The sequence below is a fragment of the Ambystoma mexicanum genome, chromosome 4q, assembly GCF_040938575.1.
Source record: "Ambystoma mexicanum isolate Mex_15411 chromosome 4q, UKY_AmexF1_1, whole genome shotgun sequence".
In the NCBI taxonomy this organism is placed as follows: Eukaryota; Metazoa; Chordata; class Amphibia; order Caudata; family Ambystomatidae; genus Ambystoma; species Ambystoma mexicanum.
Genome location: NC_090928.1, coordinates 433,433,681 through 433,493,982, shown reverse-complemented (window position 1 = coordinate 433,493,982; position 60,302 = coordinate 433,433,681). Strand labels below are relative to the sequence as shown.

Sequence of the window (60,302 nt, the reverse complement as noted above, 5' to 3'; positions counted from 1 at the left end):
GTTGATCATATCAACATAGTCAATGTGAAGGTGCCGAAAAGGTCCTTCTGGCCGGGGTATGATACCTCTTATCACTTTTAAAGTATGACCGGCCGTAAACTGTTGACATGTGAGGCAATTGCTGATAAAATTTGACACATGAGAGGTTAACTCGGGACAAAACCAATCTTCTCTAATTCGTGCTGCAATTATTTCCTTGCCTGTATGGGCAGGGTGATGTAATTGGCTCAGGGCGGTATTTAACAGTGCCAACGGTATTACAACTTTCCCAGTGCCACCCTGGCGCCATAGTGCGTCAGTTGGTGACATTGTGCATCCTCTTTTCACCCATACTTCTTTTTCGGCCATTGGTGCAGCCGCTTGTAGTTCCATAATCTGTGTGGCTGGGAGATGGGTGTACCCTTCTCTTATTAACATCTCCCTAGCTATTCCCCTCCCTCTCCCTCTCTGTGAGTCTGTGGGGTTCCATATCTCACCAAAATATGCAGCATATTTCGCATGTGCGTCTGCTGCTGCATTACCTTTTGATACGTAGTCTTCTCCATTTGTGTGTGCGGTGCATTTTACCAGGGCTAGTTCTTGGGGGTCGTTTATTACTTCAATTAGTTCAGCCAACAAGAGGGCATGTTGTACTGGAGTGCCATCAGCTGATGTAACATATGCACTGTCAGAATATATAGTTACTCTTTTATTAAAACTTTCCTTTAATGCCAATATTAGTGCAACGAGTTCCGCGGCTTGAGCAGAGTAATGCTGTGGTAATTGTACACACTTCATAGCCACACACACCGGCGCCTCCATCATTTTTACTACTGCTGCCCCAGTCCTTCGTATCCCATCTCCTTGATCAATAGTTGATGACCCATCAATAAACAAAAGCTCACCTCCCTCTAGTGCGTTTTCTTCAACTTTCCTAGTACATGAGTACATTTCAGTTACTTGGGTGCAGTCGTGGGCGTAATCTCCCTCTTCAATTACTTCTGCTAGGAACCTTGCAGGGTTAACCGTGCTACATCTAACAATTGCTAGTTCAGCTTTAGACAAAATAATCTCATAACCTGATGCCCTCTGTGTTGTTAGTGTGGACTTAGGTTTATTCAATATCGCAAATAATGCATGTTCCACAAATAGTGTAGTTGGACACCCCATAGTTATTGCTGATGCTTTTTCTACTGCAAAAGCAGCTGCAGCGAGACCTTGTTCACAAGAGAAGTGGCCTAACATTATAGGGTCTAAGTGACCGCTGTAAAATGCTACTGGTTTATAGCCCATGCTAGTTTTTTGGGCCAACACTGCTTTCATCACTGCTGAGTCGCAATGTGAAAATATAAAGAAGCGCCGCTCATAGTCTGGGGATGCCAGTACTGGAGCAGTTGATATCGCGTCCTTTAATTCGTCAAATGCCTCCCTCATTTCCATAGTCCATCCCAACTTTTTCTCCCCTTTATTTGCTTCCTTCAAACCCTCAAGCAGGGGTCCTATGTATGAGCTATAATCAAATACCCATGCTCTACAGTAGTTGCACAGCCCCAGAAATTGCTGCAGTTCTCTCACAGTCTGTGGCACGGGAGTGCTTGAGATGGCCTGTGCTCTTTGTGGTGCAATCCTTCTTCCATGTTGAGATATCAGTTGGCCAATGTAAAGTACCTGTTCCTGACAGTATTGTATCTTTTCCATGTCTACCTTATACCCCTTTTCAGCCAATATTGTCAACATTTTTAAGGAGTCCTCTCTACATTTGCTTTCGTTTGTACTGCAAATTATTAAGTCATCCACATACTGTAACACTGTGCTTTCCACCTCAACGTTACCCAAATCCATCTGTATTACTCTATTGAAAATTGAGGGTGATTCACAATACCCCTGTGGTAATCTGGTATGTTTCCACTTTGTATTTCGGTAAGTAAAGCTTGTCAAATCTTGTGAGTCTGGGTGTAATGGTATTGAGAAAAAAGCATTTTTAAGGTCAATCACTGTAAATCGTGATGCTTCTGCTGGAATGCCACACAATATTGTGGCCGGGTTTGCTGTTACTGGATACTCTGCTTCTACTATGTTGTTCAAGGGTCTGAGGTCCTGTATGAAGCGCCAAGACCCCCCTTTAGCCTTGCGCACCGGGTACACAGCTGTGTTACATGGTGATTCTGAGGGGACCAATATGCCATTGTTTATAAGGGCCGTTATGGTTTCATATATGCCCTCATCTGCCTCTTTTAACAATGGGTACTGTTTCACTCTTGGTAATATGGCACCTTTTTTCAATTTTATCCTTACACCCCCTATGCTTTTTATGCATCCCACGTCATAAGGGCTAATAGTCCATAATGATTTGGGCACCTTTGACATATCCTCCTTAAAAAATGGGACTGGGGTGCCTGCGGGTGCCTCAAGTGCCATTGCAATTTTCTGTGCTACTTGTTTGTGAGCCACTCTTAGCCATATTTCTACACTCATCATGAACACCATTTCATTTTCTTCCTTTTCTTCTGAGAACAGCTCTTCATCTGACACCTGGGTCAGCCTACACCCTTCTGCTAGTGCTATCACCGCCCTCCAGGCTCTCCCTTCTTTATCTTGGGCGTGCACAGCAACATAATCAGCTGTTGCAATAATGCTCTCAATGTCCACTGCAAACACCTTCCCTTCCAGTTCATTAGCTGGTGTTTCTGGTCGGAATAGATAGGCTGCTGGCCTCCTCCATATTTTCCCTTCTATCCCTGGCATCCATGCAAATGCCATGTCTGTGCCATATTGGAATATCTCGCCATCCAGTGGCTCCGCCCTAATCGCTGCCTGTCCACAGTATGCTTGCAAAATCTGTCGTGCTGCAAGCATGTTAATCCCTGGAGTAGAGCAAATTATGCCATCCTCTGTAAAGGAGATCGTCATATTCAACCTGTTCATTATGTCTCTCCCCAGTATATTTACTGGCGAGGCACTATAATACAAAAGTGGGACTGACAGATCATAATCTCCAATAGATAAGGGAACGTTATCAGTAAATGGAACCAACCCTTTAGCCCCAGAAAATCCTTGGGTGTTCATGGCTTCGCCTGACATCTTAAATTTACCTTCCCTTATGCAAGACCGGGTTGCCCCGGTGTCAACAAGAAATGATAATTTTTTGTCACCTATCGTTACCTCTATGCGTGGCTCCTCCGCACTATTAGGTGTTACTGACAGGATGGGACACACCAAGGCCGTCTGTGGGCTGGCCTATTGGGGGTACAATGATTGGCCATTCCCCGTATAAGGGTTGTGTCCCAACACCGACACCCCACCCAATTGTGTTCGTTCATTTTGGGGTGGTGGTTGTATTAACGCCACTTGTTGTTGTGGCGGCGTCAGTTGCTGTGTTATTTGTTGTTGTGGCAGTGAATAGGTTTGTTGCTGTCGTGTTTGTTGTGGTTGGTCACTCCCTTGTTGTGACATCTGCTGTTGTTGCATGCCCTGCTGTTCTTGTGAGGTCCTAGGTTGTGCTTGTTCATTCCATGCTGGTGTTCCTGGCCTGACCCTACATGTACGTGACATGTGTCCTAATAGTCCGCAGCTCCAACACACGGGTGGTTCCCTGTTTTGCCATGGGAAGCTCCCTGTGTTGTCCTGGTATACGGGTTGCCCTGTGGGGTAGTAATTTCTGAGTCCCCCCCCTGTTGCTGGGTATTATATCCATATCCTCTCCCCCTCATAACCCCTCCTCTTCCTCTGTTATAACTATAATACCCAGTTCCTTGCATTGGGTACCCTCCTCCCATGTTCGGTGTGTGTAATTGCAGAGGCGGCACTTGCTGTATTACACCTTGTGGGGGCGCTATTTGAGCTGGATCTTGTGCAGCCACTACTTGCGTTGGGCTTTGGGCCATTGGTGTGGGCGTAGTTATTAGTGCCCCTTCCATTGTATATTTAGTAAGTTTTTTCTGTACTAATTTGGCCTCTTCTGTTTTCCTGTCCTCCTCCTTTTGTTTCATCTTTCCTTGCCATGTCCTGCAGTGATGTACTATAGTCAGTTGTATTTCTGGCCATGGTTTTGCTTCCATTCCTACTACTTTCTTTAGCTGTTTCTGAACTCCTTCTGGGAGCCCTTGTACTAGTATATGATAAAATATGGCTGGTGTTTTGTCCCATTGTTCTCTAGTTTCCATGCGCCACTTCTCTTGAATGTCCTGGATATAATCAACAGGATCCTCATTTTCACCCATCTTACGGGAAGTAATGGCTCCTATGTCTGAGGTGTCTGGGTATTGCACTCTCAGTGCCTGCCATAGCGCATGTCTGCAGTTTGCAAATGGTGCCCCATCATGCGATGTGTTTGTTATTGTTACCCCATGGAATCCCGCTCTTTTCCAAATGTCATCCGCTCTATCCCCTAATATTGATATTAACAGGCCCTTCACATCTCCTACTGCTAGTTTCTGTCCTGCGGTGTGTTTTTCCATTTCATATATCCACTTACCCGCACCTCCACTTAGTGATGGGAGCCTACATTTTATATTTTCCTTATCCGTATGTTTCCAAGGTACATACTGTGGTCTAACCCCTCCTCTCTCCAACAGTGGCATTAAATTCTGTCTTTTGTCACCCTTTACGCTCCATGATATTGAGTCTTCACACCCCTCCTCTTCCCCCATTTCTTTTACTACTTCAAATTCTTCCTTACTACCTCTGCCCCTACCTCCCTCTTCTTCCTTTCCCCTTCTTTCATCATTTCCTGTGTTCAATATGGGTATGTTTATTTGTCTGTCTTGCCTGCGACTAGGGAGGTCCCTAAGCCGACATGCATACGGTGTAAGTTCGTTCATGAAGGGCGCGAGCTTTATTCTGTGCAGAGAGCGTGCGGTGGTTGAACATGTAGGTAGTGACGTGGGAGGGCGGCGTGATGGAGATGTGGGTGGCGTGGTTTCATTGGTTTGTGTTTCCCCTATTCTTTTCGTTTCCTCCTTACTTCTCTCCAGCTCCTCCCCTCTTCTACTTATCCAGGGCGAATCTATGTTTGTTCTAGTGAGGTACAGTTTATCTAAGCTTTCCCTTTCACTCTCTCTTCCATCCTTCTCCACTCCTTCTTCCTCCTCACTGCAAAAATCATTTATAAATGACACCCCCCACTCTGCCTTTTTTCCTTTTATTGTTACTGTTTTTAAATCTATTAGGTCTCTTTCTCCCCTTTCGTTGTTACCAACTGTCCCCCCTAGTGCTGATGTCGTTGCTACCTCCCTACTTTTATATACATCTCCCCATCTTTCACTCTCCCTACCCCTCCCTTCTCTTCCTTCTTCCCTTCTCTCCTCCATTTCCCTACTATTTTCCTCTCTTTTCCTTTTTAATTCCTCCATTACTTCGTTGCTCATCTGTTCCAATATCCTTTCATCCTCCCTCTTCCTTTCCCATTTCACCCTTTCTCTTTCTACTATACTCTCTATTACCTTCCCCTCTTCATATTTTTTAGCTGTCTCAGATATTATCCTCCTCCTCCATATTTCCATTTCTTTTTCCTTTTCTTCTTCTTCCTTCTTCTTCTCTCTCAGCACTACTCTTGATACCCTATCTGCTGCTGCTTTTACCCTTTCAGCTTCTCTCTTTTGTTCCTCGCTTCGTTCCCTTAATCTTTCCAATTCGTCCTTACCTTCTTTCCTTTTCCTCACTCTCTCTCTTTCCTCCCTCTCAAGTTGTTTGATCAGTTCATTCTGCTCATCCCTTAGTTTTGCTAATCTTTCCTCCAAAATCTCTTCCTTCTGCCGTAGTAGCTCCTCTCCCCTCATTTCACTCTCTCTGGCACTATCCTCGTTTGTTCTCCTTACCGCCTCCCTTTCTTCTCCAGTTAGTGAGCCTCGTAATTTCAACAATATCTGTGCAGCTACCCACTCATCGTCTCCTATCTCTACAGTCTGCTCTTCTCTAATCCTCCCTTCCCCCATTGGTATCTTCCCATGAGCCACATATGGTGGAGGGCTGTATGCCGGGTTTGAGTATCCTTCAGCCGCCCTTAACTGTCCTTCTATTTCTCCTAATTCTCTTAAAGGGTACAACCCTCCTCCCTCTGTTTTTACTCCCGGTGTTATGGGTATCTCATTGCTCGGTTCCTTTTTTATGTCGTCTGATTTATCAACCTTTTCTCCTCCCTTTCTTTTGTTCCCCGTATTTTTTGTGCTTTCGCTCTCCTTTTCCCCACCCGTTCCTTCTTTCTTAATCTCCTTTTCTTCCGGTGTTTCCCCCATAGTGAACATTCCATTTGGTCCTGGTCGAGACCCCTGGAACATCCTCCATAAGTTAAACACCTCCACGTGGTTTGCCAACTTCTTCCCCTTGTATGTATTGTGCAGATGGTTCAGTAGTGAGTGTTGGGCATATGGATCGAAACTACCATTAGGCGGCCATGGTGTTAACATTTTGTTGTCTGTCCCCTGGGTCCACTCTATGCTGTACTTAATTAACTTCTCCCTGTGTGGTGGCAGTGTGGTGCATATGTGCTGTAGTGGGGTAGTGAGGGTGTTCCCCCACCCTCCCGACCCTCTCCCGTATGACATGGTTGTACTCCCCTTGTTACCCTTCCCCTTACTACCAATTTACAATATACAACCTTGTATTGCTTACCTCGCCCCGCAAGTGTGGGGACTTACGACAATCCTTTGACAAATTATGCAATAGTAATAAATGTGATGTTATATTATATTCCTTCCCCTACGGCCCCCTGCGGCCGAAGCGCACGCAGCCCCCTGCGGCTGCGTACCCCTTACGACGATCTTATACAGTTGTCCTGTTTCTCCGTTCTCCTCCCCCTTTTACACTTGCCGTGGCCGGCGTTCTCCGTGCGCAGCCACGCCCCTTTCCCCTTCTTCTTTCGATCCACTGGTTTATAATTTATCTCCGTATCAGCTCCTTTATCATGCTTCTCCTCCCCACCACTCTCAACCCAATATTCCTTGTGCTCGCGATATCCTATTAAATCCCTACTGGTGACGTCACCGATTTCTTCGAGCTACTGGTATATTCGTGTTATGTTCTTTAAATTCAAAATACACTTGTAATCTACCCCGCTAACCCTACAGCTGTCTTCCTGTCTCTCCTGGAACAAGGTAATCTCATCAATACTATAACCGGACTGCGCACGCTGCGTCGCCTCGCGTGTGATACGCCCCTCAACAGGAGGGCTTAACCAGCCAATTATCTTCCGTTTTGGGCAACTACGTAACTAGCCACCGCCCACAGGGAAACGTCATCTACCTATCGAGTTTCTTGCTCGAACAATAGGGAACCTCATCTACTCATTCAATAATAAATATCAAACCGTAGGAAACCACACACCCACCCTCACACGTAGTCGCGATTTAGGCCAATCAGTGTCTTACGAGCGGCTGCACGTGATGTTTTCGTGCCCCGCCCCCCTCTTTCACGTAACGTTAGCTCACTGTTACGAGCGGCTGCACGTGATATTTTCGTGCCCCGCCCCCCTCTTTCGCGTAACGTTAGCCGCCTGCTCTCGCACTCGTTTCGCTACCATTCATTCCATTAGCAACACTCAATTAAACCCTCGCCGCTTTACAATACCTCCCTCCTCCCTTATTTACTTCCTCCCCCTCCCTCACAATTTCGCATTGCTTGTTGTGCGTGTCATGCTCACCAAGTTCTCTCGATGCAGGGCCGCTCGACTGCGTGCACCCCTCCAAGCGGCTCGCCACCTCCCCTCGTCTGGACCACGTCTGGACACTCGCCGACCGCGGGCGGGATACTTCTCAACCGGCTCCCGAGGGCCAATATCCGGATTGCGCTGTCCGGTCCTCTCGCAGCTCCGCGATGGTCCTGTAGTCCTCAGAAGGGGGCAACGGCAGAGGGGGCCACGCCGCCGGGCCTCCTCGCAACGGGAGTGCCTGGAAAAATTAAAAATAAAAGTCGATCTTAAACAGATCTCAGCAGTGCCTCCAACTTGTCGGGGGGAAATTCTGCCGGGGTCGGCCGGGCCGTCCGCAGACCTCCGGGCAGGGAGGCCCCAACTCCTCCCGTGTATATCTCGGATCGAGACAGAGTATGAGGCACACACAAGGAGCAAGGCAACTTCTGCTGTTTATTATGCAAACGGCAGGGATGGGTCAAGGAGCGTACGCGTTCGTCCTGACACACACACTCGTGGGGCTCGCAGGCCCTTTTTATTGTAATATGACGCGCTACTTGCGTCACTTCAAAAAGTTAACAAAAAAAACCTATCGCCATTCTTAATTGGTTGCTCGAGTGGTAGGGTTAGTATAGTACACATATAGAGAATGATATTAGTGGTCAAGGTGTAGTCAGGTGGTATATCTGGGTTGTCCCTATAATTAGATACATAAGAATTGTTACATGAAGACTCCTGAGGATTGGCTAATGTTACTGACGTCTGAGATAAGAGCCCCATGTTCTGATTGGTGCATCCGTGAGCTCCCCAGCCTGGGACCACCGTTGTTCCCAGCTCTCGGTGTACCTGTGTTTGCAACAATGTTTCAATAAGGGTACGTGCAGACAATGTGAGGATTTATTCATAGGTGGAAGGCTGACCGCTCCCACTGTGGCAGATGTCCATTGAGCCTTTCAAGTGTATCGGCCTATGTCTCGTAGCGAGGGACCCAGACGCCTTTCTTTCTCCTGGGCTTTGGCATCTCGTCAGGTTCGGCTTGGTCACGTGAGGCGGGACCGTGTTTGAGGCAGAATTCTGCACAATTAATATTGCTTTTCCACTGTGTGTCTGGTTTAATTTGTAGATATGATTCTAACGTTGGTACGCGGAGTGCAAGGTTGCAACATCATGCCTTTGATGATTTGTTCTTGGATGTGGGTTTGCAACATTGCGACCTTGGCTGGTTGCTCCACCAGGCTCATTCTGCGGGATCAGCAACCTGACTTTTGCTTTGTTAATGTCCACGGGAACTCTTGCCTGAGGCCTACTTGGGCCTGGTGTATAAGTGATCCATTTCGGGCATGGGTGCTTTAGGTTATAGTGGCGTATATTTCCATGACCAGTATCGTGTTTCTATTATACCTCTCATGGTGGTAACGGGTTTCAAGAGAAGCGTGAGCAAGCGGCGTTATAGATGAATTCATGATGCATCTTGCGTTTCTGCATTCTGAAAGCCTATGTAAAAATAATAAAGATGCACGTCCGTGAATATGCCTGTCGCCTACGTCAGAGCACTGAGTATGTTCTTCGTGTAGATTGTTGTGGGAATGTTAGGTGTGTATATTTGTACAGATGTGCTTCCAGTTGTCTAGGTCGTCATGGCATCTCTAACGACGTGTGGTTTTTTAGTCTAGCTGATCCGAGCCGCAGGTGTCGGCATGGCCAGTGCGGGCTGCTGGGCAAACAGGTGGACACATTCGTATGTTCCTGTACCATGGTACCTGGTCGTCTGGTAACTGGACAAACTCTTCTCGCGGCGGGTGTCTGGGCCGTGACCCTCTAGGCCAAGCGCGAGAGGTGAAGGACGGGAGCCTGGTCTTCCATTCTCCCACTTCAAAAGGATGTCCTTTATCTGCCTTGGTACAATACAGTGAGGTTTCCATGCAAGAATTCATACATTTCGTATCACATGTAGATCTTGGAACATGGAAAAAAAACTTTTGTCAAATGCACACATTCTGCAAAACTTAACTGCTTCTCTACTGCAGTTTGTTGATGTTGTGCTAAGAGCATAGTTAAACCCAATTGTTCATTGTTTTTTATATGAAATGATGATATATCCCATTGTTTCTTACAGTGCATTGGGTTGAAAAACATTTTTACAGGATCTATTGAAGAGGGTATATGGTTATGAAACAGGGACTTCTTGAACTGCACTCCTATACTCTACCACTGAGTTAAACCCTCTAATGCTAAAAACTGCCCTTTTTTAAAAAGGTGATAGAGTGGGTGACTGTATGGAACTTGTAGAACTAATGACATCAGTGAACTTCAGGTCAGCTGTACAAATTAATACATTTCGTTAAGGGCATATTATTGGTTTCCACCACAGTTTTATAACATTCATATGAGCTTCCAATGGACTATTTCAAACTGATAATATCACCAGTAGAACTTGGGTGAATGTAATACATAGCTTGTATCATACAAAGAAATCCGAAACAGCTTAATAGTGTTTACCCTATGTTTCAGGAGATGATCAGGAGTATTTCAAATGTAGAAATGTGTTGCTCATTACATAAAATGCTAAGATTGTAAATGTTTTCTTCAATTTATTGAAAAAAATATTTCTACAGGTAAAATAGTTGGACAAGAGGGCACACAGATTTGAACTAGGGACCTCTTGATCTGCAGTCAAATGCTCTACCACTGAGCTATACCCCCAGTTCTGAAATGTTCACTTTTATTTATTCAGTAATATGTACAAAGTGGAAGCAACATGCAATCACCATCAAAGCAATGCATTTTCAGCCACCAAACCCTCCTTATAAGTATAAGGGGTACAAAAGATGTCCTTTATCTGCCTTGGTAAAATACAGTGAGGTTTCCAGTGCAAGAATTCATACATTTCGTATCACATGTAGATCTTGGAACATGGAAAAAAACTTTTGTCAAATGCACAAATTCTGCAAAACATAACTGCTTCTCTACTGCAGTTTGTTGATTTTGTGCTAAGAGCATAGTTAAACCCAATTGTCCATTGTTTTGTATATGAAATTATGATATATCTTATTGTTTCTTACCGTGCATTGGGTTGAAAAACATTTTAACAGAATCTATTGAAGAGGGTATATGGTTATGAAACAGGGACTTCTTGAACTGCACTCCTACGCTCTACCTCTGACATAAACCCTTGAATGCTGAAAACTGCCCTTTTTTAAAAAAAGTGATAGAGTGGGTGACTGTATAGAACTTGTAGAACTAATGACATCAGTGCACTTCTGGTCAGCTGTACAAATTAATACATTTCATTAATGGCATATTATTGGTTTCCACCACAGTTTTATAACATTCATATGAGCTTCCAATGGACTATTTCAAACTGATAATATCACCAGTAGAACTTGGGTGAATGTAATACACAGCTTGTATCATACGAAGAAATCCGAAACAGCTTAATGGTGTTTACCCTATGTTTCAGGAGATGATCAGGAGTATTTCAAATGTAGAAATGTGTTGCTCATTACATAAAATGCTAAGATTGTAAATGTTTTCTTTAATTTATTTAATTAAAAACAAACTCTACAGATACAACAGTTGGACCAGGGGGCACCCAGACTTGAATTAGGGATCTCTTGATCTGCAGTCAAATGCACTACCACTGAGCTATACCCCCAGTTCTAAAATGTTCACCTTTATTAATTCAGTAATATGTACAAAGTGGAAGCAACAGGCAATCACCATCAAAGCAATGCGTTTTCAGCCACCAAACCCGGCTTATAAGTATATGGGGTGCAAAGGATGTCCTTTATCTGCCTTGGTAAAATACAGTGAGGTTTCCATGCAAGAATTCATACATTTCGTATCACATGTAGATCTTGGAACATGGAAAAAAAAACTTTTGTCAAATCCACACATTCTGCAAAACCTAACTGCTTCTCTACTGCAGTTTGTTGATTTTGTGCTAAGAGCATAGTTAAACCCAATTGTTCATTGTTTTTTTATATGAAATGATGATATATCCTATTGTTGTTTACAGTGCATTGGGTTGAAAAACATTTTAACAGGATCTATTCAAGAGGGTATATGGTTATGAAACAGGGACTTCTTGAACTGCATTCCTACGCTCTACCACTGAGTTAAACCCTTGAATGCTGAAAACTGCCCTTTTTTAAAAAGGTGATAGAGTGGGTGACTGTATGGAACTTGTAGAACTAATGACATCAGTGCACTTCTGGGCAGCTGAACAAATTAATACATTTCATTAAGGGCATATTATTGGTTTCCACCACAGTTTTATAACATTCATATGAGCTTCCAATGGACTATTTCAAACTGATAATATCACCAGTAGAACTTTGGTGAATGTAAAACACAGCTTGTATCATACGAAGAAATCCTAAACAGTTTCATGGTGTTTACCCTGTTTCAGGAGATGATCAGGAGTATTTCAAATGTAGAAATGTGTTGCTCATTACATAAAATGCTAAAATTGTAAATGTTTTCTTCAATTTATTTAATTAAAAAAATATTTCTACAGGTAAAACAGTTGGACCCGGGGGCACCCAGATATGAACTAGGGACCTCTTGATCTGCAGTCAAATGCTCAACCACTGAGCTATACCCCTAGTTGTGAAATGTTTACCTTTATTAATTTAGTAATATGTACAAAGTGCAAGCAACATGCAATCTCCATCAAAGCAATGCATTTTCAGCCACCAAACCCGGTTTATAAGTATAAGGGGTACAAAAGATGTGCTTTATCTGCCTTTGTAAAATACAGTGAGGTTTCCAGTGCAAGAATTCATACATTTCGTATCACATGTAGATCTTGTAACATGGAAAAAAAAACTTTTGTCAAATGCACAAATTCTGCAAAACATAACTGCTTCTATACTGCAGTTTGTTGATTTTGTGCTAAGAGCATATTTAAACCCAATTGTTCATTGTTTTGTATATGAAATTATGATATATCTTATTGTTTCTTACCGTGCATTGGGTTGAAAAACCTTTTAACAGGATCTATTGAAGATGTTATATGGTTATGAAACAGGGACTTCTTGAACTGCACTCCTACCCTCTACCACTGACATAAACCCTTGAATGCTGAAAACTGCCCTTTTTTAAAAAAGTGATAGAGTGGGTGACTGTATAGAACTTGTAGAATTAATGACATCAGTGCACTTCTGGTCAGCTGTACAAATTAATACATTTCATTAATGGCATATTATTGGTTTCCACCACAGTTTTATAACATTCATATGAGCTTCCAATGGACTATTTCAAACTGATAATATCACCAGTAGAACTTGGGTGAATGTAATACACAGCTTGTATCATACGAAGAAATCCGAAACAGCTTAATGGTGTTTACCCTATGTTTCAGGAGATGATCAGGAGTATTTCAAATGTAGAAATGTGTTGCTCATTACATAAAATGCTAAGATTGTAAATGTTTTCTTCAATTTATTTAAAACAATATTTCTACAGGTACAACAGTTGGACCAGGGGGCACCCAGATTTGAATTAGGGACCTCTTGATCTATAGTCAAATGCTCTACCACTGAGCTATACCCCCAATTCAATAATGTTCACCTTTATTTATTCAGTAATATGTACAAAGTGGAAACAACATGCAATCACCATCAAAGCAATGCATTTTCAGCCACCAAACCCTCCTTATAAGTATAAGGGGTGCGAAGGATGTCCTTTATCTGCCTTGGTAAAATACAGTGAGGTTTCATTTTCAAGAATTCATACATTTCGTATCATATGTAGATCTTGGAACATGGAAAAAAAACTTTTGTCAAATGCACAAATTCTGCAAAACGTAACTGCTTCTCTACTGCAATTTGTTGATTTTGTGCTAAGAGCATAGTTAAACCCAATTGTTCATTGTTTTTTATATGAAATGATGATATATCCTATTGTTTTTTACAGTGCATTGGGTTGAAAAACATGTTAACAGGATCTATTGAAGAGGGTAGATGGTTATGAAACAGGGACTTCTTGAACTGCATTCCTATGCTCTACCACTGAGTTAAACCCTTGAATGCTGAAAACTGCCCTTTTTTAAAAAGGTGATAGAGTGGGTGACTGTATGGAACTTGTAGAACTAATGACATCAGTACATTTCTGGTCAGCTGGACAAATTAATACATTTCATTAAGGGCATATTATTGGTTTCCACCACAGTTTTATAACGTTCATATGATCTTCCAATGGACTATTTCAAACTGATAATATCACCAGTAGAACTTGGGTGAATGTAAAACACCGCTTGTATCATATGAAGAAATCCTAAACAGCTTAATGGTGTTTACACTATGTTTCAAGAGATGATCAGGAGTATTTCAAATGTAGAAATGTGTTGCTCATTACATAAAATGCTAAGATTGTAAATGTTTTCTTCAATTTATTTAATTAAAAAAATATTTCTACAGGTAAAACAGTTGGACAAGGGGGCACCCAGATTTGAACTAGGGACCTCTTGATCTGCAGTCAAATGCTCTACCACTGAACTATACCCCGAGTTCTGAAATATTCTCCTTTATTAATTCAGTAATATGTACAAAGTGGAAGCAACATGCAATCACCAGCAAAGCAATGCATTTTCAGCCACCAAACCCTCCTTATAACTATAAGGGATACACAAGATGTCCTTTATCTGCCTTGGTAAAATACAGTGAGGTTTCCATTTCAAGAATTCATACATTTCGTATCATATGTAGATCTTGGAACATGGAAAAAAAACTTTTGTCAAATGCAAAAATTCTGCAAAACGTAACTGCTTCTCTACTGCAGTTTGTTGATTTTGTGCTAAGAGCATAGTTAAACCCAATTGTTCATTGTTTTTTTATATGAAATGATGATATATCCTATTGTTTCTTACAGTGCATTGGGTTGAAAAATATTTTAACAGGATCTATTGAAGAGGGTATATGGTTATGAAACAGGGACTTTTTGAACTGCACTCCTACCCTCTACCACTGACATAAACCCTTGAATGCTGAAAACTGCTCTATTTTAAAAAGGTGATAGAGTGGGTGACTGTATGGAACTTGTAGAACTAATGACATCAGTGCACTTCCGGGCAGTTGTACAAATTAATACATTTCATTAAGGGCATATTATTGGTTTCCACCACAGTTTTATAACATCCATATGAGCTTCCAATGGACTATTTCAAACTGATAATATCACCAGTAGAACTTGGGTGAATGTAATACACAGCTTGTATCATACGAAGAAATCCGAAACAGCTTAATGGTGTTTACACTATGTTTCAGGAGATGATCAGGAGTATTTCAAATGTAGAAATGTGTTGCTCATTACATAAAATGCTAAGATTGTAAATGTTTTCTTCAATTTATTTAAAACAATATTTCTACAGGTACAACAGTTGGACCAGGGGGCACCAAGATTTGAATTAGGGACCTCTTGATCTATAGTCAAAAGCTCTACCACTGAGCTATACCCCCAATTCGATAATGTTCACCTTTATTTATTCAGTAATATGTACAAAGTGGAAGCAACATGCAATCACCATCAAAGCAATGCATTTTCAGCCACCAAACCCTCCTTATAAGTATAAGGGGTGCGAAGGATGTCCTTTATCTGCCTTGGTAAAATACAGTGAGGTTTCCATTTCAAGAATTCATACATTTCGTATCAAATGTAGATCTTGGAACATGGAAAAAAAACTTTTGTCAAATGCACAAATTCTGCAAAACGTAACTGCTTCTCTACTGCAGTTTGTTGATTTTGTGCTAAGAGCATAGTTAAACCCAATTGTTCATTGTTTTTTATATGAAATGATGATATATCCTATTGTTGTTTACAGTGCATTGGGTTGAAAAACATTTTAACAGGATCTATTGAAGAGGGTAGATGGTTATGAAACAGGGACTTCTTGAACTGCATTCCTACGCTCTACCACTGAGTTAAACCCTTGAATGCTGAAAACTGCCCTTTTTTAAAAAGGTGATAGAGTGGGTGACTGTATGGAACTTGTAGAACTAATGACATCGGTACATTTCTGGTCAGCTGGACAAATTAATACATTTCATTAAGGGCATATTATTGGTTTCCACCACAGTTTTATAACGTTCATATGATCTTCCAATGGACTATTTCAAACTGATAATATCACCAGTAGAACTTGGGTGAATGTAAAACACAGCTTGTATCATATGAAGAAATCCTAAACAGCTTAATGGTGTTTACACTATGTTTCAAGAGATGACCAGGAGTATTTCAAATGTAGAAATGTGTTGCTCATTACATAAAATGCTAAGATTGTAAATGTTTTCTTCAATTTATTTAATTAAAAAAATATTTCTACAGGTAAAACAGTTGGACAAGAGGGCACCCAGATTTGAACTAGGGACCTCTTGATCTGCAGTCAAATGCTCTACCACTGAACTATACCCCGAGCTCTGAAATATTCTCCTTTATTAATTCAGTAATATGTACAAAGTGGAAGCAACATGCAATCACCATCAAAGCAATGCATTTTCAGCCACCAAACCCTCCTTATAACTATAAGGGATACACAAGATGTCATTTATCTGCCTTGGTAAAATACAGTGAGATTTCCATTGCAAGAATTTATACATTTCGTATCACATGTAGATCTTGGAACATGAAAAAAAACTTTTGTCAAATGCACAAATTCTGCAAAACATAACTGCTTCTCTACTGCAGTTTGTTGATTTTGTGCTAAGAGCATAGTTAAACCCAATTGTTCATTGTTTTTTATATGAAATGATGATATATCCTATTGTTTCTTACAGTGCATTGGGTTGAAAAATATTTTAACAGGATCTATTGAAGAGGGTATATGGTTATGAAACAGGGACTTCTTGAACTGCACTCCTACCCTCTACCACTGACATAAACCCTTGAATGCTGAAAACTGCTCTTTTTTAAAAAGGTGATAGAGTGGGTGACTGTATGGAACTTGTAGAACTAATGACATCAGTGCACTTCTGGTCAGCTGTACAAATTAATACATTTCATTAAGCGCATATTATTGGTTTCCACCACAGTTTTATAACATTCATATGCACTTCCAATGGACTATTTCAAACTGATAATATCACCAGTAGAACTTGGGTGAATGTAATACACAGCTTGTATCATACGAAGAATTCCGAAACAGCTTAATGGTGTTTACCCTATGTTTCCGGGGATGATCAGGAGTATTTCAAATGTAGAAATGTGTTGCTCATTATATAAAATGCTAAAATTGTAAATGTTTCCTTCAATTTATTTAAAAAAATATTTCTACAGGTAAAGCAGTTGGACAAGGGGTCACCCAGATTTGAATTAGAAACCTCTTGATCTGCAATCGAATTCTCTACCAATGAGCTATAATCCATATACTGTAATGTTTACCTTTATTTATTCAGTAATATGTACAAAGTGGAAGCAACATGCAATCACCATCAAAGCAATGCATTTTCAGCCACCAAACCCACCTTATAAGTATAAGGGGTACAAAAGATGTCCTTTATCTGCCTTCGTAAAATACAGTGAGGTTTCCAGTGCAAGAATTCATACATTTCGTATCACATGTAGATCTTGGAACATGGAAAAAAAAACTTTTGTCAAATGCACAAATTCTGCAAAACGTAACTGCTTCTCTACTGCAGTTGTTGATTTTGTGCTAAGAGCATAGTTAAACCCAATTGTTCATTGTTTTGTATATGAAATGATGATATATCTTATTGTTTCTTACACTGCATTGGGTTGAAAAACATTTTACCAGGATCTATTGAAGAGGGTATATGGTTATGAAACATGGACTTCTTGAACTGCACTCCTACCCTCTACCACTGACATAAACCCTTGAATGCTGAAAACTGCCCTTTTTTAAAAAAGTGATAGAGTGGGTGGCTGTATGGAACATGTAGAACTAATGACATCAGTGCACTTCTGGTCAGCTGTACAAATTAATACATTTCATGAAGGGCATATTATTGGTTTCCACCACAGTTTTATAACATTCATATGAGCTTCCAATGGACTATTTCAAACTGATAATATCACCAGTGGAACTTGGGTGAATGTAATACACAGCTTGTATCATACGAAGAAATCCGAAACAGCTTAATGGTGTTTACACTATGTTTCAGGAGATGATCAGGAGTATTTCAAATGTAGAAATGTGTTGCTCATTACATAAAATGCTAAGATTGTAAATGTTTTCTTCAATTTATTTAAAACAATATTTCTACAGGTACAACAGTTGGACCAGGGGGCACCCAGATTTGAATTAGGGACCTCTTGATCTATAGTCAAATGCTCTACCACTGAGCTATACCCCCAATTCGATAATGTTCACCTTTATTTATTCAGTAATATGTACAAAGTGGAAACAACATGCAATCACCATCAAAGCAATGCATTTTCAGCCACCAAACCCTCCTTATAAGTATAAGGGGTGCGAAGGATGTCCTTTATCTGCCTTGGTAAAATACAGTGAGGTTTCCATTTCAAGAATTCATACATTTCGTATCAAATGTAGATCTTGGAACATGGAAAAAAAACTTTTGTCAAATGCACAAATTCTGCAAAACGTAACTGCTTCTCTACTGCAGTTTGTTGATTTTGTGCTAAGAGCATAGTTAAACCCAATTGTTCATTGTTTTTTATATGAAATGATGATATATCCTATTGTTGTTTACAGTGCATTGGGTTGAAAAACATTTTAACAGGATCTATTGAAGAGGGTAGATGGTTATGAAACAGGGACTTCTTGAACTGCATTCCTACGCTCTACCACTGAGTTAAACTCTTGAATGCTGAAAACTGCCCTTTTTTAAAAAGGTGATAGAGTGGGTGACTGTATGGAACTTGTAGAACTAATGACATCGGTACATTTCTGGTCAGCTGGACAAATTAATACATTTCATTAAGGGCATATTATTGGTTTCGACCACAGTTTTATAACGTTCATATGATCTTCCAATGGACTATTTCAAACTGATAATATCACCAGTAGAACTTGGGTGAATGTAAAACACAGCTTGTATCATATGAAGAAATCCTAAACAGCTTAATGGTGTTTACACTATGTTTCAAGAGATGACCAGGAGTATTTCAAATGTAGAAATGTGTTGCTCATTACATAAAATGCTAAGATTGTAAATGTTTTCTTCAATTTATTTAATTAAAAAAATATTTCTACAGGTAAAACAGTTGGACAAGAGGGCACCCAGATTTGAACTAGGGACCTCTTGATCTGCAGTCAAATGCTCTACCACTAAACTATACCCCGAGCTCTGAAATATTCTCCTTTATTAATTCAGTAATATGTACAAAGTGGAAGCAACATGCAATCACCATCAAAGCAATGCATTTTCAGCCACCAAACCCTCCTTATAACTATAAGGGATACACAAGATGTCCTTTATCTGCCTTGGTAAAATACAGTGAGATTTCCATTGCAAGAATTTATACATTTCGTATCACATGTAGATCTTGGAACATGAAAAAAAACTTTTGTCAAATGCACAAACTCTGCATAACGTAACTGCTTCTCTACTGCAGTTTGTTGATTTTGTGCTAAGAGCATAGTTAAACCCAATTGTTCATTGTTTTTTATATGAAATGATGATATATCCTATTGTTTCTTACAGTGCATTGGGTTGAAAAATATTTTAACAGGATCTATTGAAGAGGGTATATGGTTATGAAACAGGGACTTCTTGAACTGCACTCCTACCCTCTACCACTGACATAAACCCTTGAATGCTGAAAACTGCTCTTTTTTAAAAAGGTGATAGAGTGGGTGACTGTATGGAACTTGTAGAACTAATGACATCAGTGCACTTCTGGTCAGCTGTACAAATTAATACATTTCATTAAGCGCATATTATTGGTTTCCACCACAGTTTTATAACATTCATATGCGCTTCCAATGGACTATTTCAAACTGATAATATCACCAGTAGAACTTGGGTGAATGTAATACACAGCTTGTATCATACGAAGAATTCCGAAACAGCTTAATGGTGTTTACCCTATGTTTCAGGAGATGATCAGGAGTATTTCAAATGTAGAAATGTGTTGCTCATTACATAAAATGCTAAGATTGTAAATGTTTTCTTTAATTTATTTAATTAAAAACAAACTCTACAGATACAACAGTTGGACCAGAGGGCACACAGATTTGAATTAGGGACCTCTTGATCTATAGTCAAATGCTCTACCACTGAGCTATACCCCCAATTCGATAATGTTCACCTTTATTTATTCAGTAATATGTACAAAGTGGAAGCAACATGCAATCACCATCAAAGCAATGCATTTTCAGCCACCAAACCCTCCTTATAAGTATAAGGGGTGTGAAGGATGTCCTTTATCTGCCTTGGTAAAATACAGTGAGGTTTCCATTTCAAGAATTCATACATTTCGTATCATATGTAGATCTTGGAACATGGAAAAAAAACTTTTGTCAAATGCACAAATTCTGCAAAACGTAACTGCTTCTCTACTGCAGTTTGTTGATTTGTGCTAAGAGCATAGTTAAACCCAATTGTTCATTGTTTTTTATATGAAATGATGATATATCCTATTGTTTTTTACAGTGCATTGGGTTGAAAAACATTTTAACAGGATCTATTGAAGAGGGTAGATGGTTATGAAACAGGGACTTCTTGAACTGCATTCCTACGCTCTACCACTGAGTTAAACCCTTGAATGCTGAAAACTGCCCTTTTTTAAAAAGGTGATAGAGTGGGTGACTGTATGGAACTTGTAGAACTAATGACATCAGTACATTCTGTTCAGCTGGACAAATTAATACATTTCATTAAGGGCATATTATTGGTTTCCACCACAGTTTTATAACGTTCATATGATCTTCCAATGGACTATTTCAAACTGATAATATCACCAGTAGAACTTGGGTGAATGTAAAACACAGCTTGTATCATATGAAGAAATCCTAAACAGCTTAATGGTGTTTACCCTATGTTTCCGGGGATGATCAGGAGTATTTCAAATGTAGAAATGTGTTGCTCATTATATAAAATGCTAAAATTGTAAATGTTTCCTTCATTTATTTAAAAAAATATTTCTACAGGTAAAGCAGTTGGACAAGGGGTCACCCAGATTTGAACTAGAAACCTCTTGATCTGCAATCGAATTCTCTACCAATGAGCTATAATCCATATACTGTAATGTTTACCTTTATTTATTCAGTAATATGTACAAAGTGGAAGCAACATGCAATCACCATCAAAGCAATGCATTTTCAGCCACCAAACCCACCTTTTAAGTATAAGGGGTACAAAAGATGTCCTTTATCTGCCTTCGTAAAATACAGTGAGGTTTCCAGTGCAAGAATTCATACATTTCGTATCACATGTAGATCTTGGAACATGGAAAAAAAAACTTTTGTCAAATGCACAAATTCTGCAAAACGTAACTGCTTCTCTACTGCAGTTGTTGATTTTGTGCTAAGAGCATAGTTAAACCCAATTGTTCATTGTTTTGTATATGAAATGATGATATATCTTATTGTTTCTTACACTGCATTGGGTTGAAAAACATTTTACCAGGATCTATTGAAGAGGGTATATGGTTATGAAACATGGACTTCTTGAACTGCACTCCTACCCTCTACCACTGACATAAACCCTTGAATGCTGAAAACTGCCCTTTTTTAAAAAAGTGATAGAGTGGGTGGCTGTATGGAACTTGTAGAACTAATGACATCAGTGCACTTCTGGTCAGCTGTACAAATTAATACATTTCATTAAGGGCATATTATTGGTTTCCACCACAGTTTTATAACATTCATATGAGCTTCCAATGGACTATTTCAAACTGATAATATCACCAGTGGAACTTGGGTGAATGTAATACACAGCTTGTATCATACGAAGAAATCCGAAACAGCTTAATGGTGTTTACACTATGTTTCAGGAGATGATCAGGAGTATTTCAAATGTAGAAATGTGTTGCTCATTACATAAAATGCTAAGATTGTAAATGTTTTCTTCAATTTATTTAAAACAATATTTCTACAGGTACAACAGTTGGACCAGGGGGCACCCAGATTTGAATTAGGGACCTCTTGATCTATAGTCAAATGCTCTACCACTGAGCTATACCCCCAATTCGATAATGTTCACCTTTATTTATTCAGTAATATGTACAAAGTGGAAACAACATGCAATCACCATCAAAGCAATGCATTTTCAGCCACCAAACCCTCCTTATAAGTATAAGGGGTGCGAAGGATGTCCTTTATCTGCCTTGGTAAAATACAGTGAGGTTTCATTTTCAAGAATTCATACATTTCGTATCATATGTAGATCTTGGAACATGGAAAAAAAACTTTTGTCAAATGCACAAATTCTGCAAAACGTAACTGCTTCTCTACTGCAGTTTGTTGATTTTGTGCTAAGAGCATAGTTAAACCCAATTGTTCATTGTTTTGTATATGAAATGATGATATATCCTATTGTTTTTTACAGTGCATTGGGTTGAAAAACATGTTAACAGGATCTATTGAAGAGGGTAGATGGTTATGAAACAGGGACTTCTTGAACTGCATTCCTATGCTCTACCACTGAGTTAAACCCTTGAATGCTGAAAACTGCCCTTTTTTAAAAAGGTGATAGAGTGGGTGACTGTATGGAACTTGTAGAACTAATGACATCAGTACATTTCTGATCAGCTGGACAAATTAATACATTTCATTAAGGGCATATTATTGGTTTCCACCACAGTTTTATAACGTTCATATGAATTTCCAATGGACTATTTCAAACTGATAATATCACCAGTAGAACTTGGGTGAATGTAAAACACAGCTTGTATCATATGAAGAAATCCTAAACAGCTTAATGGTGTTTACACTATGTTTCAAGAGATGATCAGGAGTATTTCAAATGTAGAAATGTGTTGCTCATTACATAAAATGCTAAGATTGTAAATGTTTTCTTCAATTTATTTAAAAAAATATTTCTACAGGTAAAACAGCTGGACAAGGGGTCACCCAGATTTGAACTAGGGACCTGTTGATCTGCAGTCAAATGCTCTACCACTGAACTATACCCCGAGCTCTGAAATATTCTACTTTATTAATTCAGTAATATGTACAAAGTGGAAGCAACATGCAATCACCATCAAAGCAATGCATTTTCAGCCACCAAACCCTCCTTATAACTATAAGGGATACACAAGATGTCCTTTATCTGTCTTGGTAAAATACAGTGAGATTTCCATTGCAAGAATTCATACATTTCGTATCACATGTAGATCTTGGAACATGAAAAAAAACTTTTGTCAAATGCACAAATTCTGCAAAATGTAACTGCTTCTCTACTGCAGTTTGTTGATTTTGTGCTAAGAGCATAGTTAAACCCAATTGTTCATTGTTTTTTATATGAAATGATGATATATCCTATTGTTTCTTACAGTGCATTGGGTTGAAAAATATTTTAACAGGCTCTATTGAAGAGGGTATATGGTTATGAAACAGGGACTTCTTGAACTGCACTCCTACCCTCTACCACTGACATAAACCCTTGAATGCTGAAAACTGCCCTTTTTTAAAAAAGTGATAGAGTGGGTGACTGTATGGAACTTGTAGAACTAATGACATCAGTGCACTTCTGGTCAGCTGTACAAATTAATACATTTCATTAAGCGCATATTATTGGTTTCCACCACAGTTTTATAACATTCATATATGCTTCCAATGGACTATTTCAAACTGATAATATCACCAGTAGAACTTGGGTGAATGTAATACACAGCTTGTATCATACGAAGAATTCCGAAACAGCTTAATGGTGTTTACCCTATGTTTCCGGGGATGATCAGGAGTATTTCAAATGTAGAAATGTGTTGCTCATTACATAAAATGCTAAAATTGTAAATGTTTTCTTCAATTTGTTTAAAAAAATATTTCTACAGGTAAAGCAGCTGGACAAGGGGTCACACAGATTTGAACTAGGAACCTCTTGATCTGCAGTCAAATGCTCTATCACTGAGCTATACCCCCAGTTCTGAAAAGTTCACCTTTATTAATTCAGTAATATGTACAAAGTGCAAGCAACATGCAATCACCATCAAAGCAATGCATTTTCAGCCACCAAACCCTCCTTATAAGTATATGGGGTACAAAAGATGTCCTTTATCTGCCTTGGTAAAATACAGTGAGGTTTCCCTTGCAAGAATTCATACATTTTGTATCACATGTAGATCTTGGAACATGGAAAAAAAATATTTTGCCAAATGCACAAATTCTGCAAAATGTAACTGCTTCTCTACTGCAGTTTGTTGATTTTGTGCTAAGAGCATAGTTAAACCCAATTGTTCATTGTTTGTATATGAAATGATGATATATCCTATTGTTTCTTACAGTGCATTGGGTTGAAAAACATTTTAACAGGATCTATTGAAGACGGTATATGGTTATGAAACAGGGACTTCTTGAACTACACTCCTACGCTCTACCACTGACATAAACCCTTGAATGTTGAAAACTGCCCTTTTCAAAAAAGGTGATAGAGTGGGTGACTCTATGGAACTTGTAGAACTAATGACATCAGTGCACTTCTCGTCAGCTGTACAAATTAATACATTTCATTGAGGGCATATTATTGGTTTCCACCACAGTTTTATAACATTCATATGAGCTTCCAATGGACTATTTCAAACTGATAATATCACCAGTAGAACTTGGGTGAATGTAAAACACAGCTTGTATCATATGAAGAAATCCTAAACAGTTTCATGTTGTTTACCCTATGTTTCAGGAGATGATCAGGAGTATTTCAAATGTAGAAATGTGTTGCTCATTACATAAAATGCTAAGATTGTAAATGTTTTCTTCAATTTATTTAATTAAAAACATATTTCTACAGGTAAAACAGTTGGACAAGGGGGCACCCAGATTTGAACTAGTGAACTTTTGATCTGCAATGAAATGCTCTACCCCTGAGCTATAACCCCATTTCTGAAATGTTCACCTTTATTTATTCAGTAATATGTACAAAGTGGAAGCAACAGGCAATCACCATCAAAGCAAAGCATTTTCAGCCACCAAACCCTCGTTATAAGTATATGGGGTGCGAAGGATGTCCTTTATCTGCCTTGGTAAAATACAGTGAGGTTTCCATTGCAAGAATTCATACATTTCGTATCGCATGCAGATCTTGGAACATGGAAAAAAAATCTTTTGTCAAATGCACAAATTCTGCAAAATGTAACTGCTTATCTACTGCAGTTTGTTGATTTTTTGCTAAGAGCATAGTTAAACCCAATTGTTCATTCTTTTGTATATGAAATGATGATATATCTTATTGTTTCTTACAGTGCATTGGGTTGAAAAACATTTTAACAGGATCTATTGAAGAGGGTATATGGTTATGAAACAGGGACTTCTTGAACTGCACTCCTACCCTCCACCACTGACATAAACCCTTGAATGCTGAAAACTGCCCTTTTTTAAAAAAGTGATAGAGTGGGTGACTGTATGGAACTTGTAGAACTAATGACATCAGTGCACTTCTGGTCAGCTGTACAAATTAATACATTTCATTAAGGGCATTTTATTGGTTTCCACCGCAGTTTTATAACATTCATATGAGCTTCCAATGGACTATTTCAAACTGATAATATCACCAGTAGAACTTGGGTGAATGTAAAACACAGCTTGGATCATACGAAGAAATCCGAAACAGCTTAATGGTGTTTACCCTATGTTTCCGGAGATGATCAGGAGTATTTCAAATGTAGAAATGTGTTGCTCATTACATAAAATGCTAAGATTGTAAATGTTTACTTCAATTTATTTAATTAAAAACATAATTCTACAGGTAAAATAGTTGGACAAGGGGGCACACAGATATGAACTAGGGACCTTTTGATCTGCAGTGAAATGCTCTACCCCTGAGCTATACCCCCATTTCTTAAATGTTCACCTTTATTTATTCAGTAATATGTACAAAGTGCAAGCAACATGCAATCACCATCAAAGCAATGCATTTTCAGCCACCAAACCCTCCTTATAAGTATATGGGGTACAAAAGATGTCCTTTATCTGCCTTGGTAAAATACAGTGAGGTTTCCCTTGCAAGAATTCATACATTTTGTATCACATGTAGATCTTGGAACATGGAAAAAAAATATTTTGCCAAATGCACAAATTCTGCAAAATGTAACTGCTTCTCTACTGCAGTTTGTTGATTTTGTGCTAAGAGCATAGTTAAACCCAATTGTTCATTGTTTTTTATATGAAATGATGATATATCCTATTGTTTCTTACAGTGCATTGGGTTGAAAAATATTTTAACAGGCTCTATTGAAGAGGGTATATGGTTATGAAACAGGGACTTCTTGAACTGCACTCCTACCCTCTACCACTGACATAAACCCTTGAATGCTGAAAACTGCCCTTTTTTAAAAAAGTGATAGAGTGGGTGACTGTATGGAACTTGTAGAACTAATGACATCAGTGCACTTCTGGTCAGCTGTACAAATTAATACATTTCATTAAGCGCATATTATTGGTTTCCACCACAGTTTTATAACATTCATATGAGCTTCCAATGGACTATTTCAAACTGATAATATCACCAGTAGAACTTGGGTGAATGTAAAACACAGCTTGTATCATATGAAGAAATCCTAAACAGTTTCATGTTGTTTACCCTATGTTTCAGGAGATGATCAGGAGTATTTCAAATGTAGAAATGTGTTGCTCATTACATAAAATGCTAAGATTGTAAATGTTTACTTCAATTTATGTAATTAAAAACATAATTCTACAGGTAAAACAGTTGGACAAGGGGGCACCCAGATTTGAACTAGGGACCTTTTGATCTGCAGTGAAATGCTCTACCCCTGAGCTATACCCCCATGTCTTAAATGTTCACCTTTATTTATTCAGTAATATGTACAAAGTGGAAGCAACATGCAATCACCATCAAAGCAATGCATTTTCAGCCACCAAACCCTCCTTATAAGTATAAGGGGTACAAAAGATGTCCTTTATCTGCCTTGGTAAAATACAGTGAGGTTTCCATTGCAAGAATGCATACATTTCGTATCACATGTAGATCTTGGAACATGGAAAAAAAATCTTTTGTCAAATGCACAAATTCTGCAAAATGTAACTGCTTCTCTATTGCAGTTTGTTGATTTTGTGCTAAGAGCATAGTTAAACCCAATTGTTCATTCTTTTGTATATGAAATGATGATATATCTTATTGTTTCTTACAGTGCATTGGGTTGAAAAACATTTTAACAGGATCTATTGAAGAGGGTATATGGTTATGAAACAGGGACTTCTTGAACTGCATTCCTACGCTCTACCACTGAGTTAAACCCTTGAATGCTGAAAACTGCCCTTTTTTAAAAAGGTGATAAAGTGGGTGGCTGTATGGAACTTGTAGAACTAATGACATCAGTGCACTTCTAGTCAGCTGTACAAATTAATACATTTCATTAAGGGCATATTATTGGTTTCCACCACAGTTTTATAACATTCATATGAGCTTCCAATGGACTATTTCAAACTGATAATATCACCAGTAGAACTTGGGTGAATGTAAAACACAGCTTGTATCATACGAAGAAATCCTAAACAGTTTCATGGTGTTTACCCTATGTTTCAGGAGATGATCAGGAGTATTTCAAATTTAGAAATGTGTTGCTCATTACATAAAATGCTAAGATTGTAAATGTTTACTTCAATTTATTTAATTAAAAACATATTTCTACAGGTAAATAAGTTGGACAGGACGGCACCCAGATGTGTACTAGGGACCTTTTGACCTGCAGTGAAATGCTCTACCCCTGAGCTATACCCCCATTTTTGAAATGTTCACCTTTATTTATTCAGTAATATGTACAAAGTGGAAGCAACATGCAATCACCATCAAAGCAATGCATTTTCAGCCACCAAACCCTCCTTATAAGTATATGGGGTACAAAAGATGTCCTTTATCTGCCTTGGTAAAATACAGTGAGGTTCCCATTGCAAGAATTCATACATTTCGTATCACATGTAGATCTTGGAACATGGAAAAAAAATCTTTTGTCAAATGCACAAATTCTGCAAAATGTAACTGCTTCTCTACTGCAGTTTGTTGATTTTGTGCTAAGAGCATAGTTAAACCCAATTGTTCATTCTTTTGTATATGAAATGATGATATATCTTATTGTTTCTTACAGTGCATTGGGTTGAAAAACATTTTAACAGGATTTATTGAAGAGGGTATATGGTTATGAAACAGGGACTTCTTGATCTGCATTCCTACGCCCTACCACTGAGTTAAACCCTTGAATGCTGAAAACTGCCCTTTTCTAAAAAGGTGATAGAGTGGTTGACTGTATGGAACTTGTAGAACTAATGACATCAGTGCAATTCTGGTCAGCTGTACAAATTAATACATTTCATTAAGGGCATATTATTGGTAACCACCACAGTTTTATAACATTCATATGAGCTTCCAATGGACTATTTCAAACTGATCATATCACCAGTAGAACTTGGGTGAATGTAAAACACAGCTTGTATCATACGAAGAAATCCTAAACAGTTTCATGGTGTTTACCCTATGTTTCAGGAGATGATCAGGAGTATTTCAAATGTAGAAATGTGTTGCTCATTACATAAAATGCTAAGATTGTAAATGTTTACTTCAATTTATTTAATTAAAAACATAATTCTACAGGTAAAATAGTTGGACAAGGGGGCACCAAGATTTGAACTAGGGACCTTTTGATCTGCAGTGAAATGCTCTACCCCTGAGCTATACCCCCATTTCTTAAATGTTCACCTTTATTTATTCAGTAATATGTACAAAGTGCAAGCAACATGCAATCACCATCAAAGCAATGCATTTTCAGCCACCAAACCCTCCTTATAAGTATATGGGGTACAAAAGATGTCCTTTATCTGCCTTGGTAAAATACAGTGAGGTTTCCCTTGCAAGAATTCATACATTTTGTATCACATGTAGATCTTGGAACATGGAAAAAAAATATTTTGCCAAATGCACAAATTCTGCAAAATGTAACTGCTTCTCTACTGCAGTTTGTTGATTTTGTGCTAAGAGCATAGTTAAACCCAATTGTTCATTGTTTGCATATGAAATGATGATATATCCTATTGTTTCTTGCAGTGCATTGGGTTGAAAAACATTTTAACAGGATCTATTGAAGACGGTATATGGTTATGAAACAGGGACTTCTTGAACTACACTCCTACGCTCTACCACTGACATAAACCCTTGAATGTTGAAAACTGCCCTTTTCAAAAAAGGTGATAGAGTGGGTGACTCTATGGAACTTGTAGAACTAATGACATCAGTGCACTTCTCGTCAGCTGTACAAATTAATACATTTCATTGAGGGCATATTATTGGTTTCCACCACAGTTTTATAACATTCATATGAGCTTCCAATGGACTATTTCAAACTGATAATATCACCAGTAGAACTTGGGTGAATGTAAAACACAGCTTGTATCATATGAAGAAATCCTAAACAGTTTCATGTTGTTTACCCTATGTTTCAGGAGATGATCAGGAGTATTTCAAATGTAGAAATGTGTTGCTCATTACATAAAATGCTAAGATTGTAAATGTTTTCTTCAATTTATTTAATTAAAAACATATTTCTACAGGTAAAACAGTTGGACAAGGGGGCACCCAGATTTGAACTAGTGAACTTTTGATCTGCAATGAAATGCTCTACCCCTGAGCTATAACCCCATTTCTGAAATGTTCACCTTTATTTATTCAGTAATATGTACAAAGTGGAAGCAACAGGCAATCACCATCAAAGCAAAGCATTTTCAGCCACCAAACCCTCGTTATAAGTATATGGGGTGCGAATGATGTCCTTTATCTGCCTTGGTAAAATACAGTGAGGTTTCCATTGCAAGAATTCATACATTTCGTATCGCATGCAGATCTTGGAACATGGAAAAAAAATCTTTTGTCAAATGCACAAATTCTGCAAAATGTAACTGCTTATCTACTGCAGTTTGTTGATTTTTTGCTAAGAGCATAGTTAAACCCAATTGTTCATTCTTTTGTATATGAAATGATGATATATCTTATTGTTTCTTACAGTGCATTGGGTTGAAAAACATTTTAACAGGATCTATTGAAGAGGGTATATGGCTATGAAACAGGGACTTCTTGAACTGCACTCCTACCCTCTACCACTGACATAAACCCTTGAATGCTGAAAACTGCCCTTTTTTAAAAAAGTGATAGAGTGGGTGACTGTATGGAACTTGTAGAACTAATGACATCAGTGCACTTCTGGTCAGCTGTACAAATTAATACATTTCATTAAGGGCATTTTATTGGTTTCCACCACAGTTTTATAACATTCATATGAGCTTCCAATGGACTATTTCAAACTGATCATATCACCAGTAGAACATGGGTGAATGTAAAACACAGCTTGTATCATATGAAGAAATCCTAAACAGCTTAATGGTGTTTACCCTATGTTTCAGGTGATGATCAGGAGTATTTCAAATGTAGAAATGTGTTGCTCATTACATAAAATGCTAAGATTGTAAATGTTTACTTCAATTTATTTAATTAAAAAAAATATTTCTACAGGTAAAACAGTTGGACAAGGGGGGACCCAGATTTGAACTGGGGACCTTTTGATCTGCAGTGAAATGCTCTACCCCTGAGCTATACCCCCATTTCTGAAACGTTCACCTTTATTTATTCAGTAATATGTACAAAGCGGAAGCAACATGCAATCACCATCAAATCAATGCATTTTCCGCCACCAAACCCTCCTTATAAGTATAAGGGGTACAAAAGATGTCCTTTATCTGCCTTGGTAAAATACAGTGAGGTTATCATTGCAAGAATTCATACATTTCGTATCACATGTAGATCTTGGAACATGGAAAAAAAACTTTGTCAAATGCACAAATTCTGCAAAACGTAACTGTTTCTCTACTGCATTTTTTTGATTTTGTGCTAAGAGCATAGTTAAACCCAAATGTTCATTGTTTTGTATATGAAATGATGATATATCTTATTGTTTCTTACAGTGCATTGGGTTGAAAAACATTTGAACAGGATCGATTGAAGAGGGTATATGGTTATGAAACAGGGACTTCTTGAACTGCATTCCTAGATCTACCACTGAGTTAAACCCTTGAATGCTGATAACTGCCCTTTTTTAAAAAGGTGATAGAGTGGGTGACTGTATGGAACTTGTAGAACTAATGACATCAGTGCACTTCTGGTCAGCTGTACAAATTAATACATTTCATTAAGGGCATATTATTGGTTTCCACCACAGTTTTATAACATTCATATGAGCTTCCAATGGACTATTTCAAACTGATAATATCACCAGTAGAACTTGGGTGAATGTAAAACACAGCTTGTATCATATGAAGAAATTCTAAACAGTTTCATGGTGTTTACCCTATGTTTCAGGAGATGATCAGGAGTATTTCTAATGTAGAAATGTGTTGCTCATTACATAAAATGCTAAGATTGTAAATGTTTTCTTCAATTTATTTAATTAAAAAAATATTTCTACAGGTGAAACAGTTGAACAAGGGGGCACCCAGATTTGAACTAGGGACCTCTTGATCTGCAGTCAAATGCTCTACCACTGAGCTATACCCCCAGTTCTGAAAAGTTCACCTTTATTAATTCAGTAATATGTACAAAGTGCAAGTAACATGCAATCACCATCAAAGCAATGCATTTTCAGCCACCAAACCCTCCTTATAAGTATATGGGGTGCGAAGGATGTCCTTTATCTGCCTTGGTAAAATACAGTAAGGTTTCCATTGCAAGAATTCATACATTTCGTATCACATGTAGATCTTGGATCATGGAAAAAAAATCTTTTGTCAAATGCACAAATTCTGAAAAATGTAACTGCTTCTCTACTGCAGTTTGTTGATTTTGTGCTAAGAGCATAGTTAAACCCAATTGTTCATTGTTTTGTATATGAAATGATGATATATCTTATTGTTTCTTACAGTGTATTGGTTTGAAAAACATTTAACAGGATCTATTGAAGAGGGTATATGGTTATGAAACAGGGACTTCTTGAACTGCATTCCTACCCTCTACCACTGAGTTAAACCCTTGAATGCTGAAAACTGCCCTTTTTTAAAAAGGTGATAGAGTGGGTGACTGTATGGAACTTGTAGAACTAATGACATCAGTGCACTTCTGGTCAGCTGTACAAATTAATACATTTCATTAAGGGCATATTATTGGTTTCCACCACAGTTTTATAACATTCATATGAGCTTCCAATGGACTATTTCAAACTGATAATATCACCAGTAGAACTTGGGTGAATGTAAAATACAGCTTGTATCATATGAAGAAATCCTAAACAGCTTAATGGTGTTTACCCTATGTTTCAGGTGATGATCAGGAGTATTTCAAATGTAGAAATGTGTTGCTCATTACATAAAATGCTAAGATTGTAAATGTTTACTTCAATTTATTTAATTAAAAACATATTTCTACAGGTAAAACAGTTGGACAAGGGGGCACCCAGATTTGAACTAGTGACCTTTTGATCTGCAATGAAATGCTCTACCCCTGAGCTACACCCCCATTTCTGAAATGTTCACCTTTATTTATTCAGTAATATGTACAAAGTGGAAGCAACATGCAATCACCATCAAAGCAATGCATTTTCAGCCACCAAACCCTCCTTATAAGTATATGGGGTGCAAAGGATGTCCTTTATCTGCCTTGGTAAAATACAGTGAGGTTTCCATTGCAAGAATTCATACATTTCGTATCACATGTAGATCTTGGAACATGGAAAAAAAATCTTTTGTCAAATGCACAAATTCTGAAAAATGTAACTGCTTCTCTACTGCAGTTTGTTGATTTTGTGCTAAGAGCATAGTTAAACCCAATTGTTCATTCTTTTGTATATGAAATGATGATATATCTTATTGTTTCTTACAGTGCATTGGGTTGAAAAACATTTGAACAGGATCTATTGAAGAGGGTATATGGTTATGAAACAGGGACTTCTTGAACTGCATTCCTCGATCTACCACTGAGTTAAACCCTTGAATGCTGATAACTGCCCTTTTTTAAAAAGGTGATAGAGTGGGTGACTGTATGGAACTTGTAGAACTAATGACATCAGTGCACTTCTGGTCAGCTGTACAAATTAATACATTTCATTAAGGGCATATTATTGGTTTCCACCACAGTTTTATAACATTCATATGAGCTTCCAATGGACTATTTCAAACTGATAATATCACCACTAGAACTTGGGTGAATGAAAAACACAGCTTGTATCATATGAAGAAATCCTAAACAGTTTCATGGTGTTTACCCTATGTTTCAGGAGATGATCAGGAGTATTTCTAATGTAGAAATGTGTTGCTCATTACATAAAATGCTAAGATTGTAAATGTTTTCTTCAATTTATTTAAAAAAATATTTCTACAGGTGAAACAGTTGAACAAGGGGGCACCCAGATTTGAACTAGGGACTTCTTGATCTGCAGTCAAATGCTCTACCACTGAGCTGCACCCCCAGTTCTGAAAAGTTCCCCTTTATTAATTCAGTAATATGTACAAAGTGCAAGCAACATGCAATCACCATCAAAGCAATGCATTTTCAGCCACCAAACCCTCCTTATAAGTATATGGAGTGCGAAGGATGTCCTTTATCTGCCTTGGTAAAATACAGTAAGGTTTCCATTGCAAGAATTCATACATTTCGTATCACATGTAGATCTTGGATCATGGAAAAAAAATCTTTTGTCAAATGCACAAATTCTGAAAAATGTAACTGCTTCTCTACTGCAGTTTGTTGATTTTGTGCTAAGAGCATAGTTAAACCCAATTGTTCATTGTTTTGTATATGAAATGATGATATATCTTATTGTTTCTTACAGTGTATTGGGTTGAAAAACATTTAACAGGATCTATTGAAGAGGGTATATGGTTATGAAACAGGGACTTCTTGAACTACACTCCTACGCTCTACCACTCACATAAACCCTTGAATGTTGAAAACTGCCCTTTTTTAAAAAGGTGATAGAGTGGGTGACTCTATGGAACTTGTAGAACTAATGACATCAGTGCACTTCTGGTCAGCTGTACAAATTAATACATTTCATTAAGGGCATATTATTGGTTTCCACCACAGTTTTATAACATTCATAAGAGCTTCCAATGGACTATTTCAAACTGATCATATCACCAGTAGAACTTGGGTGAATGTAAAACACAGCTTGTATCATATGAAGAAATCCTAAACAGCTTAATGGTGTTTACCCTATGTTTCAGGTGATGATCAGGAGTATTTCAAATGTAGAAATGTGTTGCTGATTACATAAAATGCTAAGATTGTAAATGTTTACTTCAATTTATTTAATTCAAAACATATTTCTACAGGTAAAACAGTTGGACAAGGGGGCACCCAGATTTGAACTAGGGACCTTTTGATCTGCAGTGAAATGCTCTACCCCGGAGCTATACCCCCATTTCTGAAATGTTCACCTTTATTTATTCAGTAATATGTACAAAGTGGAAGCAACATGCAATCACCATCAAAGCAAAGCATTTTCAGCCACCAAACCCACCTTATAAGTATAAGGGGTACAAAAGATGTCCTTTATCTGCCTTGGTAAAATACAGTGAGGTTTCCATTGCAAGAATTCATACATTTCGTATCACATGTAGATCTTGGAACATGGATAAAAAATCTTTTGTCAAATGCACAAATTCTGCAAAATGCAACTGCTTCTCTACTGCTGTTTGTTGATTTTGTGCTAAGAGCATAGTTAAACCCAATAGTTCATTCTTTTGTATATGAAATGATGATATATCTTATTGTTTCTTACAGTGCATTGGGTTGAAAAACATTTTAACAGGATCTATTGAACAGGGTATATGGTTATGAAACAGGGACTTCTTGATCTGCATTCCTACGCCCTACCACTGAGTTAAACCCTTGAATGCTGAAAACTGCCCTTTTTTAAAAAGGTGATAGAGTGGTTGACTGTATGGAACTTGTAGAACTAATGACATCAGTGCACGTCTGGTCAGCTGTACAAATTAATACATTTCATTAAGGGCATATTATTGGTTTCCACCACAGTTTTATAACATTCATATGCGCTTCCAATGGACTATTTCAAACTGATAATATCACCAGTAGAACTTGGGTGAATGTAAAACACAGCTTGTATCATATGAAGAAATCCTAAACAGCTTAATGGTGTTTACCCTATGTTTCAGGTGATGATCAGGAGTATTTCAAATGTAGAAATGTGTTGCTCATTACATAAAACGCTAAGATTGTAAATGTTTACTTCAATTTATTTAATTAAAAAAATATTTCTACAGGTAAAACATTTGGACAAGGGGGGACCCAGATTTGAACTGGGGACCTTTTGATCTGCAGTGAAATGCTCTACCCCTGAGCTATACCCCCATTTCTGAAGTGTACACCTTTATTTATTCAGTAAAATGTACAAAGCGGAAGCAACATGCAATCACCATCAAATCAATGCATTTTCAGCCACCAAACCCTCCTTATAAGTATAAGGGGTACAAAAGATGTCCTTTATCTGCCTTGGTAAAATACAGTGAGGTTTTCATTGCAAGAATTCATACATTTCGTATCACATGTAGATCTTGGAACATGGAAAAAAAACTTTGTCAAATGCACAAATTCTGCAAAACGTAACTGTTTCTCTACTGCATTTTTTTGATTTTGTGCTAAGAGCATAGTTAAACCCAATTGTTCATTGTTTTGTATATAAAATGATAATATATCTTATTGTTTCTTACAGTGCATTGGGTTGAAAAACATTTAACAGGATCTATTGAAGAGTGTATATGGTTATGAAACAGGGACGTCTTGAACTACACTCCTACGCTCTACCACTGACATAAACCCTTGAATGTTGAATACTGCCCTTTTTTAAAAAGGTGATAGAGTGGGTGACTCTATGGAACTTGTAGAACTAATGACATCAGTGCACTTCTGGTCAGCTGTACAAATTAATACATTTCATTAAGGGCATATTATTGGTTTCCACCACAGTTTTATAACATTCATATGCACTTCCAATGGACTATTTCAAACGGATAATATCACCAGTAGAACTTGGGTGAATGTAAAACACAGCTTATATCATATGAAGAAATCCTAAACAGTTTCATGGTGTTTACCCTATGTTTCCAGAGATGATCAGGAGTATTTCAAATGTAGAAATGTGTTGCTCATTACATAAAATGCTAAGATTGTAAATGTTTTCTTCAATTTATTTAATTAAAAAAACATTTCTACAGGTAAAACAGTTGGACAAGGGGGCACCCAGATTTGAACTAGGGACCTCTTGATCTGTTGTCAAATGCTCTACCACTGAGCAATACCCCCAGTTCTTAAATGGTCAACTTTATTAATTCAGTAATATGTACAAAGTTCAAGCAACATGCAATCACCATCAAAGCAATGCATTTTCAGCCACCAAACCCTCCTTATAATTATATGGGGTGCGAAGGATGTCCTTTATCTGCCTTGGTAAAATACAGTGAGGTTTCCATTGCAAGAATTCATACATTTCGTATCACATGTAGATCTTGGAACATGGAAAAAAAACTTTTGTCAAATGCACAAATTCTGCAAAACGTAACTGTTTCTCTACTGCATTTTGTTGATTTTGTGCTAAGAGCATAGGTAAACCCAATTGTTCATTGTTTTGTATATGAAATGATGATATATCTTATTGTTTCTTACAGTGCATTGGGTTGAAAAACATTTTAACAGATCAATTGAAGAGGGTATATGGTTATGAAACGGGGACTTCTTGAACTGCATTCCTACGCTCTACCACTGAGTTAAACCCTTGAATGCTGAAAACTGGCCTTTTTTAAAAAGGTGATAGAGTGGGTGACTCTATGGAACTTGTAGAACTAATGACATCAGTGCACTTCTGGTCAGCTGTAGAAATTAATACATTTCATTAAGGGCATATTATTGGTTTCCACCACAGTTTTATAACATTCATATGAGCTTCCAATGGACTATTTCAAACTGATAATATCACCAGTAGAACTTGGGTGAATGTAAAACACAGCTTGTATCATATGAAGAAATCATAAACAGCTTAATGGTGTTTGCCCTATGTTTCAGGTGATGATCAGGAGTATTTCAAATGTAGAAATGTGTTGCTCACTACATAAAATGCTAAGATTGTAAATGTTTACTTCAATTTATTTCATTAAAAACACATTTCTACAGGTAAAACAGTTGGACAAGGGGGCACCCAGATTTGAACTAGGGACCTTTTGATCTGCAGTGAAATGCTCTACCCCTGAGCTATACCCCCATTTCTGCAAAGTTGACCTTTATTTATTCAGTAATATGTACAAAGTGGAAGCAACATGCAATCACCCTCAAAGCAAAGCATTTTCAGCCACCAAACCCTCCTTATAAGTATATGGGGTGCGATGGATGTCCTTTATGTGCCTTGGTAAAATACAGTGAGGTTTCCATTGCAAGAATTCATACATTTCGTATCACATGTAGATCTTGGAACATGGATAAAAAATCTTTTGTCAAATGCACAAATTCTGCTAAATGCAACTGCTTCTCTACTGCAGTTTGATGATTTTGTGCTAAGAGCATAGTTAAACACAATTGTTCATTGTTTTGTATATGAAATGATGATATATATTATTGTTTCTTACAGTGCATTGGGTTGAAAAACATTTTAACAGGATCTATTGAAGAGGGTATATGGTTATGAAACAGGGACTTCTTGATCTGCATTCCTACGCCCTACCACTGAGTTAAACCCTTGAATGCTGAGAACTGCCCTTGTCTAAAAAGGTGATAGAGTGGTTGACTGTATGGAACTTGTAGAACTAATGACATCAGTGCACTTCTGGTCAGCTGTACACATTAATACATTTCATTAAGGGCATATCATTGGTTTCCACCAGAGTTTTATAACATTCATATGAGCTTCCAATGGACTATTTCAAACTGATAATATCACCAGTAGAACTTGGGTGAATGTAAAACACAGCTTGTATCATATGAAGAAATCCTAAACAGTTTCCTGGTGTTTACCCTATGTTTCAGGAGATGATCAGGAGTATTTCAAATGTAGAAATGTGTTGCTCATTACATAAAATGCTAAGATTGTAAATGTTTTCTTCAATTTATTTAATTAAAAAAATATTTCTACAGGTAAAACAGTTGAACAAGGGGGCACCCAGATTTGAACTAGGGACCTCTTGATCTGCAGTCAAATGCTCTAACACTGAGCTATACCCCCAGTTCTGAAAAGTTCCCCTTTATTAATTCAGTAATATGTACAAAGTGCAAGCAACATGCAATCACCATCAAAGCAATGCATTTTCAGCCACCAAACCCTCCTTATAAGTATATGAGCTGCGAAGGATGTCCTTTATCTGCCTTGGTAAAATACAGTGAGGTTTCCATTGCAGGAATTCATACATTACGTATCACATGTAGATCTTGGAACATGGAAAAAACATATTTTGCCAAATGAACAAATTCTGCAAAATGTAACTGCTTCTCTATTGCAGTTTGTTGATTTTGTGCTAAAAGCATAGTTAAACCCAATTGTTCATTGTTTTGTATATGAAATGATGATATATCCTATTGTTTCTTACAGTGCATTGGGTTGAAAAACATTTTAACAGGATCTATTGAAGAGGGTATATGGTTATGAAACAGGGACCTCTTGAACTACACTCATGTGTTCTACCACTGACATAAACCCTTGAATGTTGAAAACTGCCCTTTTTAAAAAAGGTGATAGAGTGGGTGACTCTATGGAACTTGTAGAACTAATGACATCAGTGCACTTCTGGTCAGCTGTACAAATTAATAAATTTCATTAAGGGCATATTATTGGTTTCCACCACAGTTTTATAACATTCATACGAGCTTCCAATGGACTATTTCAAACTGATCATATCACCAGTAGAACTTGGGTGAATGTAAAACACAGCTTGTATCATATGAAGAAATCCTAAACAGCTTAATGGTGTTTACCCTATGTTTCAGGTGATGATCAGGAGTATTTCAAATGTAGAAATGTGTTGCTCATTACATAAAATGCTAAGATTGTAAATGTTTACTTCAATTTATTTAATTAAAAACACATTTCTACAGGTAAAACAGTTGGACAAGGGGGCACCCAGATTTGAACTGGGGACCTTTCAATCTGCAGTGAAATGCTCTACCTCTGAGCTATACCCCCATTTCTGAAATGTTCACCTTTATTTATTCAGTAATATGTACAAAGTGGAAGCAATATGCAATCACCATCAAAGCAAAGCATTTTCAGCCACCAAACCCTCCTTATAAGTATATGGGGTGCGAAGGATGTCCTTTATGTGCCTTGGTAAAATACAGTGAGGTTTCCATTGCAAGAATTCATACATTTCGTATCACATGTAGATCTTGGAACATGGAAAAAAAATCTTTTGTCAAATGCACAAATTCTGCAAAATGCAACTGCTTCTCTACTGCAGTTTATTGATTTTGTGCTAAGAGCATAGTTAAACCCAATTGTTCATTCTTTTGTATATGAAATGATGATATATCTTATTGTTTCTATTGTTTCTTACAGTGCATTGGGTTGAAAAACATTTTAACAGGATCTATTGAAGAGGGAATATGGTTATGAAACGGGGACTTCTTGAACTGGATTCCTACGCTCTACCACTGAGTTAAACCCTTGAATGCTGAAAACTGCCCTTTTTTAAAAAGGTGATAGAGTGGGTGACTGTATGGAACTTGTAGAACGAATGACATCAGTGCACTTCTGGTCAGCTGTACAAATTAATACATTTCATTAAGGGCATATTATTGGTTTCCACCACAGTTTTATAACATTCATATGAGCTTCCAATGGACTATTTCAAACTGATAATATCACCAGTAGAACTTGGGTGAATGTAAAACACAGCTTGTATCATACGAAGAAATCCTAAACAGTTTCATGGTGTTTACCCTATGTTTCAGGAGATGATCAGGAGTATTTCTAATGTAGAAATGTGTTGCTCATTACATAAAATGCAAAGATTGTAAATGTTTTCTTCAATTTATTTAATTAAAAAAATATTTCTACAGGTAAAACAGTTGAACAAGGGTGCACCCAGATTTGAACTAGGGACCTCTTGATCTGCAGTGAAATGCTCTACGCCTGAGCTATACCCCCATTTCTGAAATGTTCACCTTTATTTATTCAGTAATATGTAAAAAGTGGAAGCAACATGCAATCACCATCAAAGCAATGCATTTTCAGCCACCAAACCCTCCTTATAAGTATAAGGAGTACAAAAGATGTCCTTTATCTGCCTTGGTAAAATACAATGAGGTTTCCATTGCAAGAATTCCTACATTTCGTATCACATGTAGATCTTGGAACATGGAACAAAAATATTTTGTCAAATGCACAAATTCTGCAAAATGTAACTGCTTCTCTACTGCAGTTTGTTGATTTTGTGCTAAGAGCATAGTTAAACCCAATTGTTCATTGTTTTGTATATGAAATGATGATATATCTTATTGTTTCTTACAGTGCATTGGGTTGAAAAACATTTTAACAGGATCTATTGAAGAGGGTATATGGTTATTAAACAGGGACTTCTTGAACTGCATTCCTACGCTCTACATCTGAGTTAAACCCTTGAATGCTGAAAACTGCCCTTTTTTTAAAAAGGTGATAGAGTGGGTGACTGTATGGAACTTGTAGAACTGATGACATCAGTGCACTTCTGGTCAGCTGTACAAATTAATACATTTCATTAAGGGCATATTATTGGTTTCCACCACAGTTTTATAACATTCATATGAGCTTCCAATGGACTATGTCAAACTGATAATATCACCAGTAGAACTTGGGTGAATGTAAAACACAGCTTGTATCATATGAAGAAATCCTAAACAGTTTCATGGTGTTTACCCTATGTTTCAGGAGATGATCAGGAGTATTTCAAATGTAGAAATGTGTTGCTCATTACATAAAATGCTAAGATTGTAAATGTTTTCTTCAATTTTTTTAATTAAAAAAAATATTTCTACAGGTAAAACAGTTGAACAAGTGTGCACCCAGATTTGAACTAGGGACCTCTTGATCTGCAGTGAAATGCTCTACGCCTGAGCTATACCCCCATTTCTGAAATGTTCACCTTTATTTATTCAGTAATATGTAAAAAGTGGAAGCAACATGCAATCACCATCAAAGCAATGCATTTTCAGCCACCAAACCCTCCTTATAAGTATAAGGAGTACAAAAGATGTCCTTTATCTGCCTTGGTAAAATACAATGAGGTTTCCATTGCAAGAATTCCTACATTTCGTATCACATGTAGATCTTGGAACATGGAACAAAAATATTTTGTCAAATGCACAAATTCTGCAAAATGTAACTGCTTCTCTACTGCAGTTTGTTGATTTTGTGCTAAGAGCATAGTTAAACCCAATTGTTCATTGTTTTGTATATGAAATGATGATATATCTTATTGTTTCTTACAGTGCATTGGGTTGAAAAACATTTTAACAGGATCTATTGAAGAGGGTATATGGTTATTAAACAGGGACTTCTTGAACTGCATTCCTACGCTCTACATCTGAGTTAAACCCTTGAATGCTGAAAACTGCCCTTTTTTTAAAAAGGTGATAGAGTGGGTGACTGTATGGAACTTGTAGAACTGATGACATCAGTGCACTTCTGGTCAGCTGTACAAATTAATACATTTCATTAAGGGCATATTATTGGTTTCCACCACAGTTTTATAACATTCATATGAGCTTCCAATGGACTATGTCAAACTGATAATATCACCAGTAGAACTTGGGTGAATGTAAAACACAGCTTGTATCATATGAAGAAATCCTAAACAGTTTCATGGTGTTTACCCTATGTTTCAGGAGATGATCAGGAGTATTTCAAATGTAGAAATGTGTTGCTCATTACATAAAATGCTAAGATTGTAAATGTTTTCTTCAATTTATTTAAAAAATATTTCTACAGGTAAAACAGCTGAACAAGTGTGCACCCAGATTTGAACTAGGGACCTCTTGATCTGCAGTGAAATGCTCTACCCCTGAGCTATACCCCCATTTCTGAAACGTTCACCTTTATTTATTCAGTAATATGTACAAAGTGGAAGCAACATGCAATCACCATCAAAGCAATGCATTTTCAGCCACCAAACCCTCCTTATAAGTATAAGGGGTACAAAAGATGTCCTTTATCTGCCTTGGTAAAATACAGTGAGGTTTCCATTGCAAGAATTCATACATTTCGTATCACATGTAGATCTTGGAACATGGAAAAAAAATCTTTGTCAAATGCACAAATTCTGCAAAATGTAACTGCTTCTCTACTGCAGTTTGTTGATTTTGTGCTAAGAGCATAGTCAAACCCAATTGTTCATTGTTTTGTATATGAAATGATGATATATCTTATTGTTTCTTACAGTGCATTGGGTTGAAAAACATTTTAACAGGATCTATTGAAGAGGGTATATGGTTATGAAACAGGGACTTCTTGAACTGCATTCCTAGCTCTACCACTGAGTTAAACCCTTGAATGCTGAAAACTGCCCCTTTTTTAAATAGGTGATAGAGTGGGTGACTGTATGGAACTTGTAGAACTAATGAAATCAGTGCACTTCTGGTCAACTGTACAAATGAATACATTTCATTAAGGGCATATTATTGGTTTCCACCACAGTTTTATAACATTCATATGAGCTTCCAATGGACTATTTCAAACTGATAATATCACCAGTAGAACTTGGGTGAATGTAAAACACAGCTTGTATCATATGAAGAAATCCTAAACAGTTTCATGGTGTTTACCCTATATTTCAGGAGATGATCAGGAGTATTTCAAATGTAGAAATGTGTTGCTCATTACATAAAATGCTAAGATTGTAAATGTTTTATTCAATTTATTTAAAAAAAATATTTCTACAGGTAAAACAGCTGAACAAGGGGGCACCCAGATTTGAACTAGGGACCTCTTGATCTGCAGTCAAATGCTCTACCACTGAGCGATACCCCCAGTTCTGAAAAATTCACCTTTATTAATTCAGTAATATGTACAAAGTGCAAGCAACATGCAATCACCATCAAAGCAATGCATTTCCAGCCACCAAACCCTCCTTATAAGTATATGAGGTGCGAAGGATGTCCTTTATCTGACTTGGTAAAATAAAGTGAGGTTTCCATTGCAAGAATTCATACATTTCGTATCGCATGTAGATCTTGGAACATGGAAAAAAAACTTTTGTCAAATGCACACATTCTGCAAAATGTAACTGTTTCTCTACTGCATTTTGCTGATTTTGTGCTAAGAGCATAGTTAAACCCAATTGTTCATTGTTTTGTATATGAAATGATGATATATCTTATTGTTTCTTACAGTGCATTGGGTTAAAACATACATTTTAACAGGATCTATTGAAGAGGGTATATGGTTATGAAACATGAACTTCTTGAAAAGCACTCCTACGCTCTACCACTGACATAAACCCTTGAATGCTGAAAACTGCCCTTTTTTAAAAAGGTGATAGAGTGGGTGACTATATGGAACTTGTAGAACTAATGACATCAGTGCACTTCTGGTCAGCTGTACAAATTAATACATTTCATTAAGGGCATATTATTGGTTTCCACCACAGTTTTATAACATTCATATGAGCTTCCAATGGACTATTTCAAACTGATAATATCACCAGTAGAACTTGGGTGAATGTAAAACACAGCTTGTATCATATGAAGAAATCCTAAACAGTTTAATGGTGTTTACCTTATGTTTCAGGTGATGATCAGGAGTATTTCAAATGTAGAAATGTGTTGCTCATTACATAAAATGCTAAGATTGTAAATGTTTACTTCAATTTATTTAATTAAAAAAATATTTCTACAGGTAAAACAGTTGAACTAGGGGGGCACCCAGTTTTGAACTAGGGACCTCTTGATCTGCAGTCAAATGCTCTATCACTGAGCTCTACCCCCAGTTCAAAAAAGTTCTCTTTTATTAATTCAGTAATACGTACAAAGTGCAAGCAACATGCAATCACCATCAAAGCAATGCATTTTCAGCCACCAAACCCTCCTTATAAGTATATGGGGTGCGAAGGATGTCCTTTATCTGCCTTGGTAAAATACAGTGAGGTTTCCATTGCAAGAATTCATACATTTCGTATCACATGTAGATCTTGGAACATGGAAAAAAAATCTTTTGTCAAATGCACAAATTCTGCAAAATGTAACTGCTTCTCTACTGCAGTTTGTTGATTTTGTGCTAAGAGCATAGTTAAACCCAATTGTTCATTGTTTTGTATATGAAATGATGATATATCTTATTGTTTCTTACAGTGCATTGGGTTAAAACATACATTTTAACAGGATCTATTGAAGAGGGTATATGGTTATGAAACATGAACTTCTTGAAAAGCACTCCTACGCTCTACCACTGACATAAACCCTTGAATGCTGAAAACTGCCCTTTTTTAAAAAGGTGATAGAGTGGGTGACTATATGGAACTTGTAGAACTAATGACATCAGTGCACTTCTGGTCAGCTGTACAAATTAATACATTTCATTAAGGGCATATTATTGGTTTCCACCACAGTTTTATAACATTCATATGAGCTTCCAATGGACTATTTCAAACTAATCATATCACCAGTAGAACTTGGGTGAATGTAAAACACAGCATGTATCATATGAAGAAATCCTAAACAGTTTAATGGTGTTTACCTTATGTTTCAGGTGATGATCAGGAGTATTTCAAATGTAGAAATGTGTTGCTCATTACATAAAATGCTAAGATTGTAAATGTTTACTTCAATTTATTTAATTAAAAAAATATTTCTACAGGTAAAACAGTTGAACTAGGGGGGCACCCAGTTTTGAACTAGGGACCTCTTGATCTGCAGTCAAATGCTCTATCACTGAGCTCTACCCCCAGTTCAAAAAAGTTCTCTTTTATTAATTCAGTAATACGTACAAAGTGCAAGCAACATGCAATCACCATCAAAGCAATGCATTTTCAGCCACCAAACCCTCCTTATAAGTATATGGGGTGCGAAGGATGTCCTTTATCTGCCTTGGTAAAATACAGTGAGGTTTCCATTGCAAGAATTCATACATTTTGTATCACATGTAGATCTTGGAACATGGAAAACAAATCTTTTGTCAAAAGCACAAATTCTGCAAAATGTAACTGCTTCTCTACTGCAGTTTGTTGATTTTGTGCTAAGAGCATAGTTAAACCCAATTGTTCATTGTTTTGTATATGAAATGATTATATATCCTTTTGTTTCTTACAGTGCATTGGGTTGAAAAACATTTTAACAGGATCTATTGAAGAGGGTATATGGTTATGAAACAGGGACTTTTTGAACTGCACTCCTACCCTCTACCACTGACATAAACCCTTGAATGCTGAAAACTGGTCTTTTTTAAAAAGGTGATAGAGTGGAGTGGGTGACTGTATTTAACTTGTAGGACTAATGACATCAGTGCACTTCTGGTCAGCTGTACAAATTAATACATTTCATTAAGGGCATAATATTGGTTTCCACCACAGTTTTATAACATTCATAAGAGCTTCCAATGGACTATTTCAAACTGATAATATCACCAATAGAACTTGGGTGAATGTAAAACACAGCTTGTATCATATGAAGAAATCCTAAACAGCTTAATGGTGTTTACCCTATGTTTCAGGTGATGATCAGGAGTATTTCAAATGTAGAAATGTGTTGCTCATTACATAAAATGCTAAGATTGTAAATGTTTACTTCAATTTATTTAATTAAAAACACATTTCTACAGGTAAAACAGTTGGACAAGGGGGCACCCAGATTTGAACTAGGGACCTTTTGATCTGCAGTGAAATGCTCTACCCGTGAGCTATACCCCCATTTCTGCAATGTTCACCGTTATTTATTCAGTAATATGTACAAAGTGGAAGCAACATGCATCCACCATCAAAGCATAGCATTTTCAGCCACCAGACCCTCCTTATAAATATATGGGGTACAAAAGATGTCCTTTATCTGCCTTGGTAAAATACAGTGAGGTTTCCATTGCAAGAATTCATAGATTTCGTATCACATGTAGATCTTGGAACATGGAAAAAAAATCTTTTGTCAAATGCACAAATTCTGCAAAATGTAACTGCTTCTCTACTGCAATTGGTTGATTTTGTGCTAAGAGCATAGTTAAACCCAAGTGTTCATTGTTTTGTATATGAAATGATGATATATCTTATTGTTTCTTACAGTGCATTGGGTTGAAAAACATTTAACAGGATCTATTGAAGAGGGTATATGGTTATGAAACAGGGACTTCTTGAACTGCATTCCTACCCTCTACCACTGAGTTAAACCCTTGAATGCTGAAAACTGCCCTTTCTTAAAAAGGTGATAGAGTGGGTGACTGTATGGAACTTGTAGAACTAATGACATCAGTGCACTTCTGGTCAGCTGTACAAATTAATACATTTCATTAATGGCATATTATTGGTTTCCACCACAGTTTTATAACATTCATATGAGCTTCCAATGGACTATTTCAAACTGATAATATCACCAGTAGAACGTGGGTGAATGTAAAACACAGCTTGTATCATATGAAGAAAACCTAAACAGTTTCATGGTGTTTACCCTATGTTTCAGGAGATGATCAGGAGTATTTCTAATGTAGAAATGTGTTGCTCATTACCTAAAATGCTAAGATTGCAAATGTTTTCTTCAATTTATTTAATTAAAAAAATATTTCTACAGGTAAAACAGTTGAACAAGGGGGCACCCAGATTTGAACTAGGGACCTCTTGATCTGCCGTCAAATGTTCTACCACTGAGCTATACCCCCAGTTCTGAAAAGTTCACCTTTATTAATTCAGTAATATGTACAAAGTGCAAGCAACATGCAATCACCATCAAAGCAATGCATTTTCAGCCACCAAACACACCTTATAAGTATATGGGGTGCGAAGGATGTCCTTTATGTGCCTTGGTAAAATACAGTGAGGTTTCCATTGCAAGAATTCATACATTTCGTATCACATGTAGATCTTGGAACATGGAAAAAAAATCTTTTGTCAAATGCACAACTTCTGCAAAATGCAACTGCTTCTCTACTGCAGTTTGTTGATTTTGTGCTAAGAGCATAGTTAAACCCAATTGTTCATTGTTTTGTATATGAAATGATGATATATCCTATTGTTTCTTACAGTGCATTGGGTTGAAAAACATTTTAACAGGATCTATTGAAGAGGGTATATGGTTATGAAACAGCGACTTCTTGAACTACACTCCTACGCTCTACCACTGACATAAACCCTTGAATGTTGAAAACTGCCCTTTTCTAAAAAGGTGATAGAGTGGGTGACTGTATGGAACTTGTAGAACTAATGACATCAGTGCACTTCTGGTCAGCTGTACAAATTAATACATTTCATTAAGGGCATATTATTGGTTTCCACCACAGTTTTATAACATTCATATGAGCTTCCAATGGACTATTTCAAACTGATAATATCACCAGTAGAACTTGGGTGAATGTAAAACACAGCTTGTATCACATGAAGAAATCCTAAACAGTTTCATGGTGTTTACCCTATGTTTCAGGAGATGATCAGGAGTATTTCTAATGTAGAAATGTGTTGCTCATTACATAAAATGCTAAGATTGTAAATGTTTTCTTCAATTAAAAACATATTTCTACAGGTAAAACAGTTGAACAAGGGGGCATCCAGATTTGAACTAGGGACCTCTTGATCTGCAGTCAAATACTCTACCACTGAGCTATACCCCCATTTCTGAAAAATTCTCCTTCATTAATTCAGTAATATGTACAAAGTGCAAGCAACATGCAATCACCATCAAAACAATGCATTTTCAGCCACCAAACCCTCCTTATAAGTATATGGGGTGCGAAGGATGTCCTTTATCTGCCTTGGTAAAATACAGTGAGGTTTCCATTGCAAGAATTCATCCATTTCGTATCACATGTAGATCTTGGAACATGGAAAAAAAATCTTTTGTCAAATACACAAATTCTGCAAAATGTAACTGCTTCTCTACTGCAGTTTGTTGATTTTGTGCTAAGAGCATAGTTAAACCCAATTGTTCATTGTTTTGTATATGAAATGTTGATATATCCTTTTGTTTCCTACAGTGCATTGGGTTGAAAAACATTTTAACAGGATCTATTGAAGAGGGTATATAGTTATGAAACAGGGACTTCTTGAACTGCACTCCTATGTTCTACCACTGAGTTAAACCCTTGAATGCTGAAAACTGCCTTTTTTTTAAAAAGGTGATAGAGTGGGTGACTGTATGGAACTTGTAGAACTAATGACATCAGTGCACTTCTGGTCAGCTGTACAAATTAATACAGTTCATTAAGGCATATTATTGGTTTCCACCACAGTTTTATAACATTCATATGAGCTTCTAATTGACTATTTCAAACTGATAATATCACCAGTAGAACTTGGGTGAATGTAAAACACAGCTTGTATCATATGAAGAAATCCTAAAAGGTTTCATGGTGTTTACCCTATGTTTCAAGAGATGATCAGGAGTATTTCAAATGTAGAAATGTGTTGCTCATTACATACAATGCTAAGATTGTAAATGTTTTCTTTAATTTATTTAATAAAAAACATATTTCTACAGGTAAAACAGTTGAACAAGGGGGCACTCAGATTTGAACTAGGGACCTCTTGATCTGCAGTCAAATGCTTTAACACTGAGCTATATCTCCAGTTCTTAAAAGTTCACCTTTATTAATTCAGTAATATGTACAAAGTGCAAACAACATGCAATCACCATCAAAACAATGCATTTTCAGCCACCAAACCCTCCTTATAAGTATATGGGGTGCGAAGGATGTCCTTTATCTGCCTTGGTAAAATACAGTGAGGTTTCCATTGCAAGAATTCATACATTTCGTATCACATGTAGATCTTGGAACATGGAAAAAAAATCTTTTGTCAAAAGCACACATTCTGCAAAATGTAACTGCTTCTCTACTGCAGTTTGTTGATTGTGTGCTAAGAGCATATTTAAACCCAATTGTCCATTGTTTTGTATATGAAATGATGATATATCCGATTGTTTCTTACAGTGCATTGGGTTGAAAAACATTTTAACAGGATCTATTGAAGAGGGTATATGGCTATGTAACAGGGACTTCTTGAACTACACTCCTACGCTCTACCACTCACATAAACCCTTGAATGTTGAAAACTGCCCTTTTTTAAAAAGGTGATAGAGTGGGTGACTCTATGGAACTTGTAGAACTAATGACATCAGTGCACTTCTGGTCAGCTGTACAAATTAATACATTTCATTAAGGGCATATTATTGGTTTCCACCACAGTTTTATAAAATTCATAAGAGCTTCCAATGGACTATTTCAAACTGATCATATCACCAGTAGAACTTGGGTGAATGTAAAACACAGCTTGTATCATATGAAGAAATCCTAAACAGCTTAATGGTGTTTACCCTATGTTTCAGGTGATGATCAGGAGTATTTCAAATGTAGATTTGTGATGCTCATTACATAAAATGCTAAGATTGTAAATGTGTACTTCAATTTATTTAATTAAAAAAATATTTCTACAGGTAAAACAGTTGGACAAGGGGGCACCCAGATTTGAACTAGGAACCTTTTGATCTGCAGTCAAATGCTCTACCCCTGAGCTATACCCCCATTAATGAAATTTTCACCTTCATTTATTCAGTAATATGTACAAGGTGGAAGCAACATGCAATCACCATCAAAGCAATGCATTTTCAGCCACCAAACCCTCCTTATACGTTTAAGGGGTACAAAAGATGTCCTTTATCTGCCTTGCTAAAATACAATGAGGTTTCCATTGCAAGAATTCATACATTTCGTATCACATGTAGATCTTGGAACATGGAACAAAAATCTTTTGTCAAATGCACAAATTCTGCAAAATGTAACTGCTTCTCTACAGCAGTTTGTTGATTTTGTGCTAAGAGCATAGTTAAACCCAATTGTTCATTGTTTTGTATATGAAATGATGATATATCTTATTGTTTCTTACAGTGCATTGGGTTGAAAAACATTTTAACAGGATCTATTGAAGAGGGTATATGGTTATTAAACAGGGACTTCTTGAACTGCATTCCTACGCTGTACCACTGAGTTAAACCCTTGAATGTTGAAAACTGCCCTTTTTTAAAAAGGTGATAGAGTGGGTCACTGTATGGAACTTGTAGAACTAATGACATCAGTGCACTTCTGGTCAGCTGTATAAATTAATACATTTCATTAAGGGCATATTATTGGTTTCCACCACAGTTTTATAACATTCATATTAGCTTCCAATGGACTATTTCAAACTGATAATATCACCAGTAGAACTTGGGTGAATGTAAAACACAGCTTGTATCATATGAAGAAATCCTAAACAGTTTCATGGTGTTTACCCTATGTTTCAGGAGATGATCAGGAGTATTTCAAATGTAGAAATGTGTTGCTCATTACATAAAATGCTAAGATTGTAAATGTTTTCTTCAATTTATTTAATTAAAAAAATATTTCTACAGGTAAAACAGTTGAACAAGGGGTCACCCAGATTTTAACTAGGGACCTCTTGATCTGCAGTCAAATGCTCTACCACTGAGCTATACCCCCAGTTCTGAAAAATTACCCTGTATTAATTCAGTAATATGTACAAAGTGCAAGCAACATGCAATCACCATCAAAGCAATGCATTTTCAGCCACCAAACCCTCCTTATAAGTAGATGAGGTGCAAAGGATGTCCTTTATCTGCCTTGGTAAAATACAGTGAGGTTTCCATTGCAAGAATTCATACATTTCGTATCACATGTAGATCTTGGAACATGGAAAAAAAATCTTTTGCCAAATGCACAAATTCTGCAAAATGTAACTGCTTCTCTACTGCAGTTTGTTGATTTTGTGCTAAGAGCATAGTTAAACCCAATTGTTCATTCTTTTGTATATGAAATGATGATATATCTTATTGTTTCTTACCATGCATTGGGTTGAAAAACATTTTAACAGGATCTATTGAAGAGGGTATATGGTTATGAAACGGGGACTTCTTGAACTGCATTCCTACGCTCTACCACTGAGTTAAACCCTTGAATGCTGAAAACTGCCCTTTTTTAAAAAGGTGATAGAGTGGGTGACTGTATGGAACTTGTAGAACTAATGACATCAGTGCATTTCTGGTCAGCTGTACAAATTAATACATTTCATTAAGGGCATATTATTGGTTTCCACCACAGTTTTATAACATTCATATGAGCTTCCAATGGACTATTTCAAACTGATAATATCACCAGTAGAACTTGGGTGAATGTAAAACACAGCTTGTATCATACGAAGAAATCCTAAACAGTTTCATGGTGTTTACCCTATATTTCAGGAGATGATCAGGAGTATTTCAAATGTAGAAATGTGTTGCTCATTACATAAAATGCTAAGATTGTAAATGTTTACTTCAATTTATTTAATTAAAAACATATTTCTACAGGTAAAACAGTTGGACAAGGGGGCACCCAGATTTGAACTAGGGACTTTTTGATCTGCAGTGAAATGCTCTACCCCTGAGCTATACCCCCATTTCTGAAATGTTCACCTTTATTTATTCAGTAATATGTACAAAGTGGAAGCAACATGCAATCACCATCAAAGCAATGCATTTTCAGCCACCAAACCCTCCTTTTAAGTATAAGGGGTACAAAAGATGTCCTTTATCTGCCTTGGTAAAATACAGTGAGGTTTCCATTGCAAGAATTCATACATTTCGTATCACATGTAGATCTTGGAACATGGAAAAAAAATATTTTGTCAAATGCACAAATTCTGCAAAATGTAACTGCTTCTCTACTGCAGTTTGTTGATTTTGTGCTAAGAGCATAGTTAAACCCAATTGTTCATTGTTTTGTATATGAAATGATGATATATCTTATTGTTTTTTACAGTGCATTATAGTGCTCTTGATCTGCAGTCAAATGCTCTACCACTGAGCTATACCCCCAGTTCTGAAAAGTTCACCTTTATTAATTCAGTAATATGTACAAAGTGCAAGCAACATGCAATCACCATCAAAGCAATGCATTTTCAGCCACCAAACACACCTTATAAGTATATGGGGTGCGAAGGATGACCTTTATGTGCCTTGGTAAAATACAGTGAGGTTTCCATTGCAAGAATTCATACATTTCGTATCACATGTAGATCTTGGAACATGGAAAAAAAATCTTTTGTCAAATGCACAACTTCTGCAAAATGCAACTGCTTCTCTACTGCAGTTTGTTGATTTTGTGCTAAGAGCATAGTTAAACCCAATTGTTCATTGTTTTGTATATGAAATGATGATATATCCTATTGTTTCTTACAGTGCATTGGGTTGAAAAACATTTTAACAGGATCTATTGAAGAGGGTATATGGTTATGAAACAGCGACTTCTTGAACTACACTCCTACGCTCTACCACTGACATAAACCCTTGAATGTTGAAAACTGCCCTTTTCTAAAAAGGTGATAGAGTGGGTGACTGTATGGAACTTGTAGAACTAATGACATCAGTGCACTTCTGGTCAGCTGTACAAATTAATACATTTCATTAAGGGCATATTATTGGTTTCCACCACAGTTTTATAACATTCATATGAGCTTCCAATGGACTATTTCAAACTGATAATATCACCAGTAGAACTTGGGTGAATGTAAAACACAGCTTGTATCACATGAAGAAATCCTAAACAGTTTCATGGTGTTTACCCTATGTTTCAGGAGATGATCAGGAGTATTTCTAATGTAGAAATGTGTTGCTCATTACATAAAATGCTAAGATTGTAAATGTTTTCTTCAATTAAAAACATATTTCTACAGGTAAAACAGTTGAACAAGGGGGCATCCAGATTTGAACTAGGGACCTCTTGATCTGCAGTCAAATACTCTACCACTGAGCTATACCCCCATTTCTGAAAAGTTCTCCTTCATTAATTCAGTAATATGTACAAAGTGCAAGCAACATGCAATCACCATCAAAACAATGCATTTTCAGCCACCAAACCCTCCTTATAAGTATAAGTGGTACAAAAGATGTCCTTTATCTGCCTTGGTAAAATACAGTGAGGTTTCCATTGCAAGAATTCATACATTTCGTATCACATGTAGATCTTGGAACATGGAAAAAAAATCTTTTGTCAAATTCACAAATTCTGCAAAATGTAACTGCTTCTCTACTGCAGTTTGTTGATTTTGTGCTAAGAGCATAGTTAATCCCAATTGTTCATTGTTTTGTATATGCAATGATGATATATCTGATTGTTTCTTACAGTGCATTGGGTTGAAAAACATTTTAACAGGATCTATTGAAGAGGTTATATGGTTATGAAACAGGGACTTCTTGAACTACACTCCTACGCTCTACCACTGACATAAATCCTTGAATGTTGAAAACTGCCCTTTTTTAAAAAGGTGATAGAGTGGGTGACTCTATGGAACTTGTAGAACTAATGACATCAGTGCAATTCTGGTCAGCTGTACAAATTAATACATTTCATGAAGGGCATATTATTGGTTTCCACCACAGTTTTATAACATTCATAAGAGCTTCCAATGGACTATTTCAAACTGATCATATCACCAGTAGAACTTGGGTGAATGTAAAACACAGCTTGTATCATATGAAGAAATCCTAAACAGCTTAATGGTGTTTACCCTATGTTTCAGGTGATGATCAGGAGTATTTCAAATGTAGATTTGTGATGCTCATTACATAAAATGCTAAGATTGTAAATGTGTACTTCAATTTATTTAATTAAAAACATATTTCTACAGGTAAAACAGTTGGACAAGGGGGCACCCAGATTTGAACTAGGAACCTTTTGATCTGCAGTCAAATGCTCTACCACTGAGCGATACCCCCAGTTCTGAAAAGTTCACCTTTATTAATTCAGTAATATGTACAAAGTGCAAGCAACATGCAATCACCATCAAAGCAATGCATTTTCAGCCACCAAACCCTCCTTATAAGTATATGGGGTGCGAAGGATGTCCTTTATCTGCCTTGGTAAAATACAGTGAGGTTTCCATTGCAAGAATTCATTCATTTCGTATCACATGTAGATCTTGGAACATGGAAAAAAAATCTTTTGTCAAATACACAAATTCTGCAAAATGTAACTGCTTCTCTACTGCAGTTTGTTGATTTTGTGCTAAGAGCATAGTTAAACCCAATTGTTCATTGTTTTGTATATGAAATGTTGATATATCCTTTTGTTTCCTACAGTGCATTGGGTTGAAAAACATTTTAACAGGATCTATTGAAGAGGGTATATAGTTATGAAACAGGGACTTCTTGAACTGCACTCCTATGTTCTACCACTGAGTTAAACCCTTGAATGCTGAAAACTGCCTTTTTTTTAAAAAGGTGATAGAGTGGGTGACTGTATGGAACTTGTAGAACTAATGACATCAGTGCACTTCTGGTCAGCTGTACAAATTAATACAGTTCATTAAGGCATATTATTGGTTTCCACCACAGTTTTATAACATTCATATGAGCTTCTAATTGACTATTTCAAACTGATAATATCACCAGTAGAACTTGGGTGAATGTAAAACACAGCTTGTATCATATGAAGAAATCCTAAAAGGTTTCATGGTGTTTACCCTATGTTTCAAGAGATGATCAGGAGTATTTCAAATGTAGAAATGTGTTGCTCATTACATACAATGCTAAGATTGTAAATGTTTTCTTTAATTTATTTAATAAAAAACATATTTCTACAGGTAAAACAGTTGAACAAGGGGGCACTCAGATTTGAACTAGGGACCTCTTGATCTGCAGTCAAATGCTTTAACACTGAGCTATATCTCCAGTTCTTAAAAGTTCACCTTTATTAATTCAGTAATATGTACAAAGTGCAAACAACATGCAATCACCATCAAAACAATGCATTTTCAGCCACCAAACCCTCCTTATATGTATATGGGGTGCGAAGGATGTCCTTTATCTGCCTTGGTAAAATACAGTGAGGTTTCCATTGCAAGAATTCATACATTTCGTATCACATGTAGATCTTGGAACATGGAAAAAAAATCTTTTGTCAAAAGCACACATTCTGCAAAATGTAACTGCTTCTCTACTGCAGTTTGTTGATTGTGTGCTAAGAGCATATTTAAACCCAATTGTCCATTGTTTTGTATATGAAATGATGATATATCCGATTGTTTCTTACAGTGCATTGGGTTGAAAAACATTTTAACAGGATCTATTGAAGAGGGTATATGGCTATGTAACAGGGACTTCTTGAACTACACTCCTACGCTCTACCACTCACATAAACCCTTGAATGTTGAAAACTGCCCTTTTTTAAAAAGGTGATAGAGTGGGTGACCCTATGGAACTTGTAGAACTAATGACATCAGTGCACTTCTGGTCAGCTGTACAAATTAATACATTTCATTAAGGGCATATTATTGGTTTCCACCACAGTTTTATAAAATTCATAAGAGCTTCCAATGGACTATTTCAAACTGATCATATCACCAGTAGAACTTGGGTGAATGTAAAACACAGCTTGTATCATATGAAGAAATCCTAAACAGCTTAATGGTGTTTACCCTATGTTTCAGGTGATGATCAGGAGTATTTCAAATGTAGAAATGTGTTGCTCATTACATAAAATGCTAAGATTGTAAATGTTTACTTCAATTTATTTAATTAAAAACATATTTCTACAGGTAAAACAGTTGGACAAGGGGGCACCCAGATTTGAACTAGTGACCTTTTGATCTGCAGTTAAATGCTCTACTCTGGAGCTATAGCCCCATTTCTGAAATATTCACCTTTATTTATTCAGTAATATGTACAAAGTGGAAGCAACGTGCAATCGCCATCAAAGCAAAGCATTTTCAGCCACCAAACCCTCCTTATAAGTATATGGGGTGCGAAGGATGTCCTTTATGTGCCTTGGTAAAATACAGTGAGGTTTCCATTGCAAGAATTCATACATTTCGTATCACATGTAGATCTTGGAACATGGAAAAAAAATCTTTTGTCAAATGCACAAATTCTGCAAAATGCAACTGCTTCTCTACTGCAGTTTGTTGATTTTGTTCTAAGAGCATAGTTAAACCCAATTGTTCATTCTTTTGTTTATGAAATGATGATATATCTTACTGTTTCTATTGTTTCTTACAGTGCATTGGGTTGAAAAACATTTTAACAGGATCTATTGAAGAGGGTATATGGTTATGAAACGGGGACTTCTTGAACTGGATTCCTACGCTCTACCACTGAGTTAAACGATTGAATGCTGAAAACTGCCCTTTTTTAAAAAGGTGATAGAGTGGGTGACTGTATGGAACTTGTAGAACTAATGACATCAGTGCACTTCTGGTCAGCTGTACAAATTAATACATTTCATTAAGGGCATATTATTGGTTTCCACCACAGTTTTATAACATTCATATGAGCTTCCAATGGACTATTTCAAACTGATAATATCACCAGTAGAACTTGGGTGAATGTAAAACACAGCTTGTATCATACGAAGAAATCCTAAACAGTTTCATGGTGTTTACCCTATGTTTCAGGAGATGATCAGGAGTATTTCAAATGTAGAAATGTGTTGCTCATTACATAAAATGCTAAGATTGTAAATGTTTACTTCAATTTATTTAATTAAAAACATATTTCTACAGGTACAACATTTGGACCAGGGGGCACCCAGATTTGAACTAGGGACCTTTTGATCTGCAGTGAAATGCTCTACCCCTGAGCTATACCCCCATTAATGAAATTTTCACCTTCATTTATTCAGTAATATGTACAAGGTGGAAGCAACATGCAATCACCATCAAAGCAATGCATTTTCAGCCACCAAACCCTCCTTATAAGTTTAAGGGGTACAAAAGATGTCCTTTGTCTGCCTTGCTAAAATACAATGAGGTTTCCATTGCAAGAATTCATACATTTCGTATCACATGTAGATCTTGGAACATGGAACAAAAATCTTTTGTCAAATGCACAAATTCTGCAAAATGTAACTGCTTCTCTACAGCAGTTTGTTGATTTTGTGCTAAGAGCATAGTTAAACCCAATTGTTCATTGTTTTGTATATGAAATGATGATATATCTTATTGTTTCTTACAGTGCATTGGGTTGAAAAACATTTTAACAGGATCTATTGAAGAGGGTATATGGTTATTAAACAGGGACTTCTTGAACTGCATTCCTACGCTGTACCACTGAGTTAAACCCTTGAATGTTGAAAACTGCCCTTTTTTAAAAAGGTGATAGAGTGGGTCACTGTATGGAACTTGTAGAACTAATGACATCAGTGCACTTCTGGTCAGCTGTATAAATTAATACATTTCATTAAGGGCATATTATTGGTTTCCACCACAGTTTTATAACATTCATATTAGCTTCCAATGGACTATTTCAAACTGATAATATCACCAGTAGAACTTGGGTGAATGTAAAACACAGCTTGTATCATATGAAGAAATCCTAAACAGTTTCATGGTGTTTACCCTATGTTTCAGGAGATGATCAGGAGTATTTCAAATGTAGAAATGTGTTGCTCATTACATAAAATGCTAAGATTGTAAATGTTTTCTTCAATTTATTTAATTAAAAAAATATTTCTACAGGTAAAACAGTTGAACCAGGGGTCACCCAGATTTTAACTAGGGACCTCTTGATCTGCAGTCAAATGCTCTACCACTGAGCTATACCCCCAGTTCTGAAAAATTACCCTTTATTAATTCAGTAATATGTACAAAGTGCAAGCAACATGCAATCACCATCAAAGCAATGCATTTTCAGCCACCTAACCCTCCTTATAAGTATATGAGGTGCAAAGGATGTCCTTTATCTGCCTTGGTAAAATACAGTGAGGTTTCCATTGCAAGAATTCATACATTTCGTATCACATGTAGATCTTGGAACATGGAAAAAAAATCTTTTGCCAAATGCACAAATTCTGCAAAATGTAACTGCTTCTCTACTGCAGTTTGTTGATTTTGTGCTAAGAGCATAGTTAAACCCAATTGTTCATTCTTTTGTATATGAAATGATGATATATCTTATTGTTTCTTACCATGCATTGGGTTGAAAAACATTTTAACAGGATCTATTGAAGAGGGTATATGGTTATGAAACGGGGACTTCTTGAACTGCATTCCTACGCTCTACCACTGAGTTAAACCCTTGAATGCTGAAAACTGCCCTTTTTTAAAAAGGTGATAGAGTGGGTGACTGTATGGAACTTGTAGAACTAATGACATCAGTGCATTTCTGGTCAGCTGTACAAATTAATACATTTCATTAAGGGCATATTATTGGTTTCCACCACAGTTTTATAACATTCATATGAGCTTCCAATGGACTATTTCAAACTGATAATATCACCAGTAGAACTTGGGTGAATGTAAAACACAGCTTGTATCATACGAAGAAATCCTAAACAGTTTCATGGTGTTTACCCTATATTTCAGGAGATGATCAGGAGTATTTCAAATGTAGAAATGTGTTGCTCATTACATAAAATGCTAAGATTGTAAATGTTTACTTCAATTTATTTAATTAAAAACATATTTCTACAGGTAAAACAGTTGGACAAGGGGGCACCCAGATTTGAACTAGGGACCTTTTGATCTGCAGTGAAATGCTCTACCCCTGAGCTATACCCCCATTTCTGAAATGTTCACCTTTATTTATTCAGTAATATGTACAAAGTGGAAGCAACATGCAATCACCATCAAAGCAATGCATTTTCAGCCACCAAACCCTCCTTTTAAGTATAAGGGGTACAAAAGATGTCCTTTATCTGCCTTGGTAAAATACAGTGAGGTTTCCATTGCAAGAATTCATACATTTCGTATCACATGTAGATCTTGGAACATGGAAAAAAAATATTTTGTCAAATGCACAAATTCTGCAAAATGTAACTGCTTCTCTACTGCAGTTTGTTGATTTTGTGCTAAGAGCATAGTTAAACCCAATTGTTCATTGTTTTGTATATGAAATGATGATATATCTTATTGTTTTTTACAGTGCATTACAGTGCTCTTGATCTGCAGTCAAATGCTCTACCACTGAGCTATACCCCCAGTTCTGAAAAGTTCACCTTTATTAATTCAGTAATATGTACAAAGTGCAAGCAACATGCAATCACCATCAAAGCAATGCATTTTCAGCCACCAAACACACCTTATAAGTATATGGGGTGCGAAGGATGTCCTTTATGTGCCTTGGTAAAATACAGTGAGGTTTCCATTGCAAGAATTCATACATTTCGTATCACATGTAGATCTTGGAACATGGAAAAAAAATCTTTTGTCAAATGCACAACTTCTGCAAAATGCAACTGCTTCTCTACTGCAGTTTGTTGATTTTGTGCTAAGAGCATAGTTAAACCCAATTGTTCATTGTTTTGTATATGAAATGATGATATATCCTATTGTTTCTTACAGTGCATTGGGTTGAAAAACATTTTAACAGGATCTATTGAAGAGGGTATATGGTTATGAAACAGCGACTTCTTGAACTACACTCCTACGCTCTACCACTGACATAAACCCTTGAATGTTGAAAACTGCCCTTTTCTAAAAAGGTGATAGAGTGGGTGACTGTATGGAACTTGTAGAACTAATGACATCAGTGCACTTCTGGTCAGCTGTACAAATTAATACATTTCATTAAGGGCATATTATTGGTTTCCACCACAGTTTTATAACATTCATATGAGCTTCCAATGGACTATTTCAAACTGATAATATCACCAGTAGAACTTGGGTGAATGTAAAACACAGCTTGTATCACATGAAGAAATCCTAAACAGTTTCATGGTGTTTACCCTATGTTTCAGGAGATGATCAGGAGTATTTCTAATGTAGAAATGTGTTGCTCATTACATAAAATGCTAAGATTGTAAATGTTTTCTTCAATTAAAAACATATTTCTACAGGTAAAACAGTTGAACAAGGGGGCATCCAGATTTGAACTAGGGACCTCTTGATCTGCAGTCAAATACTCTACCACTGAGCTATACCCCCATTTCTGAAAAGCTCTCCTTCATTAATTCAGTAATATGTACAAAGTGCAAGCAACATGCAATCACCATCAAAACAATGCATTTTCAGCCACCAAACCCTCCTTATAAGTATAAGTGGTACAAAAGATGTCCTTTATCTGCCTTGGTAAAATACAGTGAGGTTTCCATTGCAAGAATTCATACATTTCGTATCACATGTAGATCTTGGAACATGGAAAAAAAATCTTTTGTCAAATTCACAAATTCTGCAAAATGTAACTGCTTCTCTACTGCAGTTTGTTGATTTTGTGCTAAGAGCATAGTTAATCCCAATTGTTCATTGTTTTGTATATGCAATGATGATATATCTGATTGTTTCTTACAGTGCATTGGGTTGAAAAACATTTTAACAGGATCTATTGAAGAGGTTATATGGTTATGAAACAGGGACTTCTTGAACTACACTCCTACGCTCTACCACTGACATAAATCCTTGAATGTTGAAAACTGCCCTTTTTTAAAAAGGTGATAGAGTGGGTGACTCTATGGAACTTGTAGAACTAATGACATCAGTGCAATTCTGGTCAGCTGTACAAATTAA

The 60,302-nt window shown here is 37.0% G+C and overlaps 11 non-coding genes across 11 annotated transcripts; all 11 read right to left on the bottom strand.

The window, feature by feature from the left end:
- Positions 1 to 13,088: 13,088 nt before the first annotated feature.
- On the bottom strand, positions 13,089 to 13,160 carry TRNAY-AUA (transfer RNA tyrosine (anticodon AUA)). Its single transcript has one exon. It is a non-coding gene; the product is annotated as a tRNA-Tyr (tRNA).
- A 1,831-nt stretch (positions 13,161 to 14,991) lies between these two features.
- Positions 14,992 to 15,063, bottom strand: TRNAY-AUA (transfer RNA tyrosine (anticodon AUA)). The gene has a single exon. It is a non-coding gene; the product is annotated as a tRNA-Tyr (tRNA).
- Positions 15,064 to 17,841: 2,778 nt separating this feature from the next.
- Positions 17,842 to 17,913, bottom strand: TRNAY-AUA (transfer RNA tyrosine (anticodon AUA)). Its single transcript has one exon. It is a non-coding gene; the product is annotated as a tRNA-Tyr (tRNA).
- Positions 17,914 to 19,745: 1,832 nt separating this feature from the next.
- TRNAY-AUA (transfer RNA tyrosine (anticodon AUA)) lies at positions 19,746 to 19,817 on the bottom strand. Its single transcript has one exon. It is a non-coding gene; the product is annotated as a tRNA-Tyr (tRNA).
- Positions 19,818 to 21,640: 1,823 nt separating this feature from the next.
- TRNAY-AUA (transfer RNA tyrosine (anticodon AUA)) lies at positions 21,641 to 21,712 on the bottom strand. Its single transcript has one exon. It is a non-coding gene; the product is annotated as a tRNA-Tyr (tRNA).
- Positions 21,713 to 31,165: 9,453 nt separating this feature from the next.
- TRNAC-GCA (transfer RNA cysteine (anticodon GCA)) lies at positions 31,166 to 31,237 on the bottom strand. Its single transcript has one exon. It is a non-coding gene; the product is annotated as a tRNA-Cys (tRNA).
- A 4,688-nt stretch (positions 31,238 to 35,925) lies between these two features.
- Positions 35,926 to 35,997, bottom strand: TRNAC-ACA (transfer RNA cysteine (anticodon ACA)). Its single transcript has one exon. It is a non-coding gene; the product is annotated as a tRNA-Cys (tRNA).
- Positions 35,998 to 37,831: 1,834 nt separating this feature from the next.
- Positions 37,832 to 37,903, bottom strand: TRNAC-GCA (transfer RNA cysteine (anticodon GCA)). Its single transcript has one exon. It is a non-coding gene; the product is annotated as a tRNA-Cys (tRNA).
- Positions 37,904 to 42,604: 4,701 nt separating this feature from the next.
- TRNAC-GCA (transfer RNA cysteine (anticodon GCA)) lies at positions 42,605 to 42,676 on the bottom strand. Its single transcript has one exon. It is a non-coding gene; the product is annotated as a tRNA-Cys (tRNA).
- Positions 42,677 to 49,282: 6,606 nt separating this feature from the next.
- Positions 49,283 to 49,354, bottom strand: TRNAC-GCA (transfer RNA cysteine (anticodon GCA)). Its single transcript has one exon. It is a non-coding gene; the product is annotated as a tRNA-Cys (tRNA).
- Positions 49,355 to 53,508: 4,154 nt separating this feature from the next.
- Positions 53,509 to 53,580, bottom strand: TRNAC-GCA (transfer RNA cysteine (anticodon GCA)). The gene has a single exon. It is a non-coding gene; the product is annotated as a tRNA-Cys (tRNA).
- Positions 53,581 to 60,302: the final 6,722 nt, after the last annotated feature.